General features: G+C 44.4%; 3 protein-coding genes across 5 annotated transcripts; 2 read left to right on the top strand and 1 right to left on the bottom strand.

Annotated features, from left to right (window-relative positions):
* Positions 1–2580: 2580 nt before the first annotated feature.
* NDUFA5 (NADH:ubiquinone oxidoreductase subunit A5) lies at positions 2581–7361 on the bottom strand. Of its 3 annotated transcripts, XM_041002358.1 has the most exons (5): positions 7305–7361; positions 7048–7092; positions 5997–6113; positions 4822–4887; positions 2581–3119 (listed from the first exon to the last, which is right to left on the bottom strand). In XM_041002358.1, the coding sequence occupies exons 1-5, from the start codon at positions 7323–7325 to the stop codon at positions 3018–3020; spliced, it is 351 nt and encodes a 116-aa protein (XP_040858292.1). In that variant the 5' UTR covers positions 7326–7361; the 3' UTR covers positions 2581–3017. The 3 variants fall into 3 exon arrangements, with proteins under 3 accessions (XP_040858292.1, XP_040858294.1, XP_040858293.1); XM_041002360.1 differs by lacking the exon at positions 5997–6113 and having other exon boundaries at positions 7305–7356; XM_041002359.1 differs by lacking the exon at positions 7048–7092 and having other exon boundaries at positions 7305–7325.
* A 10926-nt stretch (positions 7362–18287) lies between these two features.
* On the top strand, positions 18288–41485 carry ASB15 (ankyrin repeat and SOCS box containing 15). The gene is made up of 12 exons (XM_041002068.1): positions 18288–18378; positions 19090–19245; positions 22395–22559; positions 25153–25261; positions 26873–26925; positions 27014–27145; positions 28608–28766; positions 33742–33987; positions 35888–36059; positions 37787–38357; positions 38845–38998; positions 41313–41485. Exons 4-12 carry the CDS (start codon positions 25155–25157, stop codon positions 41483–41485), a joined length of 1767 nt encoding a protein of 588 aa, XP_040858002.1. The 5' UTR covers positions 18288–18378; positions 19090–19245; positions 22395–22559; positions 25153–25154.
* Positions 41486–51366: 9881 nt separating this feature from the next.
* LMOD2 (leiomodin 2) lies at positions 51367–58931 on the top strand. The gene is made up of 3 exons (XM_041002160.1): positions 51367–51643; positions 56540–57858; positions 58481–58931. Exons 1-3 carry the CDS (start codon positions 51367–51369, stop codon positions 58505–58507), a joined length of 1623 nt encoding a protein of 540 aa, XP_040858094.1. The 3' UTR covers positions 58508–58931.
* Positions 58932–63190: the final 4259 nt, after the last annotated feature.

Raw genomic sequence — 63190 nt, 5'->3', positions numbered from 1 at the left:
CTCACACACAGTGTATTGTATGTTCACTGCTCACACACAGTGTATTATATGCTCACACACAGTGTATTGTATGTTCACTGCTCACACACAGTGTATTATATGCTCACTGCTCACACACAGTGTATTATATGTTCACTGCTCACACACAGTGTATTATATGCTCACTGCTCACACACACAGTGTATTGTATGTTCACTGCTCACACACAGTGTATTGTATGTTCACTGCTCACACACAGCGTTGGTGCTCACTGCTCACACACACAGTGTTGAGACGGTACCACTCTAAGGAGCACTCCCTGCCTATCCTCCTGAGACATGTTAGCATACAGCAGCTTGGGGGAATTCTGGACAAGTCACTATTTTCCTTCATTCCCTAAAGTGTTGGATTGTTACCTCTAAATAAACACCTTTAAAGTTTCTCTAGTTCCCATCAATAACTCAAATTCTTTATCATACAAACTACTACCCTTCTAGTAGTTTACTCAAAAACTGAACATGACATAATTGCAGCAAGGGTACAACTAATTACACAGTGAGCTTCAATGGGAGCAGGAACCATCCGCAGCTAGAAAATACCCAGGCATTAGCAATTCGGTTCCCAGCCCTAGACCCCAGAACACATTTCCCCAAGAAGTTAATTATTTCCTTGTTTACATAACCACAGAGGCTGGGAGGAAAAAAGGGTTTTTTAGCCTGTAACAGAAAGTTGATTTCTTCCCTTGAAAAGTGAAACGTACATGTTAATTAGCTTTTCTTTTTCACTCTCAATTTCTTTTTTTATGGGAAAGGCAGACATGCAGAAAGAAGGAAATACAGAAAGATCCTCTGTATTCTGGTTCACTCCTAAGTGGCCTCAACAGCCAGAGCTGAGCCCAAATCAGGAGCCAGGAGCTTCTTCCGGGTCTCCACGCAGGTGCAGTATCCCAAGGCTTTTGTTTCTCCTCCACCGCTCTCCTAGGCCACAGGCAGGGAGCTGGACGGGAAGGGTGCTGTCTGGATACGGACTGGTGCCCAAATGGAATTATGGCACATCCAAGGCGAGGATTTAACCACTGAGCCATCTCATTGGAGCCTGGAGGTAAACTCTGTACCATGTTCAGCTTAGCTCTACATCTTATCAGCTATGTGACCTTGGATATGTTATTAAATCATCTTTTTGTCTGTTTCTCCAAGGCTCCAGGTTACAAAATTGTAGGTCAGCACTACTTACATTATGGTCAGGTTACCACTATCAGAAAAACAAGTCCAACTTGCAGTATTTGCATGTTACATACAATGCCCACCAACTAGCATCAAAAAACATTGTTGGCATACCAGCTGTCATTCTATAACTAGCAATTTCTTTTTTCCAACAGGGACAAATTCCCTGTTGTCTTATTTCTTTTGTTTCGTTTTTTTCTTTAAAGATTTATTTACTTGAAAGACGGAGTTAGAGACAGATCTTCTATTCACTGACTCTCATACAGGCTAACACAGAGCCTGACCAGGCAGGAGTCTGGAGCTTTCTCTGGATCTCTGCAGGGAGGGCAGAGGCCCAAGCACAGGCCACCTCCCACTCTGCCCAGGCATACTACCTGGGACCCGGCTCCCAGTGCAGCAGAACGGACACCCGGCACCAAAGCAGAGCAGGCCACATTTCCCTCAATTCTGCCTTTCCTTCCTTGCTTCCTTTCTTTATCTTAGTTTCCTGGTTCCTTTTGTTATCTTTGGTTTGCTTTATTTTTGTTCTTTTTTGTTTTACTTCCTTCTGTCAGCCCCATTCTCATTTCTGTGATGTCATTTGTTAGGCTCAGCCCACCCTGGCACCCCTGCGGAGGGCCTGGGCTGGAGTTCTGCTTCTGCTTCCAGCCAGCCTCCTGCCAACGCACAGGAGGGCAAGCAGCAGAGCTCAGGCAGCCGACACCCTGGCTCGCTGTGTGAGAGAGAGAATGAACTCCAAGCCACAAACAAAAGTATCATATCTGAAGGCCAAAAATACCGAGTTAGATTACTGAGGTATTTAGAAATGATGCAGGGAGAGGAAAGGTGAGGACCCGTGACCATGGTACCAGCAAGCCACCTGCTTCCTCAGAGAGCATGTCTTCTGTTTCAGAGGTCTAGCTGCACGCATCAGTACCATGGCAAGCAGCATTTCGTGATGCCACTGTGAAACCCTAACGCAGACACAGGCCTGTTCACAGGCCAAGCTCCTATGAACTTCATTAAACTCACTTCATTTAAAGAAACTCACTTTTTTTAAAGGACATTCTGCATCTATTCCGATGTGGTTGAGCTGATCAATAAAGTTAAAGGCTAGCAGAGAACTAACTTCACAAACAAAGGAAAAATTTTCCAAACTACCTCTGTACAACAAAAACCATCTTTTGAGTACCAAATTAACTTCTTCAGCAGTACAAGAAATTGTAAGTTGAGGACAGATAATATCCACCAAAGATAAAATAACAATATGATAAAAATAAGATAAAATGAACTAGTAAATGCAGTAATTCAAATATAAATTGACATTGTTAGTGAATGTGGCAATCAGTAATTAAACATATTTTTTCTTTGTAAACATCACATCACAGCCAAATAGGTTAACAACATAACATTTTAATGTCAACTATTTTTGCTGTTTTCTCACAAAAAAAAAACATTCATTTTTATTACTTCCTCCTAACAATGACCTGGAAATTTGTTTACAAATTTCAGACTGTTCTGGGTAATAATAATAAGAATTACACACTGAGGATACTTTTTCTGTAGACTTCCTGGGATTTTTTTCAGCTAACTTTCAAATCTCCCATAACCTTTTCTGGTCAAAGAAATATTAACTTTGAAACAATCAGAGTGAATACTTTACAAATCAAAAACTGAGCCACAAGACCCTATCACCATAATTCCCAACTTTACCAAGTCTCCTACATATATCTTATATCAGGTTTCTAAATTTTTACATACCTACAAAATATCTGTAGTAAGGAAACGTTTTAAAATAATATCACATTTAATTAAATCCGTCTCCCATCAACCTATTTATATCGGCCATTTCCACTGGTTGGCAGGAGGTTCTTCCACTAAGGGCTCCCATGGTTTCCACTGCATCATTTTTCTTGCCAGACTTAGTTCATTTTCAGCCTGTTAGTAAAAAATTTTAAAAAGATCATTTGATTTTACTTTTCAACTGATGTTTTCAGAGCTAGTATCTTAGATTTATTCTACTACCAAATGAATAACACATAATGAAATCATCTTAATTCTCACAACTACATAATCATGAATAAGAGAAGCTATTTTCTGATTCCATGCACCTACACCTGTTGTAATTAGTTCACAAATTCAGCTGGCGGGATTTGAAGCCTACTGTGCCCCTCAAGTTCTCTGAGGATCACAAGTATAAAGGTACTTCAAAAAGCTTGTTGCAGTGTGACAGTGTATTAGTGATATAATTCATAAAACACAAAACACAAGAACCTATTCTAGAAGTCTATGTTTATCACCAATGGTGAGGAAAATTCACAAAACAGAAGAAATGAGAAATCATTTCCTCTCATTAAATTAAAGCATTCTTATCAACCCAAGTTAAAACTGGTTATTTTCTGAATCACTGCTGTGATATTTTTAGAAAACAATTCGGTAATACAGACCAAGAATAACTGCTAGCTTTACTTCAAGATCCTGATCCTCATGAAATAAGTAAAAAAAAAAAAGGACACAGCTATATAAATCAAACCATTATTCAAGATAGCAAAAGGCTTTTCTGTTTTTAAGATTTCCCTGTTAAAAGAAATACTTTAAAAACTTTCCTACCAAAAATATTACTAAGTGTGTGATTTGATTCTCTTATTGGCTGTCAGCCATGTTTCACTGAGAAAGAAAAACAGGCCATCTTCCTGCACAACGAGCACTTAGATGTTGTAAAACAGAGTAAGAATCTATTGTGATGGAGAGCATGTGCTCTGGGTCAGCATAAACCCAGTCCACTGTTACATCCCACCCAGCTTTAAGAAACAAACAAAAAAATTACTATCAGTACTGTTCTGAAGAGGCTATCTTCACTTTGTTCCTTATGCAAAAACACTGCATTTTTCAACAAAAATAATGTAGATAACTCTAAAAGCAAATTTTGAATATACTAAACCGTATTCTTTTTTAACCTGTTCTTTAAACTACTTTTATTCCACACTCACGATCAAAAAAGGGAAAAATTCAAATTCGGGTTAATCAAAATTAGACTAGAGGATATTTTTTCTAGTGTGCGGATATACTGCTATAGTATGAGGGAATAAAACAAGATCTAAACACTGTAAACAATAATATTAATTCTTCCAATCCCAGTTTCTCTTGACAATGATGCTTAAATTTTACTATACAAATAGCAATTCTTATCAGGGTTAATATTTGAAAGTAATGTAAAATAAAACTCAGGTATACTCACAAATTAAAAATTGTTTTTTAACTTGACCGAATACTTAACAATCAAAAATTCACATTTTAATTTTATAATTCAAAACATCTGGTATTTCTACACGTAAAACATATCAACCTTTAACCAATAGCATCTAAAAAAAGGATAACAGCACTAACATTACAGGCCGCTACTTTAACTGTGTTAAGGCTGACTCAAGAACATCAGATTCCAAATCTCCAGGGAACTCTGAGACTCTGAGTCCAGAATGACAGTTAACGGCCATCCACCTGCTACAAGTACCCCACTGCTATGTCCAGTTCATTTACATTTGATGAGACAACATAAGAAACACAGTTTCCTGTTTAGGGTATCACATTGTGTTTCTATGTGAAATCAACATTTAAACCAAACATCAAGTTATTTCTTTACCTGAAGAATCACCTCCTCTATTTGACCAGCCTGAAGTTTATCTTCTAATTTTTTAACATCTGATTCCTACAATTTCAGAAGGAAAAAAATAAAGAATGAAAGAAAAAGATTTTAACAAGGCAGTGCATCTCGATGTTCAGGATCCTGTACTTTAACAGCCTCTGCATTCAGAAAGCGCACACGTGGGCAGCACTGAGCACAGCAGCCAGGCCGCGCCTCCACTGCATCCTGAGGCATCTGAAAGCTAAGGACAGCCAGGATGCAAAGAGCATCAGGGGCAAACCAGGGAATCCAGGAGTGGGCAAGAGTCAAATGCACAGCCGAGGACACTCACTTTGAGAACAAAGGGAACTTTCTCAGATTTCAATGAGAAGAAAATGCATAAGTTTATTTTTTTAAAAACATGAAAATAAAACAAAAAAAAAATACATATTAAGTTCCCCTTCACAATCTTTTAATCTGGAAATACCTGGAAATTATTTCTGCAATTGCCAAGCTACGAATAAAAGTTCCAAATCAATCTATATCACTGTGCACCTAAAGAGAACAATGCTGTTTGAACTTTATTGATTTGAATCTCAAGAGAGAGAAATGCTAGGCCATGCAGGCATGTGGGCAAATTATTTATAGTTTCTGAGCACTCTTTTGAATAATTATAGACAATCTACAAAATAAGAGCTAGTATGAAAATTTAACAATAGTGAAAATATGGTAAGTTATGAAAAGTCAGCAGTAATTACAGTGCACCTGCCCGAGGCCACTGACTTAGGTGCCGTGTTGGAAGGCCTGAGACGGGCAGACCTGCTGGGCTCTGCACCTCCTCCTGCCGTCAGCCCGGCCTGCACTGGCCACTGCGCACATCTGGGAAGTAAACGGGAAAACGCTGACAATTCTCTCTGCCTTTCTGCCTCTTCCATGTAATATGAAAATAAATTTTAAAAACTAGGTACTGGAGACAGAGAACATCCATTCAAGGTGTAATATACAAGAAACATCCAGTAAGCAGTCATTTGTTAGAAAACTGGGAGAAAAGATGAGGGGAAAATCACTGCAGGGAAAATAAAATAAAACAAGAGTTTGGAATATTCAAAAAGGAAAAGCTCGATTTTGTTACTGCTGCTGTTCAACGTCCTTTGGATAGCACGACGCCAGCAGAACACAACGGGTTCCCTCACCGTCTCCACCACACTCAGCCGCTCATTCGTGACCTGCTCCGTGTATTTTCTGTACGCTGCAGCTTTAGGCATCTGCTGAAGAACATCCAGAATCTTCGCATACAATATCTTTAGCCTCTAAAAAGATAAACCACATCAATTTCCACAGGTTGAAACCCTACCACACAATAGACTCAGCATTTCCCACACACACAAACCACCACTGAACCTTGCTTGCTGCACCTGCTGTACTTCTCAAGCATGTTATCTACACAGCCATGTGTACGTAAGTCAAAGAGGATGATTAGCAGAAAAAAAGCAACCTACTGCGCTTTCCCACCCTCCAGGAAAAAACTCACTCAGTAAATCAATGTTTCACAAACTGAGGTCCCACACACTACACATTTTCTTTTAGTTTTTTAAATGTTTCTTATTGAATTTCACGTTTACAATCATTAAATCAGTATGATGAAATTTAACTGCATCAAGTCACACCGCTTCAGTGCTCTTGCTTGTCGTTACGGCTGACTGCCATCAGCCAGTCGCCTCGTGAGGTTTAGCCTCGCCTCACTCACAGTAACTAACAACCCACAGTTTGGTAAACCACCGTATCTAATTCAGAATGTTTTATTATTTTTCATTACAGTAAGTTTCAAACTTATTTTAGTGTGACTGCACAAAATCCACAGGAGCTAATAATCAGTCTCATTCACATACAGCAACCTTCAAAAAATTCACAGAAAATGCTTATTAAAAAACACTATGGGTAGTGTTCAAGTGGGCAGTTGTTCACACATGACTGTGTGCTGTCATGCCAACGCTCAAAAACTTGCAGATTTTGTGGCATTTTGGATTTGAGATTTTTCAGACTAGGGAGACCCAAACTGCACTGATTCAAAGTTTCCCAGACAAGCAACCAGAACCGAGGTCAAGCCTCAATTTCTTCCAAATTTAAGCAAAAGAAGTGATCATAGAGTGGACGGCAGGTGAGGCTGGGAGGCGTCCGCAGGCAAGGTCACAGGGCCCACCCGGACAGATAACTCGGGCGTTTCTAAACACCGCAAGTACGTACCTCGTGCGGGTTCTCGCAAACAGCCAACCCCACGAGGCCAGTGGTCTGCAGAAACACACAAAACAACACGGTTCACGCTGCTTGGCGGGGCTGCCACCGCCCACCAGGCTACGGAGGCCACGGCCACAACCCCCGCGCTAGCTCGGGCCGAGCCAGCTCGTCGGGGTGTCCCTCGCCCCTGCCCCCGGGGACACGGGCCGCCGGCAGGACCCCACGCCCGCAGTGCACACCCGCCAGGTGACCTCGGCCCGTCTCACCTTCTTCACCAAGCCCGCCATGTCTGCCCCAGCTGCCAACAGCGCACAGCCCTCTGGGAGCCGCTCAGACTCGCTCAATCGAGGAGCAGAGAGCGTGGTGCCTCCCTCAGACCTGCTCAATCCACCGCGCCAGCCGCTGCTCCGTCGCCGCGGCAACAGGAGGGGTGCAGCTCGGCTCTTACAACAGCCAAAGCTTACGCGGTGCGGGTCCCAAAAGGAACGCTTGTTCCGTCGGTACACTAGGGCGAGGCTCACTTTGCAGGCTGTAGGCGTTATGCTTGTGTGATTGCTCGTGTTGGCATTTTTTTTTTAAGATTTTTAAATTTTTTATCGGAAAGTCACAATTACAGAAAGAATGGAGAGACAGAAAGATCCATCCGCTGATTCACTCCCGTAAGTGACCGCAGTGGCCAGCAGCTGAGCTGATCTGAAGCCAGGAGCTTCTTCCGGGTCTCCCACACGGGTGCAGGATCCTAAGGCTTTGGCCTGACCTTGACTGCTTTCCCAGGCCACATGCAGGAAGCTGCATAGGAAGTGGTGCAGCTGGGACTCGAACCAGCGTCCATATAGGATCCTGGCGCATGCAAGGCGAGGATTTAGCTGCTGGGCTGCGTGTTGGCATTTGCCTCTACTACCACGGATGACTTACCCCAAAGTTCAGGGAAACACAGCCGACTACTCAAAATAGATCTCCCATACGGTCTGTCTAGGAATCTGCTCTTAGTTTGGCTTATAGCGAGTTCGCCATTCTCTTTGGGTTTGTTTCAAATAAATATATTTGCAATTTATATATTAGTTAAAATTTAATGTAAAATTAAATCATTTCATTAACTACATAAAGGGGGCAATAGTGGAACTTGAGCAGCGTCCAAAGTGGTCCCTGGGCTTCCTTGGTGGTTTCTTAGATATAACAAAATCGCAAGCAATGAAAGAAAGCTACAATGTACTAAGAAACTGAGCTAAAATGCCATCACACAAAGATCGGGACCTGTGGGAAGATGGAGGCCCTGGAGGAAGAGGTGACTCAGGGGAGTGATGTGTGCGCTTTGGCCAGTGGGGAAACTCAAGTGCAGGGGTCCGGGGAGGGACTCTGCACGTGAACCACCCAGTACACACAAGCCAGCCCCTCCCAGGGCTTACAACAGTGCCAGACAGAGACTGACCATTGCACAGACAGGCAGCAAAACCCACAGGAAAATACTTGGCAACCTTTTATAATCACTCTAACATAAAGTGGTGCTAGAATATTTAAGGAATTTCTGTAAATCCATTGAAAACAAATACGAATACCCCAAACAGGTCTCCTTGCTATCATTTCGTGTTCTCTCCAGAATACATAAAGTAAGTTAATGTGCACAAAATGGCCTACTCGGTGTCTGAAACATAACACCATCCACTTAACTGTTGTAAATGTGTCATTTCACCTTGATGGCGTTCAACCCCGTAGCTAGGGCACTCTTTCAACAACGTTTTGCACAAAGACCTCGTGGGATTTTTTTCGATCAAGAAAAAGCTGGAGTCTATGCCTGGCAACAAAGACCCCACACCTCACTTCTCAGCCCTCAGCTCCTGAACCAATCAGACATGTGTGTAACATAATCTATCTATATTACATAATAGATTATGTACATAGATAGTAACTATAATGTATTATGTACATATAATGTATATATTATACACATTATGCAATATGTGCATTGTATATGCACAAGCTTACCTTGCACATGTCCACACATATGCCAGGTCACTGCGATTTTGGGGGTGGGGGAGGGGATGGAATTAAAAGGTAAGTTGGAACGGGGGTTGTGACACAGAGGGCTAAGCCACTGCTTGCACTGCCTCATGAGTCTCGCCTCCACTTCCCTCGGAGCCTCCTGCTGCACACCCTCTGGGGCAGGGCATAATGGCTCAGGCAACTGCATCTCTCATTCCTGAAGGGAAACCCAGATGGAATTCCTAAACTCTTGCCTTCCGCCCGGCCCTGGGCCAGATACTGAGGACATTTTGAGAATAATCCAGTGGGTAGAAGATCTCCCTTTCTGGCTTTCCCATTCGTCCTGCCCTTAAAGTAAAAACAGGTAAACTTCAATAAAGCTAAGCTTGTTTTGAAAATGTTGGAATCCATGCCTAATGGTTTAGTGGCACATACTGTCTCTGAATTGTTTGAGCACTCCTCATAGGCAGAGATCTCAAAATGTTTTTTGCACTTAAAGAAATTGATCTTCTAATTTGATTTTTTTTTTTTTTTTTTTTTTAAAGATTTATTTTTATTATTTTTTTATTGGAAAGGTGGATATACAGAGAGGAGATACAGAGAGGAAGATCTTCCATCCGATGATTCACTCCCCAAGTGAGCCGCAACGGGTCGATACTATGCCGATCCGAAGCCAGGAGCCTCTTCCGGGTCTCCCACGCGGGTGCAGGTTCCCAAAGCTTTGGGCCGTCCTCTGCTGCTTTCCCAGGCCACAGGCAGGGAGCTGGAAGGGAAGCGGGGCTGCCGGGATTAGAACCGGCGCCCATATGGGATCCCGGGCGTGCAAGGCGAGGACTTAACCACTTGCGCCACCGCGCTGGGCCCTCTAATTTGATTTTTTAAAAAATTTTGAACTTATCCCACATAAATCTCCAAACTGCACACGCTCAAAGATTCTCAGACAGCTGGCAGGGCATTGTTCATGTGTCTGTCCTTGGTCTGTGAGACTGTTTCTGGTTTGATCACCATCAAATCCACAGACTGAAGTTGAGAACATTACAGCCACCAGTGAGGCTACACATCATCAAATCTTCTGGAAGCTCAAAGGGGACCCATTCTTTCTCATTTGAGCTGGGATACATCATTGCCTCAGGTCCTCATGTGCCTAGACCTTCAGACTCCAAACAAGAGCTAACCAGTGGTCCCATACGTCCTCTGAATGTGCACTAAATGCACCAGCAGCTTGCCTGATTCCCCAGCCCACAAAGGCTGACCATGGGGATGCTCGGCCTCTGTTCCTATGATAAATATCTCAGCACGCTCTCTCTCTCTCTCTCTCTCTCCCTCCCTCTGAGTGTGTGTGTGTGTCCCTGTGTGTGTCTCTCTTTCTAAACACACACACACGAAGTTGTTTCAGTAGTTCACGAATGAGCATTATCTCTTAGCTCCATATCCTATCTGCACCTGTATCCATTGAGTCTGTTTCCTCAGAGAGTCCCTCGAGATTCAGACATTGATGTGTACATTTCTGCTACCTCAGAATCTGACTTTTTACAAATAAAGTCACTGCAAGGAACCAATGCAAACCCTAGTGTTAGATCCTTGCCTTGCTTATGCCAGGATCCCACATGGGTGCAAGTCCGTATGCCAGTTGCACCACTTCTCATGCAGTGCCCTGCTTGGGGTCTGGGAAAGCAGCAGAGAATGACCCAAAGCCTTGGGACCCTGCACTCACGTGGGAGGCCCAGAAGAAGCTTCTGACTCCTGGCTTTGGATTGGCTCAGCTCTGGCCATTGCAGTCACTTGGGGAGTGAACCAGTGGATGGAAGATCTTTCTGTGTCTTCTTTTCTCTGTAAATGTGACTTTCTGATAAAAATAAATAAATCTTTTTTTTTAAAAAAAAAAATTACAATCTAAAGTCATCACAAATGAACTACATGGAGGTGGGGTCTTGTCAAAGGAGAAATCTGGACACACACACACAACCTATTATGCAGGATGAAGATGAAGGTGATGATTCTGTTAGCCCAGAAGCACCAAAGACTGCCAGAAAACCACCAGACGCTGGGGAAAGAGGTACATAACCTAGTCCGTGGCTTTCAGACTCCCAGCTCTCAGTGAGATTTCTGTTGTGTAAGTCTTCCTATTTGTGATACTTTGTGACATCAACTCCATAAAACGAACACACTGAGTAGTAGATAAGTTCTGTCATTTTCTCTTCTCCTTGGAAGAGCTGTCCGTAGAAACATGAACCTCAGAGAAATTATTTTTCCAGCTATGATTGCCCCAAAATAAACTTTTATCATACATAATTACTCTCACGGATTTTCAATTTCTAGCATTTAAATCATCCACAATTGCATTAGAGCAGATATATATTATAACAAACACATACATGTATCAATCACATCTGACAGACATACACACCCCCATAGGTAAGTAGGAAGAACCCGCAACAGGAGCTATCCATCTGATGCATCATTGGTTTCTCAGTGAAGTGACACTCAGAGCTGGTCACACCGCATGAAGACTGAACAGAAATGTTCTGATTTTCCAAGCCGATCTATGGTGATGTTATCACTGGAACTGAGATGAATCACAGTTTGTGAGGTCACAGTCATTGTTCCCTGTTGCTCCAGGTTCTAACAGTGTCCATCATTGTTGGATTTCTTCTAGAATATGGAGCCATGTGATTATAAAAATGCAAGCATTCTCATTTCTTGTAAACTTTGGATTCAAGCTTCTGCTGTGCCGTACTTTCTAGAAACGTCAAGGCTAGACAGAGGTAACTGAACCCGGCTAAGGTACTGCATGACTGACCAGTTCCATCAGTAGGAACAGGTGTAGGTTTTCTTCACCAAAATATAGGGGTGGATTGGTAATGGTACTCCATGCTTCTCTGACAACGGTGTTCTGCAGCTAATTACAACAGAATTAACTAAAAAATGGCAACATCTATGCATCTATGTGATCAGGGGATTGGAAAACGTCTTCACCCCTCCCACCCAAGATTTATCTGTTTATTTGAAAGGCAGAGTTACAGAGACAGAGGGATAGCCATGGCCACATACACACCGAGAGAAACAGAGAGAGAGGGAGCACTTCTATCTGCTGGTTCCCAGTTCACTCTCATAATGGCCACAGTGGCTGAAGCTGGACGATCTGAAGCCAGGAACTTCTTCCAAGTCTCCCACGTAGACCCAGAGACCTAAGCAATAGGGTCACGTCTACTGCTTCCCCAGTAGGGAGCTGGGAGGGAAGCGAAGCAGCTAGGACCCAAACTTGGTGCTCCTGTGGAATGCCAGTGGTGCAGATGGCAGACTTACCTGACGTGCCTCAGATCCAGCCCTGGGGAATGTCTTAATGCGAGTAACGAGAAGATTCCTCTGCTGGGAGAGGTGTTCAGATGCCCTCTGCCCTCAGGTAGGAGCAATGAGCTGTGTTGCTAAGAGGGTTAAAGGTTCCAGTCTTCCCTGCCCTGGGAAGCAAGAAGCTCAAACTGCACAGAGTTGGGACAGGGATTCAGTCTGAATAATCTCAAAAGAGGAATGTTGTCACAGAGAGGGATGGAGTTTTAGTGACGTGTTGCTGTGGCTTACAGACTGCTTGTAGTCGCTCAGTTCCCTGTCTCTCACGCGCTCCCTGCCCCATCTGTGTCTGTCAGCTCCATGGGAGATCTGAATGGAGCTCCTGCCTCTTGGTTTCAGGCTGGCCCTCACCCAGCTATTGCAGCCATCAGGGCAGAGAACCAGTGAATGGAAGATCTCTCACTTTGCCGTCACTGTGTCTTTCAAACAAATAATCAGAACTCTAAAAATGGGTTCGTTATGCCTTTGGTACTCAGTTTGTAAATACATTCATTATTTTTTTAGGCTTAGTTAAACTGAGGCTTTAGTTTCCCTAGCATTATCATTACCAGCTTTTGAATTTATTTTCATTATAGAGACTTGGCTGACTTTGGTATTTACTCATCTTGGAAAGGTTATTTATTCATTTAAAAGGCAGAATGACAGAGAAATTATCTGTGTGCTGGCTTACCGCTAAATGGCTGTGATGGCCTCGGCTGAGGCCGATAGAAGCCAGGAGCCAACAGCTCCACATAGGTCTCCCAAACGGGTGGCAGACGCCGGGGCTGGAGCCACCATTGTTTCTCAAGTTCATTAGCAGGAAGCTTGATCGAAAGCAAACAGCCAGGACTTGAGCCAGTGTTCTGACACAGGATGCCCATACCTGACTCTGTGGGTTCGCCTGCAGTACCACGGTGCCCACGCTCACCCGGAATGTTCTCTTTTAATGGCTGAGCTATAGCAGAGATTGCTGCATGCCACAATCTCTTCATCCAGTGCCTCACCTTTGAATTGCAAAGGAGGCCTTCCATGGACGGCTAGAATTTTATGGTTCAGCCTGTCTTCACAATGTTGGAATTCAGGCTACTTAATCCTTGCTCTTTACAGAGTTTGATTTCTTAGATATCATCAACTTGTTTAAAATACCCGATTTTATTTTTCTTCATGAAATCTGTGATGATATAATTTACATGCAAGATATCTTACATAAAGAATCAAGCAATAGCATTTATAATAAATGTTATCTGGTTTGGAAAAATGTTGATCATATTGAATTTATATATTATGTTAGTGTTAACTGATTCCTTATTAGTAATACATTTTCCCCTGCGATGTCAAAGTTTCATTGAGAAACTCTTAGTTATGATTTAAGAACAAGGATTTTAAGTTTGTTTGAAATAAATAACCATTGTTAAATTTTTATATCATAATGTACTCACCACAGAAATTTTAATAGTTAGATGTTTGCTTTCCAAATTATTTTTGTTACCAATTTAGTCCTATGCAAAACAATGTCAAAACTGCTCTTAATGGCCCCCTCCTCACCTCCCAGCTAATCTCTGCCTGACTCTAGCTTTTGGGCTTGATAGATAATTATAGCCAAAATGAATTTTTAAAATTAACTCAGAACCGGTTTACAACCTGCCTGGTACCATGGGATTTGCCAATCTCTTCCTCCTTCAGCTCCTGGGAGTTGAGTTAATTACATTGAATCACACTAATTAAATTCTTCACCAGTTCTCTTAAGAAAACAAGTCCGTCATGCTGTAGAAGGCATTGTAGATTTGGCGTAAAGCTCCCAGGGAGTCTTTCCTTCTGTTATGAAATACCAATTTAGATGTTTAAGTGGGAGCATACTGCGCGATGCAGCTTTGGGATGCTTTGGCTGGCGCTCATGTCCTCAGGCCTAACTGAACTCACTGCTTACTACTGCTCACTGCGCACAAAGCCCAGGAGGTACAGCTCCTGCCCTCAGAGAAGTTTCAGTAAAACTTGACGTGAAGAATTATTATGTATGGGGCGAATGTTCGGGCCAGCAGCTAAGACACTGGCATTCTGCACTGCAGTGTCATAGTTTGATTTCCAACACTGGCACTGGATTCTTACTTCTGTGAGCGCAGACCCCAAGAGGCAGCCTCAATGGCCCACAGAATTGGGTCCCTGCCTCCCTGTCTGTGGATTGAATTCCTGGCTCTCTGATCCAGCCCTCGCTGTTGTAGACCTGGACAAACGGGATGGAGGGAGCTTTCTCTTGGTTTCTCTCTGCCACTCAAATACTTTACAAGGCAGATAAACTAAATATGCTAGGCAAATAGAGGGGGTGGGGAATACAAGGGTTCTGGGAATATCAGAAGAAGTTCATGGCATGGAGAAGGAAGGTTAAGTTAGATCCTAAAAGAGAAGAACTTCCACAGAGAGAAATGAGAGAGAAGCAGAGAAGGGCAACTGAGCCAGCGAGCAAGGCAAGCAAGAATCCTGGGGGAATAAAGCCCATTTCCAGAAGCACGCAAGGGACCTAGCTGATGTTCCGTTCCCCTGCGTGGCGAGCTGCTCGAGCCCCTTCCTGAAGCAGCCATCACAGCCGACTTGTGAGGTCCGGGAGCAGCTCTGTGCCTGCTCTGCTCTGAACCACTCGACCAAGAACTGCTCAGGTGGAAGACTGAACATCAGAGCTTGTTGATTCCAGACTGGGAGTGGGAAAGGCCGTGATTCTACAATATAAGCACCTATACACACACAGTTACGCTTCTGGAAACACTTAGCATCATGCTTATCAATTCCAGCCGTTTCCCCTCAAAAGGTATCTGACCTTGAGCAGTTTCACTTAGCCCCTTAAGCCTTACTTTCTCCTCCAGTGAGCTTAATCTAGCACCTGTTTTTCAGGCATACAGGGACACCAGGATTGCATCACAAAGCACTTTTGTGCAACTGAGAAAGTTTTGCCCCACTCTCCTTGTGGCTACAACCCTTCACCAGGACACTCACAGGGGTGAGTGGAAAAGAAGATGGATTTCAGTCTTCTTGCTTCTTCAAAGTCAAGTTTCAGGGCACAAGAAGTCCCGGGAAAAGGGCCTACCAAAATGCTTTGTGATAACACACATCTCAATAAAAGCTAGCCATCATAATTGTGATTAAGCCCCCAAACACTCCAAAACTCAGTGCTGAGGCCGTTAGAGGCCAACCGGCCAGATCTGATAGGAAAACAGACCAGTACTTACAACGCACACTGAATCTTTCAAAATTCTGTCTTGCACAATGAGCCCTTTCCTGGGTGACGCTCCTGCCATCAGATGGCGCTGGCTCCCTGCACGCACAGCTGCGGCTCAGGGCAGAGCAGCCCCCTTCCTGGAGCAGCGGCTTCCGCCTGCCGGCTGCGCCTTTAACATGACGCTCCAACCACCTCAACCTAAGAATCTTCTTGTCAGTAGCTATAATTATCATCTTGAAACAGGACATGCGTTTCCCATCCTGCTCCCTGCTAATGGACCTGGGCAGGCAGCAGAAGATGGCCCAAGTGCTTGGTTTCCTGTTGCCCATGTGGGAAGCCCACGCGGTGTCCCCAGCTTGTGGCTTTAACCCGACCAGACTGATCCATTGCAGCCGTTTGGGGGAAACCCAGGGAATGAAAGTTTGAACTCTCTCCCTCTCTTTCTTACTTTCTCTCTGTGACTTTGCCTTTCAAATAAATAAATTAATTTAAAAAAATAAAATGAAATAATTTGCATTGTGAAAACCCTAAAGTCTTATTTGAATTTTAATATTGTAAGTAGAAAAGTACTGCTTTAAAGCGGTGTTTCACAATGTCCATTCAACTTTGAAAAAAATGTATTGAAAATCACAAAATGAATTAATGATTACAAAATGGGCCAGTGTCCTAACACCTAACGTAACAGTGGTGGTAGGTGCTGGGCCGAGCGCAGAGGAACACGCTGCTGCTTGCCACACCAGAGAGCTGGTACGAGACCTGGCTGGTTTGCTTCTGATCCAGCTCCTTGATAACGGGCCTGGAAGAACATGGGCTGATCGCTCAGCTACGCACACTCCTGCTGCTGAAGGGAGACCCAGATTGAGATCCTGGGTTGTGGCTTCAGCCTGGTCCATCTTGGGAAGTAAAGCAGCTAATGGACAATCTCTCTCTCTCTTTCTCTCCCTCCCCCCTTCATTATATCTTTCAAATAAATAAATAAATTGTGGTGGTTTTTTTTTTTTGAATAGTAGCATAAATGCTGAACATTTCTTGATATTTGCTCCAAGAATACCTGAAATGCATCCTCTTGTATCACACATAAAGAGGAGTTTGGACCCCTGAAGGAGGACATTGGAACCCCAAAAGGTCAGTGAGCACAGGATTACAATTGATTGGATAATATTTGTATGAAAACAACTGAATGGATGCCTTCTGTGTGACTGAGTGGATATCCTTTGCACAAGAACGACCAAATAGATATCTTTTGTATATCTGATTGGATATCATTTGTATGAGAACACTTGGTGGAATATAGAAGACAAAAGCAGTTCCAAGCAAAAGTGTGGACACAGTTGATGGGTTTTGTTAAGCTCAATATTTCCACCCTTATCCTATGACCCTCAGTGTATAAAGTCTGATGCCCCTAATAAATTTCGGCTATTGACCGTCAGTCAGTAGTCCACGCATGTTATTATCGGTTCCGTGCACCAAGTCCATTGCTGCAGGACAGACCCCTGCTTTAACATTTGTGGGTTTTTTTTTTAAATGCTTTTGAGTGTTTAGCTATTGAAAAGGCAGAGTCACAGAAAACAAAAAGAGTGAGAGCAATCTTTCGTCTATTGGTGCTCTCCCCTAAACACCTGCAACAACTGTGGCCGGGCTGTTAAAGCTGGGAGCCACCATCTGCTGCCTGCCACAGGCACTGACTCAGCTGAGTCAGAAGCAGCAGAGCAGCGCTCTGGTACCGCGAATCAGGTGTCCCAAAGATCAGCTGCATGTACTGCCATGCAACCGCTGCCCTTGGGTTTTCACATTTTGAAACAAAACTGGTAAACTCACTGCCATTTACAGAGATCACAGTGACGAAAAGCAGAGCAAAAGCAGAGCAGTGCGCCCCAAAGGCCAGGAACTCGAGAGACTCAGAAAAACAAGGGAAAGACCAATGGCTGCCAATCCAGTGAAGGGCCTGTTCAAAAAAAGAGGCTGCCGACCTCAGACGTCAGGAGGTCACTGCCACGGCCCAGGCCGAGCTCATCAGTGGAGACCACAGAGGCCACGTGGCCTTGAGAATACTGACCACTGCTCATGCTTAACCACAAGATAAGCACGTCGGAATAAATCTAAGTCAGATCATATTCATTGGAAAATCAATAGGATGGCCAGCTAGTTTTCACAAAACAAAACCCTCCTCAATTAAAATTCCAATTTTTTCCTTACCTCACACTTGCTACCCAACTGTTTTGGACCATGGATTCTTTAAAACATGACCTAAAAATTCTTGGTCAGATATCATTGGCCTCTGTCCAATTGCTCATGACATAGCTAGTATTAAAAGCAAATTAGAGGAAAGACATTTAATTAGTATCATGAGAAGTCTGCATTTAATGAGATTTAACCCGAGCCTGAACGATGAAGAATGAGCAAACAGCACGTGTTAAAATCTGCCCAAAGTATATGGGAGTCTGCGAGCTCACAGACTCACAAACTTATCTTCCTGAATTCCATGCAAGAGGTTTGCTTTTTTTGAGGTTTGCTTTTGTTGCTTTAGCAGGAGGCCTCTGTGCCACCCAATTGGCAGTTCATTTGTTTGTTTGAATCAATCAGGACATGGATAATCTTATTTTATCTCTGGGCTTGGGTTTCTTTTGATGAGAGCAGTCATGGGGGACGCTCAGCCTCCTGCCAGAGACCGCTTGTGTTTCAGTTGTACAAGGTCAGATCTTAATTTAACCACCAACTGGATACTTAATTTTAGTTACACAGAGGAACACATTGGCTCCAGGGCACTTCCTCTGGTTCAGGAAGGCAGGCCCTGGGTAAGAATGACAAGATGATCATTCCAAAAGGTGAGATTATGAAATATTTGATCTGTACCTTGCCAACCAGCTTATAGAGTAGGTCAGGACTGGCAATGTTATATGCAGATGAAAATGCGTATGATGGTAACTACTCATTTCTTTCTTTCCGATTGTTTGTGAGAATTTCTGTCTAGAACTAACGTGTAGACTACACTCGCACTTGTTTGGTTAGTTAATGCAACGTCAACTCAATTGCATAATTGCTAAGCATAACAGAATCATAAAATAGATCAAGAATAAATATAAGAAATATAAGTAATTTAAAGGTATTTTGAAATAGCTAAATGTCTATCAAGGCTTTTTTTATCACTTGTAAAAGACAAGTATTTGATGTTCAGATTGAAAAGTTCCTTTAAATTAGGCAGATGGAAAAATTTATGTCAAATCAAATCTCAAAGATTACATCTGGAAGGCCTTTAAAATTAGCTTGGCATCATTCCCACCTGTCTAAGAACTCTTTTGTGTGTAACTTTGCCCTGCTTGCTGCAAAATGGCAGTGCTTTGGGCACACACAGGGCTCTATCATTGCTTTGTGCTGACAGCTTTAAATCATTCTAACAAAATACCATAATTTTATATGTTGGTTATTTTGATAGGAATGTCTTATTTTCAAACCAAAATTTACCAAATTTCTGTTTCCTTTGGAGTTGTTAGTCAAACTCCTTCAGAAAGCTTTTTCTGAGGCTTGCGAACTTTCAGGTTACGGAACGAGACTCGTTTGTCACCAACTGCCTCAGAGGAGCTCTGTTGGCAGATGGCTGCGTGTGTGTCGCGTGGCTCTGCCACTCAGTGGACGTGCAGGCTTCGAGTAACTCACCTAGCCGCTCTCTGCTTCTGTGTATTCCTCTGCGAGAGGTGTGTGGGGCAGGGAGAAGGGGTTGCTGCAGAAAGTAAAGGGGATAATCCGTTCACTGTGTTTAAGTTTGTTGTAGATGTCCGCTGCAGCAAATATTCAAGAGAACAAATACATGTTGAGAATCCACTGTGTGCCTCAATTTACAAAAAGAAGATGCTGCTGGTGGTTTCAGGGAAAAGTCTAGAATGCATGGCCTTTAGGCAGGAGCCCCCGTATGTCTGTGTCTAGTGCTGTGCATGGAGTATAGAACAGAGTAAATACATATGTTTGAATAACCCATAGAATGGCCTGAGTAGACAAAGGTTAAAAACAGAGTGGTCACGAAGAGTGGGTGGGTCGACACCCCCGTCTCTTTGTTAAATAGAACAGAGGAATGAAATTGGCACTATGCATTTGTGTTCAAGAAGACATTTGTCAGTATTCTTGATGGTGCTTCAGTTACCAGAAGGAGACATTAATACTCGATCGTGGTGTCTCTGATAGAATAGATAAATAGGTTTTCTCAAAAGGTGCAAAATCACTGATGAGTGTTAACTTGGATTCTTTGTCCGGTGCCAACTCCTGTTGATTATTTCTCATTGTCACAAGAGCATAAAGACATATAGAAGGGCCCAGTGCAGTAGCATAGTGACTAAAGTCCTTACCTTGCATGAACCAGGATCCAACACGGGCTCTGGCTCTTATCCCAGTAACCCTGCTTCCATCCAGCTCCCTGCTCGTTCCCTGGGAAAGCAGTCAAGGACGGCCCAAGACCTTGGGACCCTGCACTCACATAGGAGACCTGGAAGAGGCTCCTGGCTTCGGATCTGCTCAGCTCCCGCTGCTGAGGCCACTTGGGGTGTGAATCAGCAGATTGAAGATTTTCCTCTATGTATAACCTTACTTTCCAATAGAACTAAATAAACTTTTTTAAGATATATAGAAAACATGCTTAGTAAGTCTGCAAATAGAATGATATTTGGAGAGATTGAAAATAGATCTTAGAAGATGGAGACAAAAGTCCAACCTAAGACACAGAATGTAACACTAAGTCGATTCCTTGCACAGAACTACAATGAGGAAAAAATGTTTGCCTTGTAGAATTTGGTACAACTGGAGTTCAAAACAAATTTATAACAGGATAGCTTCCAAATTCATTTGAACTTGCACATGATTAAGCAGTATAACCAGTGTATGCAAGAAGGGGGAGTCGGTCACACCCACTTACTGTTCCATGGTATGCATACATGACTCAGAGTTGCTTTTTTTTTTAATTATTTTCATCCGAAAGGAAGATTAGATTTATGGGGAGATAGAAAGAAAGATCTTCCATTTGCTGATTTACTCCCCAAGTGGTTGCAGTGACTGAAGCTGAACTGATCCAAAGCCAGGAACTAGGAGCCTCTTCCAGGTCTCCCACGCAGGTGCAGGGTACCAAGGCTTTGGGACCTTCTCTATTGCTTTCCCAGGCCACAAGCAGGGAAGTTGGATGGGAAGTGGAGTAGTTAGGACTCTATCCAGTGCCCATATGGGATCCCAATGCTTGCAAGATGAGGATTTAGCCATTGAACCATTGCATCAGGCCTTCAGAGTCACTTTTAGAGAGATGGATAAATGTGTGTGTGTACAAGAAAACAACCAAGATGTGCATGAGGTGAGGTCATGTCGTGGGAAGAGTAGTTGTCCAGCCTGGAAGGAGTTGACAGGCCTTCCTGGGAGAAGCTTAAAGGTTCTCCTGTTGCAGAAGGACACTTGTTCAGCGAGGCTCTGTGGAAGAGAGCCCAGAGCATGGCAGAGTGTTTTGAAGATAAGGATTCACCCTTCATGTTTTTCTTAATTGTTAAAGCTGGCCAGAGGGGAAGAGTTGTGTGGGACCACGGCAAGCTCCCTGTCAGAGTAATGCAAAAGCCAGAACTTGCCAGTGTCTGCTGGGCGTATTGGAAATGGAATCTATAGGTGGGGCTAGCTCATAATCTTTAACTCTGAAGCCTGCTGATCTAAGACAGAGCACGAGAAAGCGCAAGCTTCTGTGAGGGCGTGTTCAAGGGTAAGGGATGACACTAAAGCTGCCCTCAGATCCTAGAGTTCTATTCCCCTGTTCCAGAAGAACTCAGTCACAGAGAAATAACAGGTCATGTTTACTCTTTGCCACTCATCAGATGCAGCTCGCCAGGCTGTGACTGCCCGGCCAGGATCTGAGCAGCTGTCTCCACTGGCAGGAAATTAGTGGCGTATTTTTGCAGAGTGACAGATAAGGAGGTGCAACGTATCATTATTGTTTAATTGAGCCTTGAATGCAACAATATTTGACTTGAGCCACACATAGGAGTTTTTACTGTGTCCAGGAAAAAATATTGTTAAAGAGAATATATTTCCATGTGTTTATATATGTGTATGGTCTAGGGGAGTTTAATGTTTATTATTTTAATAGCTATTGAATAGTATCAAAGCGTTGCTGTTCACCCTATACCTCCATTGCGCAAACCTCCAGGCTTTTTATTGCCTGGAGCTGGACCCACCTACCTCGCAGCTCCACTCACCCATTAGAGGAAAATAAACATGTGGTGTCATTCAGACACAGCCACTCGGGGAATGAAGCTCTGAGCCAGTGATGCAGGTGAGAGCACCTGTCTTTCAGGTTTCTGCTCTTTCCCTGACCTGGCAGGTCTCCTTCCTTCTCCCCTCAACCCTGACCTCCCCCGCTCACGGAACTACCATGTCCCACAGAAGCTATGAGAGGTAACACTAACCCACCAACCACCTTAATAATGAGACTTTGGGACAGGTGGTAGCTGGGAACTGGTTCACAGAGTCCAATGTGGAGAGCGTCATGTACTCGTGTTCGCTTCTGCATCAGACCTTGCAACATCATCCCAATCTCCTGACCATTTCAGGCAGGCACCAACTGCTACACTGATCCTATTTTTTCGACAGTGATGTTTAGATTCCAAAACAAAAGGTACAGATGGAGACAAGCTTAGGATACCTCAGACCACCCTTAATGAAAAAAAAAAAAGTTTTAATACATAGAGCCAAAGAAAAAGATTTATGTGTCCTTGGAAGCTATTTTTTATTTTTGGAATTTATTGTCATCAAGAGCTGGCTGTGAAGAGCGTGATCAAAGTGTTTTCTTATAAGGACAATGAAGTGTGATGGTATTTTCCGGCAGCTTCTGGAAGACCTTGGAAGTGAAGGTATTCCCACTCGACTCTGACGGCTTGTCAGCTCTGTGACATTGGGTAGGACTGTCAGCTTCTTAGAACCCAGTTTTCGTTTCTGCACAATGGCTCTGCGACGCTACGACACAGAATCACAGTGAAGAGTTCCAAACAAGGTAACGTGTGGACTTGTAACAAAGCAAGCACTTGATAGTTCACACTTCTTATTTCTCTATTTCTGATATTACCATACATTTTCTAAAATTTACATGACTATCAAACTTTTCCCACTGTCTATAATGAAGATTTAACTCATCTTTAAAGCAAACTAATACATATTGATTTATGAATACTGTAGATTCTGTCTGTTTCATTCAATGTCTTCCTGCCCCTAAACAAGACTAACTGGTGCTTCTAAAGAAGAGGTTAATTGTAAATATAATTGTGCCAAGTCTCTTGTAAACAAGCAATTCATAAACAACAAACTAGGCTACTATTTGGTTTCTCTGGACCCAGACCTGGTGCGAAATCCAAAATTATTTTTAAAAAGGATTCTCTCGATATTCAGAGAATTAAAGTGAAGAACCGATGATGAGGTGTTAAAAGGCCTCAAAGGGATGGCTGCTTGGTTAAGTGCTTGAGACAGTGCTTGGAGTGCCGGTGGCCACAACCAGAGGCTGGGTTCAAGTTCTGTCTTCACTTCCAGTTCTGTCTTCCTGCTGAGCACAACCTGGGAAACAGAGGGTGAGACTCAGGCGGGGGGTCTCTGCCATCCACAGGGAGACTCCACATGGAGACTCCACACGGAGTTCGTGGCCACCAGCGGTAGCCCAGCCCTGACTGCCAACAGTCAGTATTCCTTTCTGCCTACACAATTCTCTCCCTCTCTTCTTTGAGAATCTGTCTCTATGCCTATCAAATATAATGAAAGAAAAAAATTTCTTTTAAAAAAGTTACTAGAATAGCACCTGGTCTAATCGTATGTTCATGAACGCTGCCTTATTTCAATCATTTTCACTGGGGTCTTGTGAGCCTTGTCAAGTGCAGATCAGCAGATGCCCTCTGCCCTTTCGCCTTGCACATTCACGTCTCCACACGCATCCCCGTGCTGCTCCTTTGATTGTGCCCAGATGGCTTAGCACATTTGTCCAAAAGTCTTTGCTTCATCCCTAGTTTTCAGCAAGATGTTTCAGAGAGTTGGTGTTGGGTTAGAGTTGTTCCTCTAGCGTATTCTCACCACCCTTTCCTTTTTAGTGGTAGCTAGAAGGACACTCAAACAATAAAACAAAACACTTTCCACAAACCTACTTGCCTCTCTAAGGAGCCTGTGACAGGTCACATACGGGAAGCCAAAATGTCAAATGGGCTTAGATTTCAACTCGTGACTTTAACAGACAAAAGGCTCTGTATCTTGTTACTGATCCCAGATCCATGCCATCCCATCACCACAGCGATAGCAAAGAAAGCCACCAGGCAATGCCACAGGAGCGTGTGACCACAGAGCTTGTGACCCCACTGTGCTGTCTGCAGACCTAACTGCATGTTAATAACGAGTTACTAGCCTTTTGACAGTGACCCCCAAAAGCTGCTGTTCTCTATAGCTGGTTGTGAGAGGGGGCAAAGGGAAAAAAGCATACAAATAAGTAAGATTTATTTTATTCCCTTCAGAAAGCTAGCAGTTTCAGTGGGAATACCAAGTACAAGCATGTGCAAATACAGAATGAGTGTAAATCCAGATGCTGGACAAAAAAACCACAAAACACCTAAACAAACAACAACAACAACAACAACAACAACACACATAGAAGTAGCCCTTCACAGATAAAGAAAACCGGAGAGGGATTGGAGAAAGTCTCATCCAGGACTTTCAGCGTAGGAAGGCAGCATGGGCTGTGCGGGTGGAGCAGGTGGAGCAGGTGGAGCAGTAGCCAGAGCTCATGAATGAAGAAGAGATACAACAGTATGGCAGTGAGCAAAATGGAGTCATACAGGCAGTGAGCAATCAAATTTTGTTCAGTGAGAGGAATCTTTGCAGGGGAAATGATCAGTACAGAAACGCAACCAGAGCCTGGCTCAGTGCCCTTTCCTCAGCTCATTCGCTCACACAAGACACATTTAGAGCCCAAGAGAGCATCTCCAGGCTCCGGGGTTACCGATGCTTGCTTGCTATTTACATTCTAGGAGAGAGAGAGACAAGGAGCCAGTTAACAAGAAATAAAACTTAAAGTACCATTTGGATGTATTTGCTGATACATTGGATGTATTTCCGGGGAGACTGGGTTGTCACTGCATGAGAGTGCGTTAGTGGCATGTCATGTATGCACGCTCTGAACATTGACACTGCTGGAGACCTTCTGCTGGTGGCGATCAGAAGGCCAGTGGTGCTAACAATGAACTCCAGAGTCAGAACGGTTCTACTGAGTGGGTGAACAGTTTGTCCGTCAGACTCCACCCATCAGTGTGTGAGGTGCCTGGTTCTTCAGCCTTGGGGAACAAGAACAAAACAGGTCAACTCTGCTTTGGAAATTCCCTGAAAGTGACTCTTTCCAGGAATATTTCCTATATTCATTTTTTTACAATTTAAAAAATGTATTTCAAAGTTGAGGAGACCATAGATACAGGTTGACCAAATCGGTTTCATGCTTCTTATGGATTAAAATGTAATGCACGTGTTAAATAGGGAAAAGGTGTGTAGTTTCACTTTGTGTTTTTTTATGTTAGCCCTGTACAACTGATACTGTGAAATCCCCTTTTCAAAATTGTACCCAGGCATGGATGGTAACAATGACCTTGAGGAAGACCATCTTACAAGTTATGATATTCAGCTCAGTATTCAAGAATCCATCGAAGCGGGCAAGAATGCATTGCATACAGAAAGGTAGTGTTCCAACAGACTTTTCCCAACCAAACTGCTTTATTCCCTGACTCATTTAGGAAAAAGTTTACTTTTTCTTCTGTTTGGAAACAGAATGCCTTTGCAAGAGCCACAGTGTGTAAGTTTTAGCAACATGATCTTCCATAAATTCCCACCTCATGAGGAAAATGGACACAGGTTAGATGAAAAAATATATATATAATTAAATTTATATGAGCCAAAGAAAGCGATGAGTAATTTGAATAAATTTGCGATTACTCTTCATACAACCATTTTCCGGAGATGAGTGCAGAGAGCCCCAGGGGCTCCTGTCCTGCTCTTGGCACAGCTAGCCCTTCAGCACGAACACGCTGTAGTCCTTCATCTTTAAAATAGGAAGATTAATGCGAATCCACCCAAGCATGTAAGCTCAACGGATTGGTAAAGAGTGACAGGACTTTTAAATAGGACAAAGTAGTATATAATCTGCCACGTATCTAATTATCCACCAGCCAAGTGACAGGAGTTAGCAAGTTAAAATACACATAAAATTGAGATATTATACAAGATATAAAACAGCAACAGTGAATTTTTCTCTTGAAAGATGCACATTCTACCAACGATAAACTGTGGTGTATGTTAACATTCTACTGCTGTATACATTCTGGATATTTGTAGTACTTTTGGTAGATTTCATGCTCTGAAATTATGGCTTTTGAGCTTTTAGGATGGAAATGTTATATTTAACCAACTGGCATTTTTCATTTATTCCCCTAGTTCCAGCAAATGTTTGAGAGTTCCCCAGGAAGTACTCCCCATCATAAAATGCTAGCAGCTGTTTCTTCTTAATAAAATTAAATACATTTGTTATGAAACTCCTTGTTTCCACCTCCCAACCATCCCCTGGAGAATCGCCGTGAGGGTTTAGTTCACACCCGCCGGGCTGGTGATTGAAAACTTCTTCAGTTAACACGGTGCCTGTTTTCCTGGGTGGATAAGTTGATGAAAGACGAACATGTGACGCAGCCCTTAAACTCCTGAATGTCTAATTAGCAATTATTAAGTTGAAAGCATCAATAGTTAGCGAGTACAGGGTTTTGAAAGTTGGAATAAGCTTAAAGGTCTCATTATCTTCTCAAATGAAGAAATAAGTACCCAGGAACTAAGTCCTCCCTCTCCCTGCCCCAGTCCCCAAATCATAAAATCAGGTAAAATCAGGCTGTTACCTGGATTCTCACTCCCTTGGAGCTCCTCCATCCACTGATCCACTCCTCAATGGCCACAATGGCCAGAGTTGACAAGAACTGGCATCCGTATGAGGTGCTGGCATTTGCAGGTGGAGGATTAGCCCACTGAGCCATTGCGCTGGTCCTGGTTTACTCCTTTTTTGCTGCATACAGGGATCAAAATGTTGTTTTGGGCACCAACATTAATATCCTTAGGTCCAACGTATCAGAACATTTTCTGAATTTGATACCTAGACCTTTACATCTTTAAAGTAGACACATTCAGATTTGTGCATTTCTTATAGTTCTTTTCATTAAATTATGTAAAAAAAAAATTTACACTTAGCTGTTAGTTCTTTGAAGTAGATCACTAGAATAAACATGGTTTATTTTTTTTTTCCTCTGGTAGATTTGTACCCTTAAGTGATCAAAACAGACAACTGGTGGAGGCAATAAAGCAAGGTAAATGGGTATATTGTCTACAGTGAGATGGATGGAGATTCAACCCAGCAAGGTAAAGCTTTGTTACCTGTTGGTGTTTCCAATGCAGGTCACGTTCTCAAGCTCCAAGAGTATGTGAAGTGTAGATTCGCGCTGGACGAAGCTGACGACAAAGGATGGTTCCCATTGCATGAAGCTGTTGTGCAGCCCTTTCAGCAAGTGCTTGAGATTGTTCTGGATGGTAAGAGGTTGTTGAACCACTTTGACTAAGCCAGAGCAAGAATGTAGAAGTTGAGGGTGCTCCCAGTGAACATAGCAAATTAAGAGGAACGTGAAAGATCCTTTGGGATGCGGAAAACGGAGTGCCCATGTTTTAAATTCAGAATGCAAAAACGAGTTCATTTTGTAACATTAGAGGTCACCCTTTGCATCCCTATGATACAAGTTGTGGGGGGTGAGGGTTGGGGGAGGGTGCGGTAAGCACCTGAAAATGATGGAAATTTGTATATGTAATAAATTAATTGATTCAAATAGAAAGGCTTTTTCTTTTGGAAGTCAGTTTTATTTTTTCATCTTGAACTACCTCTTGGATTTCCACAAGATTATTACTTAGTGCAATAATTAATACTTACAATATTTCTCTTAATATTGCATATTTTTTCATAACATGAACATGAACAAATGTTGTGGTACATAAGCCCAGTGTTAAACATTAATAACACTTGAAATACCTAGAATCAGAATTATATGAGATTTTATATATTTTTTTCCTGATTTGGGAATATTTCATATTATATAGTACCTTTTCTTGGCCATAGAACCCAAATCTAAACACAAAATTCATTTGTGTTTTATAGTGAGACAGAGAGAGGAGGACAGTTCTTGTCTGTTGGTTTATTTCCCAAATAGCTGCACAAGTCCACACTAAGTTTGGGGTTGAGGCCAGGAGACAGGCACTCAACCCAGACATCCCACGTGGTGGCAGGGCACATCCACTTGGACCATCACCACTTCCTCCAAAGGTCTTCATTGGCAGAAAATTGGAACTGGGAGTGAAACAGACTTTTGAACCCAAACACTTCAAGATGACATGCTGGCTTAAGAGAAAGACCAGGGCCCGGTGCTGAAGCCTAGAAGCTAAAGTCCTTGCCTTGCGTGTGCCAGGACCCCATATGGGCACTGATTCTAATCCCAGCAGCCCTGCTTCCAATTCAGCTCCCTGCATGTGGCCTGGGAAAGTAGTCGAAGATGGCCCTAAGCCTTAGGACCCTGCACCCATGTGTGAGAGACACAGAAAAAGCTCCTGGTTCCTGGTTTCAGATCGGCTCAGCTCTGGCTGTTGCAGTCACTTGGGGAGTGAATCAGTGGGCAGAAGATCTTCCTCTCTGTCTATATGATTTTCCAATAAAAATAAGCAAATCTTTAAAAAAGAAACAGTGCTTTTTGACACAGTGTTTCTCACGTGTTGGTATCTTGCAGAATGCTGTGAGTGCACCTTCTTTTGATTCTGTGACTGATAAATACTTGCTAGTTACCTGTTGAGTCTCCACCTACAAAACTAGCCAGATGGCCAGACAGACAGAGCTGGACACATCAGTTGATATGGTTCAACTGTGTGCACATAATACTGGTTGATTCTGATCTCTTTGATATCTTCTGCTTGAATATTTAAAACTTCTCAACACAACACCTTTACTTCTCAGCGTCTTATAAGACACTGTGGGAATTCAAGACCTGCGATGGAGAAACACCCTTGACCTTGGCAGTCAAAGCTGGGAGAGTGGAAAACGTGAGAGTTTTACTAGAAAAGGGTGTGTGGCCTAACACGAAGAATGACAAAGGAGAGACTCCCCTGCTGATAGGTAAATGATCTTCTTTTCCTAAAACTTTCATATGTTGAAACAAATAAGAAATATTTAACGAGTGTTTTGCAACCATTGTGTCTTGGGTGAAATGATGTGACCTTGGTCCCTCCCATCGCGTGAGCCTCCCCCCTAACTCTCATCTCAACTGCCCTGTGATCTTTGCTTTCCTTTCCTGCAAAGAGATGAAATGTGACAATTGGGGGCAGTTTTCGGAACTCAGTTATATAGAATGCAACTAACCGGGCGGGATCTGAATTAAGTCTTGAGGCTAGATGTTCTCTAGGTGGCATCCAGATGCAAGCAGGGGTGTTTGTGTAATTTGTAGCTACAAGAAAGAGTAGAAAGAGTGATTTGAAAGACCAGGTCCACATCAGCATCACAGATACCCCAACTATCTTGGAATCAAATGGAACCTGCCAAAGCTGCACACACAGATGCAGCTCCTGCCTCCCTGTGATGGGATTCATGGCTGACATAGGACAGGGGAGTGTCAGCTCAAGGGGGCGGAGAGAGAGACAGAGAGAGAGAGAGAGAGAGGAAGAGAGATGTACTGCAGGCGAGCAGGGCTCTTGTTTCTGAGATCTGCCTTGCTGTGAGATTGCGCCAGAGGCCTGTTGCCTCCTGCGTGAAACACAAAATGCAACATCTGCCATGTGGAATTATTATAAAAACTAGAGAAAAATGCAGAGTGATGCTCAGGAGAGGAGAACCTTCGCTAAATCACCTGTGGATGGTAGTGGGAGGAGAATGAGAATGAGAAGAGGAAGGAGGAGGACAGGCCCAAGGGATGTTATCAGCGGATGATGGGAGCAAAGGCTAAGACAGGGCAAGCTGTAGCCAGGCGGCGAGGAACCACGTCAGCGGCTATTCACAGGGGAATCCTTCGAGTGTTTGAAGTAACCTCAAAATGGTCGAAAGGAAACTTCAATGAGTCCTGATCGTTAGCATTTGTATTCAGCAGCAGCAGTTCACACTATCTAGGCTAGAAATATTCACTGAGACTGTCAGGGGTTGCACTGGGCAGGCTCACATGAAGATGAGTGGAAGAAAACCTTCCTGCTTTCAAGGAGGCCAGGACATGATTGGGGTGGAAAATGTGTGTCACAAGTGCTATGACATATTGTACCTTCAAAGAAACCTGGGGACTAACAAAGCAGTGAATGTGCAAAGACTGGGTTGAGTTTTGGGCAGGCATAGGCAATACCGGTGGTCCGGCCAGGAAGGACTCCCAGGCAGGTATTCTGCCCCCAGCACACTGGGCTGCATGAAGAGTTTCGGCACAGCACATGGTGAGTCAATTCCTCTTGCTTGCTCTTGCCACACATCAGAGCTTTGGAACGTTCCAAATGCACATGAGATCAGACAAACAAGCTAATTGTTATAGCTATTGCACTGGCAAAGCTTCTATAACAATAACAGACACAGCAAGAGGACACACGGCAGAGACTCAAAAAGAACGAATTGCCATCTCAGTACTTCAGAGCTGAGTGGTCGGGGCTGGCTGACAGGATGGCCATCTCAGCTGAGTGGCCAGGGCTGGAAGGATGACCTTGCCACTATTCCAGGGGCTTCTGAGGATGCTGTAGGCAGCACTAGCTCCCAGGTAGCAGAGAGCAGGAAGGACTCCCAACTCCTGGGACAGCATCTTCTGTTTAGGATGACCTAGGCATTGCCCTCAGACCCTGCTCCGCTCCTGTTCAGATTTTGTTGCCTCACCACCCTCAGTGGGCTGACCACTTCGTCTTTATCTGGGATAAAGCTAATACTTTATTAGTGGGCTGGGATTAGCTAATACTTTGGGGATCTGTTGCTAAAAGGAAAGCAGGAAGCATGAGTATGAAGGATGTGTATGGAGGGCTGCATTGCAACATTAGCAGTCTTCCCATTAGATGCTAACCAGTCTGTGTTGCAATCACATGGCACTTTCCATCAATCGACCAGGATTCTTTGCCTGAGCTAGCTCTGCACACACTAAGTGGAGTACACACCTATGAATTGTTTTACCATTTTTAATGTGATATGTTTTTTTAAAGGCAAACGTATCCCATGCAGTGCTTGTAACAATATCCACATACTTGATTTTCTTTCCACAGATACCTTTTAAGTTTTAGAAAAAGGTGCTCTTTTCTAGAATTGTATAAATATATGAATATATTGCTTTATCAGATACATGTCAATTTATTCTTTTCTGCTACTTTCAATCCACTTGTTTTTTAAATAGCAGCTAAGTTTTTAATTGTCACTGATTTGTTTGCCTTTTCCTTTAATGCTTCATGCCCCCAACAGAACGTTTAATATTTACACACATTCCAAAGTTCTATATTCTGACTTCATTTCTCCTGTAATATTAGCTAAAGTATGGGGAAGGAGTTCTACTGCTGAGCTATCCTAGTGGAAACAGAATTAACAATGGGAAATAATGTATTTTTAAGACCAATTGGTTATGGCGAAGAGAGGACAAAAGTTTAACAAGGAAATCCACGTCTGCGTTAGCATACTCAGGACTTTGGTTCTGGAACTCACATCAAGTCCTTGTAGGTTTCTCAGCAAAATGGATCATCTGCAGCACCTTCAGTTTAGTTCTGAAAGAAATGGGCTGCTTTGAAATTTGCTGTCTACAACCTGCCTGCTTATATTGTTTCTTCTTTTCTGCCCCATGCCATTTTTATTTTCCTTAGCCTGTTGCCATCATTCTTGTCTTTATGGAATACCTTCACATGGTCAAGATAAGAACCAGGGCTTTGCTTCCCTCTCTGTCAGCTGGCCACCCCAAAAGGCACGTTGATGCAACAAAGTCAGGTCACACGTGAGTGCCTAGTCAGTGGTACCCACTGGAGTTGGGATGATTTGACACTCGTACAGGGTTTTGTTTTTTGACCAGGATTCCCCCTCCACCATGCCTGTGGACTTGGTGTCACTTGCTCCCAGGTGGAAGGTCATTAGCTCTGGCAAGGCGAACACAGGGAAATGTTTGCACAGCATCCAATTCTGCTCTCTCCCACTATCCCACAACCTGCTGTTCATTTTCCTTCTGGCATTCTCACATATCAATGTACATCTGCACATCTTGCAACTTGCCAGCTCTTGTCAAAATATCTCAGAAAAAGTCCCTCTTCTCTGAATGTTTTACCAAACAGAAAATCATTCATAGCTGATAATAGGTAAATGACACAAACAAAATACAGATACATAGGAAAAGAAACAAACAACAGACTTAAAACTACAAAATGTTCCAAAGAGCCTATAAAATGTGTAAATTCCCTTAAGTCTTCAACTTAAATTTGTTTTCTTGTAAGCATTTTACTGAAGGTGTGAATTTAAAGATTTCCGAAAGAATTCTGAAGAATAGAATTTTTAAAAATGTGTATAATAAATTCTACCATTTTAATAAATGTATGAAAGCATAAGAACTGTTTAAAATTCTTGTTGTAGCTAGTCAGATATCTTAAACCAGTTTTCATCATTTTGATCATTTTTATAAGCTACCATGTATTAAAGAGGATTTTTTCACAATGTTGATAATTTTATATCTGGAATATTCTTAGGTGCCTAAAAGTTAAATTGGAACCGATGCTTTGATCTTGAAACTTATTTTGAATTGAAAATGTGCTAAAAGTGCTGCTATTCTTGTGAAGGGAGATCAGTGTCACCAATCAATATGTTCTTGGAATGGAAAAAGAGCCACCCTCGGAGAAGAGAATCATTAGTTTAAGACTTTTTTTTTTAATTATAAAAACTGCAACAGGAGCGAGAAGACAAATGAGGACACGTTTCTCCCAGCTTGTTTAGCTCGCTTGATGTTTGCTCTGCAATAACACCAGCTAGGGTGAGGTCATCGCTGTAATTAGAGGCGCCTGCAGCAGCTGGGCAAAGCAGAGCAGCGTTTGTCAACAGCTTCCTCTTCAGTGAGCAGGAGGCCAGCTGGGGTTGGTCGCAGTCATCGCTTGCCTGCAGGCAGATGAGAAGAGCAGCTTGTCTTGAGCCTTCTATTAGCCCAGCTGCAGCTATTTCCCTTATCCTGGCTTTAAGTCCTCTCTGGATTTTGCTTCCTGGGTGCCTAGAATATACTAGAAGACATCCCATCTTCTGTCTTATGCAGGAAGGGGCCAATTTTGGGATTTTTCTTCAAATGGAAGGCAGGACAAACATCTGCTGTATACTTTTCCCAGTGAAAAACAAATCTTTTTCCTGTGGTCCACAGTGCCTAACACAGAGGCTCTTATATAATTAGCATATATTAACAGAATGAAAAAATAAACAGTATTGAAAGAGTATGTGAATGGAACTTATAGGTTACTTACTAAGATTTTATTCATTGAAAAGAAAAAAAGAAGTGCGGTTCCTGTCCCAGAAGTGCAGACATCTAAGCAAGGACTCTCTCTCAAATAATCTAAAAGGGATAAAACCCATTGGACTGTGGCTCCAGCTATTAGAAATAAGCAGGAGAGCGCCGTTCGATTTAGCGAGTCCCCTAAATTGTATTCGTTTAGTTGTCACAGATTTCAGCCTTTTGAAACAGCCGACCGATCCCAATTCTATTAATAATATGTATATATAGTGTATGCTAATAATAATCATTTATTCAACTCCTATTACAACAGCAAATATTTTAACTTTATAGTTAACTTATGCTACCTGACAGTAGATATTGTTTCTATTAGGTCAATGAAGAAATTATGATTCGGAAGGCGTACACACACATCCCACCCTAGCCACGTACCTTTCCCGTGCAATGCTCTTCCTCCATTGGGTCTTCAAGGGAGAGCAACAGCATCCTGCACAGTAATATTTCACAAATCGAAATTTAGCATAGGTGATGGAAGAGGTCTGAGACGTGCAATATGCTTTAGTAGACCAAAAAAAAAAGAGCTAATATTTACTTTGATATAAAAATTGATAATTAGTTCAATATCAACTAAGCACTTGTGTTAATATGCTTCCACCGGCTGTTCTTTGTGAAATCATTTTCAAGCTGTGAAAAAAGGCTCTTATGACATGGTGTCTGCTCTGATCAAACACAACACCAGCCTGGACCAGCCGTGCGTCAAGCGATGGTCAGCGATGCATGAGGCCGCCAAGCAAGGCCGGAAGGACATCTTAGCTCTGCTGCTGAAGCACGGAGCCAGCGTCCACCTGAGAGATGGCTTTGGAGTCACTCCGCTGGGTGTTGCTGCCGAGTACGGCCACTGCGATGTATTAGAGCATCTCATCCACAAAGGTGGGTGAAAAGGAATTACACATTCCACCTGTCCTGCCTCTCGGCCTCGGTTTCTCCCGCTCTCACAGCCTCCTTGCCCTTCCCTGCATGTCACTGCCCACCAGGCTTAAATCTAGCCCCCCGCAGCCTCTGCTCCAAGATTCCGTGAAGCCTACAAACTGTGACCTCAAAATCTGGAGATGGAACCCCGACCTATCCTGTCTTCAGAGACAGCCCCGATTCCACCAAGGTGATACGGGAGGCTTGCACATTCATCTTCTAAACTGAGCTTTCTATTGGCGTAATTCTCTTAATCTGGGCTAACACCTTTCTCAGCTATTTTCCCAATCTAGTCAACTGCAAAATCCCCTGTCACCTCCCCTGGTTCCATCCTTGCAATCTATCCCGATCGGCTTCCTGGGATCTTGTTCCTGGAGCAATCTGGTCATGCCGGAACAATTCTCGCTCCTCCCTATTACCATCTGTGTGTCAGGACGACCTTCTGCACTTGGTTCCTCTCCCTCAGGGACAGGCATGACCGTGTACATCGCTCAGGACGCCCCTCTGTGTCCTTCTGTGAACTGTTGGTCCAGAATTGCCCTCATCACTCCCGTCTCGTATCCTGTGTTTCGGCCACACTGAACTTGCAGGAGTCCAAAACGAGCCTGGCATTCCTTCTGTGTTTGGGTCAGGCGCTTGCCCTCAGCTGCAGGACTCTCCAGCTCAGACCAAAGTCAGCTCTGGGCACCCCACTTGGGCAGCTCTCCTGATGTTCCCCAACAGATTGTGACCCCGCCCTTAAACTCTCCAGAGAGTCTTCTGCAACCACAGGATAAGGAGTTGACAGACCCAGTTTGTAACCTGGTCTCTGTCACCTCCTTGTTGCGAGGTGCTGGCATAGTTACTTAAATATCTGGTCGTCAATTTCCAAGGACGCTTTCTGGGGAAAAAAATAACAATTTGAAGACTTCCTCCGATTAGGCACACTGAATTCTCAAACAAGCCCGGCGAAAAGTGCATGCTGTGTTGTTCATGGTACAGATGTAGAAGTGGAGCCAGAGAGCAGTGAATGCTGGACCAGCTCTCGCCATCAGCAGCAGAGCCAGAATTCCACACACTTCCATGCCATAAGCCTCCTGCTTCTCAAGTCACTTGACGGTTGTATCGTTCTGTGACACTATTCTATTTTGGTTTCCCTTTAAGCTTTTTAAGGTACTTAGATTTATTCACACCCCTTGTTTGCATACACAAAGTGCTCAAATAATATTTGTTACATTGAAATAGAGCATGGACTATTGTCTCAAATTTAAAAGACGGGCCTGGCGCAGTGGCGCAGTGGTTAAGGTCCTCGCCTTGCACGCCTGGGATCCCATATGGGCCCCGGTTCTATCCCGGCAGCCCCACTTGCTTCCCTTCCAGCTCCCTGCCAGCTCCCTGCCTGTGGCCCGGGAAAGCAGTCAAGGACGGCCCAGAGCTTTGGGACCCTGAACCCGCGTGGGAGACCGGGAAGAGGCTCCTGGCTTCGGATCGGCATAGCATGGGCCATTGCGCTCACTTGGGGAGTGAATCATCGGACGGAAGATCTTCCTCTCTGTCTCTCCTCTCTGTATATCCGCCTTTCCAATAAAAAAAATAATAAAAATAAATCTAAAAAAAAATTTAAAAGACATAAATATGTCCTTTCCTGAGAGGAAAATGGACTTGCTGACTTCTCTTCTGTGTCGGCAAGGCAAAGATTCTTCTGATAGAATGAAACTTGCTATGTGAGTGTTTACTGAAACTATTGAGAAGCTAGATGTGTTTCATTCCACACTTTTTATCTGAAGTCATTACCAGAAGGGAAAGCACCAGGTTGCTGCTAAGGGGACTGCTGTAGCAATTCTGCGAAGTTATCACCTTGCCACCTGCTCTGTGCCAACAGGTGGGAATGTGTTCGCTCTGGCGGATGATGGTGCATCCTTGTTGTTCGAGGCGGCGGGAAACGGCAACCCTGACTGCATTTCCCTCCTGCTGGAATACGGGGGAAGTGGCAATGTCCCCAACAGAGCAGGACATCTTCCCATACACCGAGCCGCCTATGAGGGACATTATCTGTGAGTAATAAACGACAAGGCCAATGCTGGACGGTTAAAACGAAAATCGCACTGTTGTAATGCTAGGCAGCTCTCCGAAGGAGAAGTAGGGCAAAGCGTTCACAGGTTTTGTATTCAGATGATGAAAACTTGTTTGGTTTTCTCCCTTTCATTTTCTCAATCTTGCTCAAAATGAATTTATGCTATTTTTATCATGAAAAAAATTTCTTTTGCAGTAGTTATTGTTATTCTGCATAAGCTGCCCAAGAGCCTTTTTCTTTTGAAAAAAATGAAGTTTAGCAAAAAGTTAAAAACTGCCCTTAACAAAGGATTAAAAGTTGTCTGATTTCAATTATCTCCTAGTATCTCCAGGATATTTTAGTATAATGTCAAAAATTCTTAAACATAGCAGTTTCATTCTAAGCTTATATGTCTTCATTACATTTAAACAGTGACTGGATTTTTAAGTCACAGAATTTGTCCTAATTTTTGCACCTTTAGAAGTCTAGCATCATTTTTAAATTGTCCATCATGATGGCATGGCTTTGGACAATTAAATGCGTTCCATGAGTCCTAACGCTTTGGAGTAATTCGGCTTGGTCATTTTCAGTGGCTCCATTGGCTAACTGGACGGTGAAGCGTAACTGACGCTAAGTGACACGCTGTTAAAGTTTATCTGGATTTATTCCCAGTGTTCATAAATTCACACCTGGTAGCTCTGAATTAGGCACAAGAGATCAAGTTATCCTGCACCTTGCTGTGGCTCTTCCACACGTCTGGCTGGTTGGTCAAGTGAGAAAGTCACAAGTATTTATCACAGGTACTTACAAAGGACACTGTGGTTAGTTATTTCAGTTGGGCTTCTGCGGGAAGATGAACTAAGAAGGACTCTTCATTTGGGTAATATTCAATTGCATGCTGTACTGGGAAAAGACAGAAAATATATATATATATAAAACCAACAGCAAAGAACAGAAATAATGTATGAGAATGCGCAAGGCCTAAATTCTGGTTCTTTCTTCATATGTAACCACACAACAACGGACAAGTCTCTTTCCCTCTCCAGACTACATATTAAATGAAGGTATTGCACTAGTTGATGTCCGGGGTCACTTCCAGATCTCATGATGCATTTCTGTGGCATCAGAAGGGTTTACTATTTTTTCTTTTTAGATTTATTTATTTTTGTTGGAAAGTCAGATTTACAGAGAGAAAGATCTTTTGTCCACTGGTTCACACTCCAAGTGACCGTAATGGCCAGTGCTGAGCCAGGAGTTTCTTCTGGGTCTCCCGTACGTGGGCCATCCTCCGCCGCTCTCCCAGGTCACAAGCAGGGAGTTGTATGGGAAGTGGAGCAGCCAGGATATGAACCTGTGCCCATACGGGATCCTGGCACATAGAAGGTGATGAATTAGCCATTAGGATATTTTACTGGACCCAAATGGTTTACTTTTCTTTCATCCTTTACTTTTAATAGCACTGGTTATTTTTAAAAATTATTGTTCAGAAACAAATGAGAAGGTGGGGAGGGGGGCATTCACCTGCAGAACCAAACATCAGATAGGAAGGAAAAAACCAAATCAAAAGCAAAACAAATTAAGCTAAACTACGCTTCTGAATAATAGTCCCTCGAGAACATAAAGAAAAGTTAAGCCAACTGCCTTCATTGCTTAGTAAGGAAGCTGATCTCTTTGGTTTCTTGACTTTCTATACGCCGCATGGATGATATTCTCACTCTTGCTTCCTAGCGCACTGAAATATCTTATCCCAGTAACATCCAAGCATGCAATTGCAAAAAGCGGACTAACTCCAGTCCACTCAGCGGCGGACGGACAGAACGCACAGTGCCTGGAGCTGCTCGTTGAGAATGGGTTTGACGTCAACAGCCTCCTCGCCGAGCACATCTCCCAGAGCTACGATGACGAGAGGAAGACTGCTCTGTACTTCGCAGTCTCCAACAACGACATCCACTGCACGCAAGTCCTTCTGACCGCAGGTGCAGACCCGAACCTCGATCCCCTCAACTGTCTGCTTGTGGCCGTCAGGGCCAACAATCACGAAATCGCCCGATTGCTTCTCTCCTACGGGGCTGACGTCAACTGTTATTTCATGCGTGTGAATGACACCCATTTCCCCAGTGCCATTCAGTATGCCCTCGGTGATGAAGTGATGCTACGGCTGCTGTTGAATCATGGCTATCGGGTGGAGACGTGTTTTGACTGCATGCACGGAGACATCTTTGGGAATTCATTTGTGTGGTCAGAGATAGAGAAAGAGGTCGTGCCAGGATGGACATCCTGCGTGATAAAGGACAACCCCGTGAGTTAAAGCATTTTCACCTTTGGGTTTATCATTCTATTTCCTACAAACTTTAACTCACTTAGGAATGCTGCGAGAAGAGAAAAACCAACACTAATCTTTGGATTTTTCTTAAATTTTTGCTCACAGCACTACGGGAATGTCAGCATAACATCAGCTAAAGGGGTGTGGGAAGAACTAGAAACAATGTAGAAAAGTAGAGATTGTGAAATACATGTGGTTGTCAGGTTATGTCTCTGCCAGGGCAGTGGGGTTGGATGGAAAGGAACATGGTTGTTGAGTTGATCGCTGAACGGCAGAGCTGTGCGTATACTTCAGGGCTCATGGTCACACTGAAACACAGGAAGAACTGTGTAGCTTATTTTCCACGTTTGATTTATTATCTAAAGAGACCTCTCCCATAACAAGAGAAAGTAGTTTTACACAAGTGCTTATGAATGTGACAGGACAAGACGACTGTTAAACTAAACTTTGTCAATTCTCTCAGTTTTGTGAGTTTATTACAGTTCCCTGGCTGAGACACATGGTGGGCAGCGTCACTCGGGTGTTAATAGATTACATGGATCATGTGCCCCTGTGTGCGAAATTCAAGTCTGCGCTAGAAACACAGAGAGAATGGCCAGAGATCCGCCACATCCTAGGTAACGACCAAAAGTTTTATCTACATTTTGTAAGTTACAAATTAAGCGGAGGAAATGTCTTCATGCCGTCTTGGACTTTTTTCCTTTCAGTTCTATTTTATTTTCAGAACTATGTGTGTTTTTTTTTAAGATTTTTATTTATTTTTATTGCAAAGTCAGATATACATAGAGGAGGAGAGTGGGAATGGAGGAAGACATCCAGGCTAGAGTGACTGGAGGGAATCCTAGAAAAGCTAGAAATATTCTGTGTCATGAGCAGGGGAGATACAATCAGATGGTACTCCTCTACCGATACTTACAGCAATCTGTGTGGGTAGTTCCTCTAGCTGTATTTTATTTCACAGTTTAAAAGTTTAAAATAATTTGAAAAGAGCCAGTCATAGTAGCCTAGTGGCTGAAGTCCTCACCTTGTGCGCAGGGGTCCCATGGGCACCGGTTCTAATCCCAGCAGCCCCACTTCCCATCCAGCTCCCTGCTTATAACCTGGGAAAGCAATGGACGACGGCCCAAAGCCCCGGGACCCTGCACCCACGTGGGAGAGCTGGAAGAGACTCCTGGCTTCGGATCAGCTCAGTTCCGGCCCTTCTGGCCACTTGGGGAGTGAATCAACAGACGGAAGATCCTCCACTCTGTCTCTCCTCCTCTGCATATCTGACTTTGCAATAAAAATAAGTACATCTTTTAAAAAAATAGTTTGAAGATTAAAAGGGGACATGGCAAGGTGTGTTTAAAATCAGTATGACAAGGAATTGAACCCTTGTCTGCTTTACTTCCGAAGAGCTTTGCTTCAAAACATTTCTACAATGCTACTGTAATTCCTACCTTAGCCAAGGTTTTGCTTTGAGATAATAATTGTCTGTGTGAATTTATTGGAAGAGTCACCAATTCTGATAATTTTAGAAAGTCCATATGAATCAGAGGGGGAAAAACAGTGAAGTTTTTCATTGCTGTCTTCCTGCAGCTAGTTGATTGCTATGAGTATGCATAACCACTGGGTGGCAGAATTCTCCACAGAAGGCCCAAGGGGTCTTCAGAAAACACAAAAAAACGTGGATTTTGAAAAACTATACATAGATTCCAAAAACATTTGAATTAATTCTAGTTTCCTTGAACAGTTTGAAGTACCCACATAGCTGTCTGTGAAAAAATTAATTATGACTTGGTTTAAAAAGTTAGGCTATTTTTCTTCAGAGTTTCATAAGGATTTTTCTTCAATAATCTTTGTAAGACATTCAAGTTTCTAAAAAGATAAATTGAACCTAGTCTCAAATGTATCAAAAACTCATCATGGTTCTTATTAAATTGAACGACAGTCAACATTTATGGAATAGTAACAATGTACTCAAAGGCTTTTTTTTTGATATTTTATGTGAACTAATTTGGTTAATCTTTAAACAACGTTGGAGGTATTTCCCAGTACCATCCGCATTTCGCAATGAGAGTGCTAAGATCTCAGGGGTTCAGTTACTTGTCCAAGGTCACACAAATAAGAGCGACAGAAGCAGGATCGTAACCTAGGCTACGTCCGGGGCGTCCGGGGCCATCTCTAAGTTTATCTCCTGGCTGTTCTTTTACACTCTTAGAAATTCATATTGTTGCAGGGGGGCGGGTGGGGTCGTGGGAAAATGAAAATAAAAAGAAGTTTCTTTTCTTAAAAAAAAATTGAAATCCATGCCAACACAAAGTTTTCAAAAAGTTCCAGAAAAATACCTTTGTGAAAACGTTTTCAGAAACTTTTGTATCAAAATAAACGAATTAATTCCATTTTCCATGAATTGTTTAAGTCCCTCACGTGTCAGTGCCATAATTTCAATTTAGCTAAATTAAGGATAAACTTTACGTCAGATACTAAGTTACATTGGTATCTATATTTATGTTTTAAATATAAAATGATTAGATATCAGACCCTGGCAAGCTTCAGATTGATGTCTAAATAACAGGAATTTGTGTCAAAGCTTTGTGGGTCATAACTCGTCAGAAGAACTGAGAAGACAGGAAGTAAGGAAATGTGTGTGCCGTGCTAAGCTCCAGGGATATGACCCTCTATTCGACCACGTCCTTTCACTCCCTTACATCCTGCCTGAGCCCCCAGCACTAGCCAGCCTCCTCCTGCTCGCAGGTGGACTGAATCCCTGTGACTGTGGGGCTGGATGCCACGGTGTGGTCTGAACACACCTGCAACTCAACATCCCTTAGAAGCAGTCGCTGAAGCAGGCGCACCTGCTGCAGAATTGCAGCATTCATCAGTCTATAGCCCGTGCACCTGTCCACTGACCCTGTCTTTAATATGTGCTTGCTTCCTTCTTCATCTTAGAGAATCCGTGCTCGCTGCAGCATCTGTGTCGGTTGAAGATCCGAAGGCTTATGGGACTCCAGCGACTCAGCCAGCCAGACTTACTGAAGAAGCTTCCTCTACCACCAGTTATTCAAAAATACATATTATTTAAAGAGTATGACCTCTACGGACAAATGCTAAAGCTACCATGATTTTTAAATAATATTTTAAAACATGATTGTAAAAACTATTTCAAATGTGATTCCCTCAGAGAATTGCTTGGAATCATTTTCCAACCTTAACTGAAGTTAAAGCCATTGTAGATTTTATTACATGGATCACATGTTTATGGGGCTAACATGTTTTGTGACTTTAAGAATCTTTACATTTTTAAATAATCAATATTGATATTTCTATTGGTTCTCTTCACTTCCTACAGGTCTTCAAATTCTCCCTATCAAGTGACTACAGTCACCTACAATTTGGTCTTTATATTGAAAAAAGCAAATCATCGTTTTCTCAAACTCACATCCCCACAACTGCTGGCCTGCTTTGCACCTGTCTTTGACTGCCCCACTGAATCAAAGAGCTCTTTCTCGTATGCATCTGGAATCTTCTGCCTCCCACGCTGCCAGGTCCCTAACAGTCTCTCTGTGGCCAATTGTCAGAGCAGTCTGCACTTCCTCTTCCCATGGATCCTTGCGGCATCTGGTCCTGTGGGCTGCTGCCTCCACCCCTTCCTCCTCCACTTTCAGGGTCTCGGTCCTTTTTCTGGTGACGATAACCCTGATATTGAAAGTACATCACTTCCTCTCCCGTGCTTGAGGCCTAAGTAGACCACCAGCCTATGCAGGTCAAATTCAGTGGGACCCCAGATGAAATCAGTTGCCTTGCTTCCCCAAAAAGGCGCTTTCTCGTGCATTCTCTAACTCGATAGTACAGTGCTCAGCTCCATTTCCAAAGCAAAAGGCCTCAGCCAGGACTGCCCCGTTTTCCTGATCTGCTATAACACTGCCACGTCCTAGGACCTCTTCTAGTCACCTGTGGTCTCTTTGGACTCCGTATCTGCCAGTTACCTCTCGCACTGGATCACTCGGTGCAGTTTCTGTGGCTTGCCCAAACACGCACAGCCTGCACACAGCGTCCCAGGAAGATTTGTCACAAATGTGGCAGAGTTTCACTGCTCTGCCACAAGCCATTCCCAGCACTCAGAGGATAAAGCTCTCACGCAGCCCTGCGTGATCTCGCTCCCGCCTCCCCCTTGGGCCTTATCTCTTGATGCCTTCCATTCCCGTCCCCCTGTCACCACATTAAACACCTTCCACAAAGTCATCCTTTAAACCATGACTCCCGGACTTTCAAATTCTCCACAGCAGTTCTTGTTTCAGTTAATTAAAAAAAATTTTTTTGGAGCATCTATTTAAGGACATACCATCGTGGCCATTTCCTAAAAGAGGGGTCATTTTCATGCCACAAAATAAAATGGTCACCAACTCTGAAATCGAGTGACTTGAGCCTTGAGAAGACATAGCAGTCTCCTCACTTCCCCCACTGATGGGCAAACATCCACCTGTCACCCAGTAAGCAACAGAGGACCTTGGGGTGGGGAGCACTTCCGTAGAATTAACTAGCCCTCTTGCACCTCAGGGGCTTCGTGTCCCATAGCTTCCACCGGAACCTGCTTCCCACTTCCTTCTTCCTCACCTCATGACCTCCCTTAGGCTGAGGACCGAGACCCCCCGGCTGCCTGTAGGAGGGGAGCCTGCTGCCCAGGCCTGCTGCTGTACTGCCCTTGCCGTGTTATCATGTGTCATCCCCACAGAACTGTACGCTCCATCTGCATCTGCACATCTCCCAGTGTCCTTCAGGGCCACTTTCCCCAAACAGAGGAAGTTCAGGAAATATTTGTTGAACAATCGAATGGATGTTGTAGAAGACCCAGACCAAAACAGTCAGCAATGTCCTTGTGAAATGACACCTTTAAATCTCCTAAACTAATCATAGAATTTTGGTAATGTGATCATTTCAATGTATTATTCTTAGATCTTAATGATGTAATTTTCTTGTATTTATTTTTAAGAGTTCCTATATTCTTTCAGTAGGAATACCTCGCTGGTTTGTAAAGGATTCAAATTATATTTAGCTTTAGCTCTTAATGAACGGTAACCATGTACAAGAAGATGATACAATTACAGCTATAATTTTAATTTCTTCTATTCCTTGGAAGATACATTTTTGTATAAATTAAACTGTAAATCTTTTCATCTGAACTGTAATATTTTGTACATAATTTCATAGTTCCTGTATTGCTTTCTTAGTTCTAGTTAAGATGCTTTGTTGTTTGTAGCTATTACTCTGAATAAACAATGATAAAAATTATAATGAGGATGGCCATAGTCTGTTTTATGATACTTGAAACACTAAACTCTAATATCCTGAAGTTTGGGCTTTTTTGCATAAATGTATTTGTGAAATATTGGCTGTGAGGACACTAACTGCAGACACCACAGGTTTTGAGAGTCCTCTGGGCATCTGTGATCGACAGGGATGTGTCCAGCACAGACGCGCTGAGCCGCCCACCGCCGCCTTCACTCCGCCAGCAGAGTCCGTGTTCCTGAGCGTGCAGAGTAGGACATCTCTCCAGAACACCTCCCTTTGCCGCGGAGACAGAACAGCTGCTTCGCCCAGAGTGGTGCCTGCCGAGCCCCTGTGGGACAGCACTGGCCAGCTCCGACGGTGCCCCACTGCCAGGATGTCTGTGACTGCTTCGCTTGCTGTGGGTTTTGATCCGTGTCGGGTGCAGAGACAGGGGAAAGAGGCATGGCGGAACTCCCACTGAAGCGGGGTGCTGTGTTCAGCTGCTGCTGCTGCTGCTGCTGCTGCTGCTGCTTCTGTAGGTCACTACCCAAGAATACCACCATTTCTGGCTAAAAATAAGTTCAAGCAGCACATTGAAGCCCAGCGTCTGGAAGAACAGGAGGCTCATCTATGTGGATGCAAATGCTGAAGGCCAGATGTAGAACTTTTTTTATAATATGTATTGCCACAAACTTTTTGAAGCCCCATAATGCAGTTTGATTACTTTCACGAGTCATAGGCCACGTTTCCTGGCAGCAGGAAGACGGCACAGAGGGTGGGAAGACACCCTGGCAGACAGTATTCCTAGGCCGGGTCCCTCTGGATGCAGGCTGTGGAAAAGCCGGCACAGTGAGTCCAACCACGAGATGGCGTCTTCCATGGCACAAAGAACACACCTAATGTCGGTTTCAAGTCTCATCACTCCCACATGGGTAGTCATTCTTTCAAATCCAAAATCACTTACAACATCTAAACGTTCTAAGCTGTAGCAAGGTCCCCATGAAACAGAATAAACGCGATATACAGCTATCCAAACATGCACAGGAGTCCCCATATATGGCCTACACCTGTACTACCTGCACATCTGTGTGCACTAACGTATGTCATATTACTGAAGGGACATATACCATGTGATCTGACTCACGAGCGGAACCTAAAAACGGCACATCCAGATCCGAGAGCAGAGTGGCAGCTCCCTGGGACTGAGAAGTCGATGGGGGAAGGTCAAAGAGATTTGCTCAAAGACTACAAAAGTTCAGCGAGAGCAGAAATAAAGTTCAAGAGTGCCCACCTGCGACAGGATGAATAGAGTAACAAGACCGCGCTGTACAGTTGAAAACTGCTGCGATGGGATTTTTAACTGTTTTCACAACTAAAAGACAAACGCGTGGGGTGCGTTGCAGGTTAAGCAGCTCAACCTCATCACTTCACCACGTAAACACATTTCAGTGCTTCATGTTGTACCTCATAGACACATTTCGGCAATTAAAAATATGAAAAAAATACCCACAACCTTGATAGTACATCAGATCAAATATATAAATAAAGATTATCAGTTAAAACAAAGCAAAACTTTGAAGCCATTTGAGGCAGGCTCTATTAGCTACTTGGTCTTCAAAGCATGAGCAGCAAATCCAGCACAGGGTAAGTGCTGTGAAACAAAAGCTCTTGTTGTTGTCATTGCAGAGTCATAATATCTAATGCCAGAGCTGTGGAAGTCATGAAGTCTGGTCTCATGGTGCTGGACTGCAGACGGCCATGCCTGGCTTGGAAAACATGAAAAATAGTATTAGGGATTTATTTGGAATCTATCATGCCTAAAATATTGAACAACACTTGATGAAAACTTAGCAGAGAACTTTCTTAAGCACGCAATACACTATGATTTATTTTGCTTTGTAAAGCTCTCATGATCAATTATTGACAAAGGAGACAAGATAAATATAGAAGACGACTCCGTTGACCTCAGTGGCCCGAGTTGTGCAACCCCAGAGAACGCTGGAGCTGTTTGGGGATTTGCTGTTTTCAGAAGCAGACAGTCCAGTAATTTGAAGCTCAGCCCTGGGAACACCTAAGTTCTAATGCTGCCTGGCGGGTGATTCTACTAAAGGCACTCGCCAAGAACTCACATCCGACACTTCAGATTCTGGTAACCTGGGGGCCGCCACTGGCCCGGCAGTCTGCCATTGCAGAATCCCTTCTGAGCTTTAGGACCAAGTCTCTTGGGTGTAGCCTGTGGTGTCAGATAAGGTTGAGCCATGCAAGGTGTTAAATGCGTTCCTCCCCTGCTGACTGAGCGGCTGCCCCAGTGTCCGGAGAGTTAAAGTCCACACTGTCTTCTTAAGGTGGCCTTCTGCTTTGTGGAAATTCAACACCCAGGCCTGACAGGCAAGAGTCAACGACACACATCCCTCAATATATGAACACATTTGGTTCTTGTTGTCGTTGCTGATGGCGTTTTGAAGCATGCATTTAACTGAAAAGCAGAAAGAACCTTCTATCCACGGTTCACAGGGTGGGGCCAGGCTGAAAGAGTCCTGAATGCTTTCCTGGTCTACTAAGTAGGTGTTTGGGGCCCAAGGAAGATGGATTAGAAGTGAAGTGGCAGAGACATGAACCAGCACCCCATAGGGGACCCGAGTGTCAGCAGTGCACCACAGTGTTGGTCCTGGGGTACACCTTGATTTAGTGAGGCAGCAGTTTAATCACCTCTGACTGGTGGAGGCTCACACTTGCTAAGGGTTCTGGTCAACGGACCGGAAGCCTGCCCATCTAGGCTCCACCCCTCCACGCCTAACGGCCTGCCCAGATCACTGGAGGTACTGCAGTCTAAAGGCTCTGTGGGGGTTGGGGACCCTGATGAAACCTGAACTGCACCACACTGAGTTGCATACTTCCAGCAGGGAGTCTATTGCACCTGAAGACTCTTCAGAAGAAAAAAAAGCTTTTTAGTTGAAAATCAAAAATAAGGGTTAAGACGCAAGTAAACTTCAGAGGCAGAATGACCCTAAAATGTTCCTAGATTGTAAGAGCCCCAAGTACACACACACACACACACACACACACACACACACACACCCCATAGGTATTTCCTAAAGGCAGAACCTAGTTATTCTATGAACATGAGGGGAATCTTGGGAACAGTCTCTCCATTTGAAGGCAGCCTTGGTAACAACGCCTTTCCTTTGTCCCCTGGTTCACAGTTCATGAAGCATTTCACACGTATTACCTCACTTGGTGTCTGCCAGCCCCCTAGCAGCAGCACAGGGGGTCGGGGATGACCTCCTCTCTGCTGATGAAGAAAGAATGTGGTTAACGATGCAGAGTCCAGAACTGGGACTCAGCCTGCGACTTGTGATTCCAACCCCCACGCTTATTCTACCTCATTGTTTCAGGTCAGCATCAAGTGGAAGCAACTGGAATGCCTGCCTACTGCATAGCACAGTGCCGCATGCCTTTGCAATGCAATGCAACTCAACACGCCGCATCGCAGTTCAGCCGCGAGGTCTGACCAAAGCACCACTCCAAATCAAAGATATGAAGACAGAAAACAAGTCAGTGGTGGCCTGGGGCTCAGTGCCGGAGCCAAGACTAACTGCAAGTAGACCAAGATGTGTTTGGGGGTAACAGACAGACCTGTGCTGTGGCTGGTGTGTGTTCATACCTGGACTACTTGATACACTTTTTAACAAAATTGAAATTCACATTTAAGGTGGGGGAATTTTATGCCATGTAAAGTACATTTCAAGAAGTCATTTTAGGAGAAGGCATTTGACTTTGCACATAAGATAGCGATCAGGACTTCAGATCCCAGTTCAAGTGTATCGATTCCAGCTTCCTGACAACAGGGACCCGGGGAGGCAGTGCTCACAGCTCAAGTAGTTGGGTTCCTGACACCCACATCGAGGCCTGGCTCGGACTTCTGAATCTGCTTTGCCCCTCCCCTAGTCCGTCTCAGGGGTTACCAGGACTCCTCTCTGGCTCCCTGGCTCACTGGTTCAGTGCTCTCTATGCCATTCAAAACAAAACAGAACAAAAAATGACTTGGGTGGCTGGCATTGTGGTAGAACAAGGAAAGCTGCTACCTACAGTGCTGGCATCTCACAGAGTCACCGGTTCGTATCCCACATGCTTCATTTCCAAATGAAGTTCCCTGTTAATGGCCTGGGAAAAACAGCGGGAGATTGCCCAAGTGTTCAGGCCCTTGTCACCCATGGAAGACCCAGAGGAGGCTCCTGACACCTGGCCCAGCACTGGCTCCTACAGCATCTGCATAGTGAACCACCTGATGAAAGATTTCTCTCAACTCTGCCTTTTAAATAACTCCATTAATCTTAAAAAAAAAAAAACTTGCATAAAGTAAAGAATGGGAGGACACACCTCTCAGGGACAGGTGGTTCATTTGTACAGCCTTGCTGAGGGGTCCCAGCTGAACAACAAAACCATCTGGCTCAGAGGAAAGCTCTCGGCTCTCACTGGCAGCACATAGCTCACAAGTTTGGCTCTGCAGACAAGACCAGGAAAAGCAGGGTCAGCCCACTCCTCCACAGCACTGGACCCATTTCTCTTTTTAAATTTACAAACAAATGCAGAAAACCATGCAGTTCTGAGGGCTGAAAAGAAGGGTCTCCTGTGCTGTGAAGGGCTGGCGGGCACACTCGTGATACGAACGCTGATCAAAAGCCTCCTTTCTAAGCAGAACTCTTTTCCATGTTGTATAAAAATAAAAGACCAAAATGAATGAAACAGCTCTTTATTTTCCACTTTTGGGTTCTGAACATCTCTCATTTTTGTTTTTATGGTTTCAATGTCATGAGTTTGCATTTATTTGTTACTTGTGTGGGACACATTTTTACACGTTTCATCAGAGTCACAGTGATGACTGGGGCTTCCACACACAAGAGCATGCATTCCATGCCTCACTGCGAGTCCTGGCCATTGGATACATTTTGAAACGACCAACTAGTAGACCTCAAGATCCAGCAATTTGCACATGTAAAACAGAAGTGCATGATTCTTTAATCTCTCAGGACTTCAGAATTCTTTTTCAAACTTTGTAAAATGGAAGTAACTGTATTGTTACACTGTTGCCTCACACACAGTAAGTTTCTATATGTTCAATTATTACATGGAGATCAAAATGCTGGCATATCCCGCCTGGCACATTGGCTGTATATTAAAGTATCTTGTGAACGAGACCTGTTATACAATTGCAAGCTATTATTATAAATAGCTCCAATGATTTTACATTTGACTCACGCGCAAATGCACTGGCATCACGGGGGGATCTGCTTGGCTGCCGAGTGTGAAAGTCAAGCCTTGATAAGGGAGTTGCCAATTTGCAGCTGATCCCTGGCCCCGCGTGCTTGCTGCCCGGCCAGAGCCTGACCTCCGCCTGTCCTTCTCCCCCAGCAGCCTCTCTCCGGCTCTGGGCGAAGCTCCGAGCAAACGGAGCACAGCGGAAGCCCAGCTTCCTCGGGAGCCTCTGCGTCCGCTCAGCCGGCTTCCTCCTAGGCATCTGTGCGAAGTGCCAGAAAGCCGGAGCCTCCTGCGTAAGGGGGAAGCACGCAGCATCTATTCCAGGAAGCAACTTTGCACCTGCCACAGCAGAGATTAGACGAGGCTGAAAAATATCGAAAGAGAGGGCAGGCTCTAGTTCAGGGAGAGTGAAAGCTGAGAAGAGCCCGTTAAGCAGCTGGATCCTTAACGTGGATGAAAGAATTTCCAGTTTCTCAAATTTGCGAATGATAACATAGGATAAGATTTCTACCTTTCCTCATCATTCAACAGAGACCGACTTAACTCAGAAGGGCATCTGTGACATAAATGCTTCCCTGAGATGCGCATTGCCAACGGTGAGGGGCCACACTCAGGCCGCTGGACCAGGAAGCACCTGCCTCTAGGCCTGTGAGCACAGGGCTCCCTGGGACTGTGGAGATCTTGCCTGCTGGAGAAACCTGGTACGATCCGGCAGCACGTTTGGAAAATTACTTAGGGAGACCTCACAAGAAAGAAACCTGGATCAGCTAAGACTTCGTGCTCCTTCAGGAATTCAATTCTTGTTTTAAATACACTTTCCTGGTCATAACCGGTCTTGTATTTTTAAGGTGGTATTGTTGTTTTTAAGGGGGTCTATAACACTGTGCTCTTTGGGTGTTTTAAGATATGGATACATACTTACTTTATACACCCACTTGTTTGCTCTGTCGCATGTGCTTCCAAGAGTACTTCCTGAACATTCACTCATCGTTCTAGGCTGTTGGAGGGCAGACACAACTCTTTCTCTGGGAGAAAACTTCTTTCCTGGCAAGACCTATTGGAAAAAAGCCACCCCCAGGAGCTCAGCATGGTGGCTCTGTTTGCTAATCCCTCCCTTGCAAGCTCTGGGAACCCATATGGGCACCAGTTGATGGTAAAACTGCTCCACTTCCCATCCAGCTCCCTGCTTGTGGCCTGGGAAAGCAGTAGAGGACGGCCCAAAGCCTTGGGACCCTGCACCCAAATGGGAGATCCAAAAGAATTGAGCTTTTATAAAGTTTTGAAAACTAGGAAGTTATTTTAAGAAGTTCATAGAAGATAGAATTGAAAGATAAGATTATTTGGGGGCAAAAAAATTTTGGACTCTAAGCAGCTTTTATAATACAGATTTGTAACTTTTGAAAGATACTTTGTATATATTTTAATACGCTCATTTAAAAAATGTGTGTGTGTGAGAAAATGCCATCTCTTCAATGTTGAGCTTAGATACACCTTTGCATTTAAATTGTAGCTCGACCGAATCTCAACTCTCCCAGGCTACGTAACCTCTGAGCCTCCACCAGTAATTTATTTTTGCTTTAATTGCCTGTGCTTTCGGGGTCTTTTCCAAAAGCCACCTTTCAAGACTTGGGGATTAAATGAGATAAAGCATGGAAAATACTCTGCTCCAGGGTGACATAGTCTGTCCTTAATAACTCATACCTCTATCACTAATTGTTGAGGTTTCTACATTGTTTTCATAATCTGGCGATCTCCCAAAGACACACAGAGAAGGCAGTCACTTCGGGCAGTGGGCACTTCTCACTGTCTGACCTGAAACTGTTCACGTGATCTCTCAGGAAGGTTATCCACGTCACAGGACTCCCAGCTGGGAAGAATGCGTGCAGGTGCCTTGCAACCAGCAAGCACGGTGCAACTGCGAGGTACTCCACCACGATGGTCCTCTCTCCGCATTCCTGCCAGCCATGATACGTTTCTAAGAGAACTTGAATAACAACCCAAAGAATACTGTGGGGTCTACTTCTTGGCCCCCAGGACTACAACAGCAGGGATTTTTCATGGCTGTGGTAGTGGTGACAATTTGTTTTTAAGTTGCATTGTCCTGTTTCAGCACAAAGTGGACAGCCCTGTGCTCCCTGTCGGGACATCCTCTGACTGTCCTCAGGAGCTGTCGAGCTCTGCTAAATATGGCCCTGGCCAGTGTGCTCATAATCCCCACTGGTTCCCAGACCTCCGTCCACCACCGATGTGACATTCTTTGTGTTCAAATGTCTAGCTGACGTCTGATGCTTAAAACAGCCCATGCCTTCACCCCCTCCGCATTGTCATAGCCCTGCATCACCAGTCTTAAAAGGCTACAGCAGCCACTGGAGGCACCAGTTGTTGACCTGCCTGCCCACTCGCCTCCCTGCCTGCGTCCGGCTGCCTTGAATGCCTGGTTCTTCAAGCTCCTTGTGGGTCTGACAACGAAGGGACCATGTCTACCTTTGGCTACAGACGAGGACTTAGTAAATATGAATCCATAGACGAAGACGAACTCCTTGCTTCCCTGACAGCCGAGGAGCTGAAGGAGCTAGAGAGGGAGCTGGATGACATTGAACCTGACCGCAGCCTTCCAGTGGGGCAAAGGCAAAAGAGTTTGACTGAGAAAACCCCCACAGGGACATTCAGCAGAGAGGCTCTGATGGCCTATTGGGAAAAGGAGTCTCAGAAGCTCTTGGAGAAGGAGAGGCTGGGGGAGTGTGGAAAGGTAGGCTCTGGGACTCTGTCCCCTGGCTGCTCTCACTGCCTCCCCCCCATTCCGAACCCAGGCACCTCGATCTCTCTAACTTCTCGGTCCTCCTCACTTTAACCTGCTTGTAACCCTCCTTGTAAGCTGCTACTGAAAACAACTGCAATGCTTAAATATATGTAATATCTATGGCCATCCAATTCATCCTAACTGACTGCCTTAAGACAGGAATATAGCTCACAACAACCAAGGTATGTGTTTTAATAGTGTTCTAAACGTGTCTTATCCAAGTGATAAGTTGCGGATGTGGCCTAGCATAGATGACAATATTTCCCAAGTGTTTGTGGAAAGTGGAACTGAAAGGCAGGCTTCTTGGGGTGCAAGAGATTTTTCAAAGTATGCGTGGCTTTTTCATAACTTGTATTTCTCATGAACTCTCTGAAGAACTCATTGTGTGTTTATGCAACTTATTTTTTCAGTTCAGAACATTCCTTTTCTTTTATAAAGATAGAACTGAGATTCAAGGGGCCTTGTTCTGGTCCTCACTCACTCTAGACCTTGAATGGTCAGTTCTTCAGGGTTCTGTCCCCCTTTGCCCAGCCAGGGAGTCAGGGCAGTGTTCCTTCTGAAAATCCTCTGACTCTTAGTGATGGACCTGCAGCAAGAAAGCATGACTGCAGATGCCTACAACGTGTGCATAAGATTTCAGGAGGATCACACATCCTGAGCCCATCTGAGCACCCAAGTGGAGTCTGCCTGGGTGCAGGATCCGCTCCAGCCCTCCCTGCTTTGTGCCGATCTCTCCAAGGCCAGGGCTCGTGTTTGAGCCAAACCCCATCCTTCTGAAACCGCTGTGTACCCTTACTTCGAAGTGACCCAAAGGGTTATTTACTGCAAGGAAATTCAACTGCTCTGGGTGAGCAGTTAAAGCAATAAAATGTCAGTGTAAGAAAGAAATTCTTGAATTTGTGGGAGAATGTAGGTCAGGAGCAAGTTCAAAATCCCTGGTATCATGTAAAAATGAAAATGGCCTGAAAGCAACGGCAAGGGTACCCCAGTACCCATCCGGGTGCTGCTGGATGCTTGCAATTGAAGGGCTGGGAGCAGGTGTGGGTTCATTTGCATCTAGACATGTGTGAACATTGCCTACATCCTTACGGATGCAGGAAAGGCTGTTACGATCAGGCCAGGGTCTGCCACGGCCACCGTGGTTGCCTGGATTGAAGAGATAGAACAGGGGAGAGAAAGCAAGGACACACGAGATCAGCCAGTCAATTCCTCCAAACATTCATTTGAAGAGGTTTTCTTTTTCTCTGATGTGGGAATGAATGTCCAAAGTCTGATAAAATATAATGACACTTTGGTGACAGTTATTAAAGAATTTTCCTCAGACAAGAAAATTATCTCAGCATAGCCAGGACAAACAGCTCATTGTAGCAGCCACCCAACAAAGGCATTTTAATGTCACAGTGTCACGAGCACAGTGAGGGCAAAGCTTGCTGTCAGCTGTTGATGAAACCCACCTGATCCTGCCAGCCGGCTGGCTGCTCCCTGCCAACAGCTCATCAGCTCAATTAGAGAGGCTGCCGGGCCGATGAACTTTGATTCCTTTTTTCGCCAGTTCACTTTTCTGCTGCCATGCTTGCCCTGCCTGCCAGCTGATTCAGTTGGCACAAGGGACATTGAGCAGAAAAGCTGGTGAAGGGTGCAAATCCACTTCCACTGCAGTAGAAACCCAAAGCTGCCGAGTGCTGGTGTGTGTGTGTGTGTGTGTGTGTGTGTGTGTGTGCTGCAGGAGCAGCTGCAGAGGGCAAATGCAATGGCAGCCAGACCCTGCGAAGGAGCAGGGGGTTCTGCGTGGGCAGGGTGCTGGCTCTGGGCCAGTTTCTGAAAACACTGCAATGCCTGTCAAATCAAAGTCTTCTGCCCACAAATTCTGACTCTGTCAGAGTCCCCAGGAGGCCTTGGGAGCCCATCCGTCAGCTCCCCAGCTCGAGCGCCTGCTGGGTCTCACAGGGGCCAGTAAGTTTCCCCACTTGGTGTCAGTTCATTCTTCCCTTTCTGCACACGAGAAGTGCGGTGAAGGGAGGCTGAGAGACCCACTCAGTGTTATCAGCCTATAAGTAGAATGGAAATTCTAATGAAGTTCTGTTGGCACAGTGAGCATGGCTCTCATGCATGCTACACTCACGGCATAGCAGCCCCTAAGAAGTTCTGAGAACTGCAAATTCTGGGCATAGGTCACCAAATCTGTGGTCTAACAAACCCCACAGGTGACCATGACAGAGAACCATATTTATGATGCTTAGAACCACTCAGCTACATCTTCTTTAAGATCCACGTGGGCTTCATGACTTGTCAAAAGTCAAGCATCTCTATTGTGGGCAGGAACAGAACTAGAACTAAAAAAGCGTGCCTCTTGCCACCTAGTGATGCTAGAGAGACAAACAGAAGTGACTGGCCTCCTCCCTCTTGCAACTTCATTTATCTTCTCAGTGCACCATCACCGCCCTTCTCTTCACTCAGCCCCTCACCTCTTCTCCACCTTCCCGTCTTCATTCGCCAAAGGATCAGCCTCCACTCCAAGGCAGTGGCCTGTAGGAGATCTATAGTCCAGAGCCAAAATAATTTTTCAGAGGAAGCCAAGTTTGGCTTTTTGCAACTTCCTACCTCCCTTCTGGAAACCCGTTTCTTCCTTTTTGGTTTTCTGTTCCCAGATGGTCCCTCCTTACGTGATCGACCATCTCGGCCCATCAATGACCATCCACAGGCGCTATAATGTACCAACAAACCCGCATCCTGAGAAGCCCCTTGGGCTCAGGCAGAGAGGGGGGCCACCTGTGACCCAACACCCACCTTACCATATCACCGCTTTTTCCTGGGTCCAGATGCTGTTCTCTGTGGTTGTTAACCAAGTCAGATTAGACCCATTTGCTCAACAAACATTTGTTGAGGCCCTACTACATGCTAAGTGCTGTGGTAGGTAAGCAAAACAAACAGGGCCCGTGCCCTCACCCGCACCCAACGGTCCTTTGAGAAATGGCAAATAAATTGCAGTAGATACTGGGAGGAGTGTGAAATTATATTACAGAATAACTCAAAGGCTTCCTAAAGGATATGTCACCTGACTACTGACATCACTGGACAGTAGTTTCCGGTATTATTTTTCCACATTTTGAAAATAGCTCTTGCATATGGACCCTAGGGTCATTAACCAAGCAGAGGTATGAAACTTAACAACGGCCTAAGATGGTGCACTCTGGATTTTGAGAAAGGCACTTTTCCCTCCAAATGCCGAAACAACTAAATATGCACACTGATAAATACATACATGTACACACAGCTGACATGGATCAGAATCACCATGAAATGGATTTGGGGTGGGACAGAGGGGACAGCTCTGCCTACAGTTCTTTTCATCCATTAAGCTACTCACTCCACCTTTGAACACATACATAGAAGGCTTGCTCACCTTATTCCTGCAGGCTTGGTTAAAGCCCAACTCTTTGTGCTACACATACACACACACACACTGTGCTTCTGAAGAAGTGAGTAAATTAACACTGGACCAGTCATCTCAGGAGTGCTGACCCCTTCTCCAGGCCATCATTTGATGCCTGCCACTCCAAGCAAGTGGATAACTTGAAGCTATTTTCTCACAACTGGGCAGACAAACCCGGAGGCAAGTGCAGTTTTCCAAGGCTCATCTATATCTATGGGCCTTGGGCAGCAGCAGGCCTTGGGGGTCAAAAAGAATTTTCCATCAAGGGAGAAGACAGACTACACTTTGGGGGCAGGGAGAGTCCCAGGACTTCAGAGAGAATAAAGAGGATTAGGAAAACTGCTGCCTGAGAAAACGCTGGACTTCGGTCAGCAGTCTCAAGAGTTCATTTTAAGCATAAAAGATAACAAGAGAAAAAAGGGGTCCCTTGGGCTTGATTACACAGCAAAGTCTTGTAACGACAAAGAAAACGAAATTGTGCTTACCCGAAAGCCTTTCTTAATTGGTCGAATGTAGGCAAGGATGCTTCTCTTCCCACCTGCTCTTCTGCAGTCTGTTTCATTTAACCCTGAGCTGGTTGAAGGGGTCAAGTTGCTTTGTTACCTGAATATATATACGTATATATGTATGTATATAATATTATATTATTATTATTATATAATATTTGCTTGGACTCAGGGTTTGACCCAGTGTGGTCTGGGCAGTGATGCTGCACTTTGACTTTCCTCTGTAGACCAGGGACCAGTGGAGAGGAGTCTTCCAGATGGCGCAGGGCTAGAGTGCCTCCGCCCAGCTCTAGTGGAGGAGATGGAGGCTCTGGGGGAGCAAGTGACACCCCGTTTCTGTCTTAGTCAAGACAAGGCAGGGCAGAGAACACACGGCTTCCATCACATCTGCTCCTGAACACAAGGCCGGGGAGGAAGTTCTGAACATTAAAAAAATGGAACTCATTTACACATAGTATGAATTTTTGCTGTCATCTGTTTGGTAATGAGAAATAAAGAACGAACGCATGGTTCCAGAAGGGAGGCTTGAAGTTGCCAAATGTAAGTAACCAAGGAGTGAAGCAATGCAAAGGAAGTCAAGGGATTGAAAATTTCATCAAGAGTTCTCTAAAGTCAGGATTCTAATGGATTCCTTCAAATTGGCAAAATAATAACATATTTTTATTCAGTAAAGTTGGACTTTGGATATTGTAGAAAGCAAAAGCGATGTGTGCAGAAGTAGCTATAGATAGTTATGCAACAAAATGTTAGCGCTGCTCATATGAGCTAGGGAGATCAGAAGCTGGGGCTCAAACTAACTATTTTTCAGTGTAGACCCCCGTGTTACCTGCGATTATTATTTGTACAAATTAGAAAAGTCTGTTTAAAAATGAGCAATGTTAATAAGGATGCCCTGACCTTCAGGTTGCAGAGGAGGAGAAAGAGGACAGTGAAGAGGAGCTCGTCTTCACAGAGAGCAACAGTGAGGTTTCTGAAGAGGTCTACACGGAGGAGGAGTCCCAGGAGGAAGAGGAGAGTGAGGAAGAAGACAGTGAGGCAGAGGAAAGAGCGGTGGAAGTTGCAAAAGATGTCAACGGAACTCTCAACTGTGATGGTGTCTGCACCGACAGCACTAAGCCCAAGATATTTAAAAGTCAAATAGAAAACATCAACTTGACCAATGGCCACAGTGCAAGGAGGGCTGACTCTCCCGCTGCCATACACCCTAGCGGCAATCCCACAGTTATCGAAGATGCTTTGGAAAAGATTACAAACAATGACCCCGACATGGTGGAAGTCAACCTGAACAACATAGAGAACATCACCACGCAGACCCTCACCCGCTTTGCCGAAGCTCTCAAGGACAACACGGTGGTGAAGACATTCAGCCTGGCCAACACGCACGCCGACGACGGCGCAGCCATAGCCATCGCGGAAATGCTCAAAGTCAATGAGCACATCACCAACGTCAACATCGAGTCCAACTTCATCACGGGCAAGGGCATCCTGGCCATCATGAGGGCGCTGCAGCACAACACGGTGCTCACGGAGCTGCGCTTCCACAACCAGAGGCACATCATGGGCAGCCAGGTGGAGATGGAGATCGTCAAACTGCTCAAGGAGAACACCACCCTGCTGAGGCTCGGCTACCACTTCGAGCTGCCCGGGCCCAGAATGAGCATGACAAGCATTCTGACCAGAAACATGGATAAACAGAGGCAGAGGAGGATGCAAGAGCAAAAACAGCAGGAGGGGTCTCCCGGAGGAGCCAACCTTAGGACCAAAGTCTGGCGAAGAGGAACGCCGGGCTCCTCACCATATGCCTCTCCCAGGCACTCGCCCTGGTCCTCCCCCAAACTCCCCAAGAAAGTCCAGACAGGGAGGAGCCGGCCTCCGTCTCCCGTGGCTACACCCCCACCTCCTCCACCGCTTCCCCCACAAAAGCTCCCGCCCCCGCCGCCCCCACCCCCGCCGCCGCCCCCGGAGAAGAAGCTCATCACCAGAAACATCGCGGAAGTCATCAAACAACAGGAGACCGCCCAAAGGGCTCTGCAAAACGGACAGAAAAAGAAAAAAGGGAAAAAGGCTAAGAAACAGCCCAACAATATCCTAAAGGAAATAAAGAATTCTCTGAGATCAGTGCAGGAGAAGAAAACGGAAGAGGGTTCCCGCCCGTCCACCCCACAGAGGTCAGCGCACGAGAATCTCATGGAAGCAATTCGAGGGAGCAGCATAAGACAGCTAAGGCGGGTGAGTAAACCTAGAGCAAACATCCAGGCGCGGAATTAGTCCATGGGTCCGACGCCAAGGCATGGTGGCGCCAGAGTCGCCTCTCAAGATGCTGGTTAGTATTTCAGCTCCCTGGGTGTGTGAGAGGAAGCGTGCCAAGTCTAAAGCGCCGAGGGCCACCTCCTGGTGTCTCAGTCTTCCATGCGCCAGGGCCATTTAACACATTGCCATAGATAAAAATCCCTGTTTCTCTAGGTGGGAGCCAGCACCTGCCGCCACAGAGGAGCTGGACACTGCCAGATGGCACAGCCCCACCATGCCCCTGCACACACACACACACACACACACACACACACACACAGGACACAGGCAAAGGCCCACCCCGCCCCCTGCGACCCCCAGGAACTCCCACCCCTCAATGTCAAGGAGTGCACCCTCGGTGGGAGACAATATAACTCACATTCTAAAAGGATTCTCTCATTCCTTGCTAGGATTTTTATCTAGAGTTGCATGCGATTTAAAACATAATATAAAATGTGGAAACTGTGCAGCAGGAACCAATCCGTAGTTGAATTCCTCCCAGAGAATCCCATTGGAGACATCTGCTACTGGAAATGTCACTTCGTCCCTGGTTTCATTGTAGGTCGAAGTCCCCGAAGCGCTACGATAAAACACGGGATCTTGAGAAGAAGTTGCAGAACTGGTTTGGGAGGCACTAAGTGCAATGCATTGTGACGAGTTTCTAAGCTACCTTCTTCCATTTGAAGTGTTCCCTGACTTTACCAAGAATGTTAAGAAACCAGCAGCATGTTCCTACTGTAAATATGAAAAACTTTTTTATGTTGCGACATTTGTTTGGGCCACGAGAAATTAGATACTCTGCACCTCTGAATGTGTTGGGAACTCTGAACTGGAACGAGGGAAGGAAATGTGCTGTTATTTTTATAATCCCAACAAATTTAGATGGAAGGTTTTTTTCCTTTTTTTTTTTTAAAGCTAAACTAATATCTTCCTAAACTAATATTTCCCAGTTGACACATCTATCAGGAATGTATGTAACATAGCAAAATATTAAACATCTTATGTTCTCACCCACAAAGGATTTGGGTCTTTAGCAGTCATCTTTCTTTTGTTATTTCATCATGTCCAAAAAAAAGCTGATCGAGTTTCTTTCTAAAGGACCGGAATAAATAGCCATTCTTAAAACATTCTTTTGGTAATCAAAGGTGCCAGAACTGCCCCTCAAGGAGACAGCTGTCATTCTAGATTTCTGATGTTGGACTCAGATGGACTCTCCCACTCCTATTTCCATATGCTAGTTCATTCACTGATGATTAAAATAGACAGCTTATGAGAAGAAAAAGTGGCAAATAAGGAACTTTCTTGGGAGAGACAAAGTAAATGCTAGAAGGAATGCCTGGAAGATAAACCCACCTCAGCCAGAGGTGGCAGGTGACAGATGTTAAAGATGCAGTTAGGTTTCCCCTTGAAGTGTCTTTCAGTCCATGGGGTCTCGGTGATGTTTTAAATGTTCCTCACAAAGTGATGATTTCAGCATCCGTAAAATCCCCCACAGGCATGGCATGAGTACCTGCGACTCCCAGCCCTGTCTGCTCTTTCCCTGTGCTCAGGGACAGCTCGAATTCAGTGAAAGGCACACCAGAGATTCCTTCACTCTGCGTGAACCTAATTAGTGACGCATCCGTTGTATCCTACAGATTAGAGCGCTGGTGTCTGCAGGCTCCCTGGGCTGCCCGTGTGGTAATTGTCTGCACTGTGTAAACACTCTGGATTTTCTCCAATTAAGATGATTGTGTTTCACGAGAAAATGTTTCCAGTAGCTCCTGGATCCATTTCTTCCAGTCTGTTTCTATTGTTCAGGTGATCTGTTTATCAAGAGAAAGTGCTGCCCTGGGCCTACAGAGGGCTGCAGAGGCCCAGGGCAGCCAGCGACCCAGCCCTGCGGAGGGAGTTGGCGAGTTAAATCGTCCAACAGCAAACGGCACCCCATTCAAAAGCTGTAAAAACTGAGGTGTGGAAACGAGGTGGGGGGTTCTGTGTGGAAAACGCTTCTGCGTACCTTAGGGCTTCCAAGCAGACCCAAAACTCCCAAAGACGCCCCATTGCTGAAACAATGGTGGGAAATTCTCTTGCTTTGTGAATTCACTGTTTTCACCTCTTTTTAGCATTAGTATCGACAGTCATATTCAGTCTTGTTAAGGAAGTAGAAGCTACAGTTTAAGTTTCTAAGAGGTGTGGGTGTGTGTGTGTGTGTGTGCTGAGAACAGAAAGGCTTCCCCTGACCCTTGTGTGTGTGTGTGTGTGTGTGTGTGTGTGTGTGTGTGTGTTGAGAACAGAAAGGCTTCCCCTGACCCTTGTGTGTGTGTGTGTGTGTGTTGAGAACAGAAAGCCTTCCCCTGACTCTTGTGTGTGTGTGTGCAAGCATGGGGACCTTCCCAACTGATGGGGAGGAGTGACAGGTGAAGAGCTGCCAGCTCCATCATGACGCAGAGCAAATGTTTGTCAGCCATCTGAGTCTCTGAGGAACCCTTGTAGCAGTCCCCAGAGGGGAGGGTGTGGCAGCTGTCCTGAGACAGCGCCCCAGGGCCAGCATTTGTGTGGCCAGGAAGTTGCTTGGTCTGGAGAGACTTGACTAGGCTTTCTGACCAGAAGTGAGCAATTCAGAGACACATTTTCTCCTTTGAATTTAGTTTTATTTACAAATATTTTATGTATGTTTTTCAAAAAACCATATTTTTGACTTACATGATAGTCAATGACTTACTGTCTCCACTAAATAAAGAGCTCAAAAAACAAAGAGTGAAGAGACCATGGTTCAACGGGAACAGTCATGCGCTGTCCCCAAGAACCCAGGAAGATGCTCAACTGTACTCCTAAAAAGACCATTTGCAAAGAGTCTCACAGTCAGAAGGTTCCTGCTAGAGCTTTCTGTGTGTGAGACAGCTGCAATCACTGACTAAGCATGTCTCAAATTAAAACTCACCAGGAGACACCTAATTAGGGTAAGAGGCATTTCTGGAATATTCTGTTCCCGAATCCAGTGCTGCACACACGCAAGCTCTCCTGATGGCCCTTATTCAGCACAAATGGACATCCTGGTTGACATTCCCTGCAAGTTCCCAGAGCTGCTATGACAACTAATCAGCTCATCTTCTCTAAAGAGCTTCTAACTCACCAGGAGTTATCTGTCCAAGACTAGATCCAGTGTTTAATTATGATTTATATATACGTGTCAATCTCTGAAAATACACTTCATCTGAATTTGCGGTGGGACCAGAATGCTGAGTCTCATCTGTCTCCAGGCCGTGCTGCTCGAGGTATTTAATAACTCAGGGTCAGCAGGACCTTGATTTAATACCTGTCTTCAGCTGCTATGAGTGAGTGCAAGCTAGAGGCAATCACTGGCTACAGAGTCTGGAAAGAGAAATACTGGAGAGTAGCTAAATCAACACGTTCTTGAAAAGATCTCACAGGGACTTTCTCGTCAAAGTTCTGTCTCTTTGTTTCTGGGAGGTTCTTCAAGTGGGTTTTTAGTTCCATCAGAAACCAAACGGCATGATTGCAAAAGCTGAGTTGACTGAATGTATACACAACTCCAAAATGAGCTACAGTTTATGTGCTAGGCATCTGCAACTATCTTCGAGTAATCGTGGGGTTCCAGATCCCCTTCTGGACACTGGAGGTGCACGGTGAAAAGAAGATAAAACCCCTGTGCTCAACAAACTTTCATGCTAGGGCAAGGAAGGAACACCACCACTGCGTACAGCCATGACTGTATATTCCCACTGGCTGCTCCCCGAGGCAGCCTGCTCTCTGCTGGGGAGACCAGCTCAAATGAGGAAGTATCCTCTACCTTAAACAAAAGAAACCCTAAAGGGAACCAAGCCTGAGCAGAGTTGAAACCTGCCCGTAGTCCACAGCTGCACAAAGACTGCCGCAGGCTGACCTTGCAGCCACAATTTACCAAAGCTCCTCGGCCTCATGCAGACATAACAGGTGCAAAAGGAGATTCCTAATGGAGGGATGGACAGGAGTGACACTTAATCTGATTCTTGAAGAAAAGAGAAGCTACTGGGCTTGAGAGAGAGAGAGAGAGAGAGAGAGAGAGAGAGAGAGAGAGAGTTCTAAGATACAGTGAAGAATAGGCAGAGGCATTTCAGCTTGAAGAAATGAAAAAGTATAGAAAACGGCTGAAACCCATGGGATTTGATGTAATACTATAAAAATAAATCAGCAAAGAGTTAATACTTCATTTTTTTTTCTGGCATTGAAACTTTTGGTGGGTTAAGAATACAAATGCTATAAAATTTCTATGTGAACTTTTTGTTTTCCAAAAATAGTAGACATGATCATTGAGTAAAAAATCAGAACCTAAATGCACATATAAGCCATAGAACGCTAGAACCCCTACCCCCACACAGTACCTGTTGACCCTTTAGTGTATGTTTCTTTAAAACTTTGCCTTAAAAAAACCAGATTTATCCATTTTTTATTGGAAAGTCAGATTTAGAGAGAGGAGACACAGAGGGAAAGATCTTCTATCTGCTGGTTTATCGCCAAGTGGCCACAACAGCCAGAGCTGAGTTGATCCAAACCCAGGAGCCAGGGGCTTCTTCTGGGTCTCCCATGCATGTGCATGGTCCCAAGATTTTGGGCCATCCTCAACTGCTCTCCCAGGCCCCAAACAGGGAGTTGGAGGGGAAGTGGAGCAGCCGCGACACGAACTGGCACCCATATGGGATCCCAGAGCATGCAAGAGGAGGACTTTAGCCACCAGGCTACTGCACAGGGCCTGTAAAACCTTCTTAATGTAAATACAAATATAACTGAACACAAACACAACTATTTTTTTTTCAACAAATTGGGGAAGATGGCTTACATACCATTACGCAGCTCACATTTTATGTGGGCAATTACAGTAACTGTGGATCTGTAGGTTACTTTGACTGTTCCAGCTCATCCCTTATTACTCGGTTAGTTTTTCCAAACATCCGGACTAAAAGCGCTCGACTGCAAGATCAGAGATAAAAGTCATCTTGCAGGCAGGTGAGAATCGTGAGCCATCAGTGCTGTACATCAAACTGCAAATTAGGCAACTCCCAGTCATGTTTACCACGAGTCTCGAAGTTGAACCTAAAGCCATGCTTCTCAGAAAGCCAGGAAGCTAGTCCATGTCTGAATAAAAAGGCTGATAGGCCAAGAGGCACAGGAGCCTGAGGAATTTGGAATCAGTTATGAAAACCATGAGGGACACTGAAGGATTGTAAAGGGAGGAATGACATGATGTTTACACAGATTTTAAAAATGCAACTTGAGTAAGTGAGAAAGGAAG

Source organism: Ochotona curzoniae, unplaced genomic scaffold (genome assembly GCF_017591425.1).
Source record: "Ochotona curzoniae isolate NIBS_2020 unplaced genomic scaffold, NIBS_Ocur_1.0 scaffold_2476, whole genome shotgun sequence".
Classification (NCBI taxonomy): Eukaryota; Metazoa; Chordata; class Mammalia; order Lagomorpha; family Ochotonidae; genus Ochotona; species Ochotona curzoniae.
This window is presented reverse-complemented; position numbering and strand designations above follow the sequence as displayed.

Coding starts and splice junctions, on each gene's coding strand:
- NDUFA5 (XM_041002358.1), bottom strand. CDS start 7,325: ATGGCGGGCTTGGTGAAGAAG. Junction 7,093..7,304: donor TGGCGGGCTTGGTGAAGAAG/GTGAGACGGGCC, acceptor GTGTTTCTGCAG/ACCACTGGCCTCGTGGGGTT. Junction 4,888..5,996: donor GGCTGAGTGTGGTGGAGACG/GTGAGGGAACCC, acceptor CTGAAATTGTAG/GAATCAGATGTTAAAAAATT.
- ASB15 (XM_041002068.1), top strand. CDS start 25,155: ATGGATGGTAACAATGACCTTGAGGAAGACCATCTTACAAGTTATGAT. Junction 27,146..28,607: donor GCTTGAGATTGTTCTGGATG/GTAAGAGGTTGT, acceptor TTTACTTCTCAG/CGTCTTATAAGACACTGTGG. Junction 38,358..38,844: donor GCGTGATAAAGGACAACCCC/GTGAGTTAAAGC, acceptor CAATTCTCTCAG/TTTTGTGAGTTTATTACAGT.
- LMOD2 (XM_041002160.1), top strand. CDS start 51,367: ATGTCTACCTTTGGCTACAGACGAGGACTTAGTAAATATGAATCCATA. Junction 51,644..56,539: donor GGGGGAGTGTGGAAAGGTAG/GCTCTGGGACTC, acceptor TTCAGGTTGCAG/AGGAGGAGAAAGAGGACAGT. Junction 57,859..58,480: donor GCATAAGACAGCTAAGGCGG/GTGAGTAAACCT, acceptor GTTTCATTGTAG/GTCGAAGTCCCCGAAGCGCT.